At 42.4% G+C, this 72089-nt stretch overlaps 3 protein-coding genes and 1 pseudogene across 9 annotated transcripts in view; 2 read left to right on the top strand and 2 right to left on the bottom strand.

Annotated features, from left to right (window-relative positions):
- The window catches only part of LOC112069304 (interleukin-10 receptor subunit beta), an 18568-nt gene extending 8033 nt beyond the window's left edge, over positions 1 to 10535 (top strand). Inside the window, exons 7-9 of one of the 3 annotated variants that reach the window (XR_002893711.2) lie at positions 73 to 147; positions 9703 to 9786; positions 10352 to 10535. Coding sequence is in view for 1 of the 3 variants with exons in the window: in XM_024136614.2 (XP_023992382.1) it covers positions 73 to 213 (141 nt within the window). In the remaining 2 variants the exon portion in view is untranslated. Of the gene's footprint in view, positions 1 to 72; positions 662 to 9702; positions 9787 to 10351 lie in introns of those variants that run through there. The other 2 variants (XR_002893712.2, XM_024136614.2) reach the window with 2 other exon arrangements.
- A 6276-nt stretch (positions 10536 to 16811) lies between these two features.
- LOC112069303 (interferon alpha/beta receptor 1a) lies at positions 16812 to 31166 on the bottom strand. 2 transcript variants are annotated; one of them, XM_024136612.2, is made up of 7 exons: positions 30968 to 31166; positions 24382 to 24508; positions 23933 to 24117; positions 19133 to 19293; positions 17759 to 17912; positions 17441 to 17598; positions 16812 to 17284 (listed from the first exon to the last, which is right to left on the bottom strand). In XM_024136612.2, the coding sequence occupies exons 1-7, from the start codon at positions 31017 to 31019 to the stop codon at positions 16904 to 16906; spliced, it is 1218 nt and encodes a 405-aa protein (XP_023992380.1). In that variant the 5' UTR covers positions 31020 to 31166; the 3' UTR covers positions 16812 to 16903. The 2 variants fall into 2 exon arrangements, with proteins under 2 accessions (XP_023992380.1, XP_023992381.1); XM_024136613.2 differs by lacking the exon at positions 30968 to 31166 and adding an exon at positions 30293 to 30677.
- A 3310-nt stretch (positions 31167 to 34476) lies between these two features.
- On the bottom strand, positions 34477 to 35380 carry LOC112069311 (interferon alpha/beta receptor 2-like; annotated as a pseudogene).
- A 9038-nt stretch (positions 35381 to 44418) lies between these two features.
- On the top strand, positions 44419 to 65007 carry LOC112069302 (interferon alpha/beta receptor 1a). Of its 4 annotated transcripts, XR_011475312.1 has the most exons (8): positions 45198 to 45393; positions 51563 to 51689; positions 51915 to 52099; positions 57546 to 57706; positions 59437 to 59590; positions 59751 to 59908; positions 60065 to 63590; positions 64985 to 65007. XR_011475312.1 is itself a non-coding variant. In XM_070438502.1 (7 exons), the coding sequence occupies exons 2-7, from the start codon at positions 51685 to 51687 to the stop codon at positions 60443 to 60445; spliced, it is 1044 nt and encodes a 347-aa protein (XP_070294603.1). In that variant the 5' UTR covers positions 44419 to 44505; positions 51563 to 51684; the 3' UTR covers positions 60446 to 63772. The 4 variants fall into 4 exon arrangements, 3 of the variants coding, with proteins under 3 accessions (XP_070294603.1, XP_023992378.1, XP_023992379.1); XM_070438502.1 differs by lacking the exons at positions 45198 to 45393; positions 64985 to 65007 and adding an exon at positions 44419 to 44505 and having other exon boundaries at positions 60065 to 63772; XM_024136610.2 differs by lacking the exon at positions 64985 to 65007 and having other exon boundaries at positions 60065 to 63772.
- The last annotated feature ends 7082 nt before the right edge of the window (positions 65008 to 72089 follow it).

Here is a 72089-nt window from a genome sequence, read left to right as displayed (position 1 = left end):
ACATTAATTCGGTTTGCAAGCTGACGCCTTTAGTGTGACCAACCTCTCCTCTCCCCTCCCCACCCCATGCAGTACCTGTTGGATCCTCAGTGCTCCTCCATCCTGGCCTTGCAGAGCAGCCCCCAGCCTGATGAGGTGTACCATGAGGTCAGCATCATGCCTGGGGGGACAGAGACAGAGAGAGAGCTCTCTCTGATGGACGGAACAACATAATGCACATAAACCAGACTGACTGACAATACAAAGAAAGGCAGTGATCGAGAGCATCAACACCGCGACTGACAGGCCGATCTATAAATAATATTAAGTTGTTGTTTATAATGCAAGGTGATTTGTTGATCAGTCAGTGTCGACTCGCCTTTAATGTCGGCTGCACCCAATCACAAAGATCTTGAAGTGGACGGGGAAGATATGGGTGAAAGACTGATGTGAGGAAGAAAAGAGGACAACAATGGATGGCAGAGAAGAGGACGTACCTCTTAGTGAGAAATAATAGTCTTAACTGACATCAGGGATTTAGTTATTTATTATTTATTTATTCATCCCTGTGATGAAATGGAAAGAGAGTTATTTAGTGTAATGCAGGGGTCATCTAGGGGTCATCTAGGGGTCATCTAGGGGGTCATCTACTAGATTCAGCTGCAGGCCGAATTTGATCTCTTGGGGGCCGGAACATATTTACAAATCATTTGTGATCGTATGCAAATTAGCCGCAAGAACCCAAACTTAAACAACTTAAACAATCATTTCAAACCTTGCTTCCATTTTGTATACGATCACATGTTCCTCTCTATTATGCCTGGGAATAATTGGGAGCAGATTCCTTGAATTAAAATCACTACGAGTGGATTTTCTGCTGTTAAAAATAAAATAAAAATTTACTGAGAACTTGGGGGGGCCCAAATACAACCACCGACAGTTGGGGAACCCTGTTGTAATGTGTTTATTTATGTGATCTTTACTTCTAGCTATAGCCAGTAACCAGGTAGGGCTAGCTAGCCAGCCTGCTAACTAGTCAGTAGCTAGCTAGCCAGCTAATGCAAGCCAACTTTGTTCACTTGTTGTTGACTTTATTATATTGACATGCTAACTTCATTAATAAGATTCAAACATAACTAACATGACTATTTTGATTTTCCTGTCACACTCACACAGTCAAATCCTTTCTTTTGTACTGGCAAACCTAGGCTGTAAACACACACTCCTAAAGCATCATGAATATTCTATGAGGGGGCATGTACTTCTTGAAGGAAGCAACGAAAATATAATTTTTATAAATATTGTTTATTTGTTTTCCATTATTCCCTGTCTAATTTTGACACCATGTGTATGATAATGATCAATAATGCCTTTTATTCATTATGGCCTTGGTACACTGGCATTTTATGATATCATGAGTATAGGGCAATGGAATGGTCGAACCGCTATGTCATCAGAGAGTTTTCATTATGAGCTGACTGATACGACCACTCCAAACAGCTTATGGAAAATGGCGTTTTTGTATTTAGCTTGTGACACAGCAGTCAAGACATCATGGATCATCAGGAAATGGGTCTACAGTGGATTCGGAAAGTATTCAGACCCCTTTACTTTTTCCACATTTTGTTACATACAGCCTTATTCTAAAATAGTTTTTTTATTTTTTTTTTATTCAATCCACACACTTTGTATTTGTATTTACTAGGGATCCCCATTTAGCTGCTGCCAAGACAGCAGCTACTCTTCCTGGGGTTTAGTATGGATCCCCATTAGTTCCTACCAAGGCAGCAGCTACTCTTCCCGGGTTTATTATGGATCCCATTAGTTCCTGCCAAGGCAGCAGCTACTCTTCCTGGGGTTTATTATGGATCCCATTAGTTCCTGCCAAGGCAGCAGCTACTCTTCCTGGGGTTTATTATGGATCCCCATTAGTTCCTGCCAAGCAGCAGCTACTCTTCCTGGGGTTTATTATGGATCCCATTAGTTCCTGCCAAGGCACAGCTACTCTTCCTGGGGTCCAAAACACACCAAATCATCCACATTACATATAAAACAACAGATAAAACAGTGAACTATGTTGTAATAAGTGAGATAAATCTGATTCTACTGTTTGCATCAGTTACCAGATGTGAATAGAAGTTCCATTAGTCATGGCTCTATGTAGTACTGTGTGCTTCCCATAGTCTGTTCTGGACTTGGGGACTGTGAAGAGACCTCTGTTGGCATGTCTCGTGGGGTATGCATGGGTGTCTGGCTGTGTGCTGTAGTAGTTTTTAGAACAGATCGGTACATTCAGCTTGTCAACACCTCTTACAAAAACAAGTAATGATGAAGTCCATCTGTCTTCCACTTTCAGCCAGGAGAGATTGACATGCTTAATATTAATATTAGCTCTCTGTGTACATTTAAGTGCCAGCCGTGCTGCCCTTTCTGAGCCAATTGCAATTTTCCCAAGTCCCTCTTTTCTGGCACCTGACCACACTACTGAACAGTTGTCTAGGTGCGACAGAACTAGGCCTGTAGGACCTGCCTTGTTGATAGTGTTATTAAGAAGGCAGAGTAGTGCTTTTATGGACAGACTTCTCCCCATCTTAGTTGCTGTTGTATCAATATGTTTTGACCATGACAGTTTACAATCCAGGGTTACTCCAAGCAGTTTAGTCACCTCAACTTGCTCAATTTCCGCTTATTCATTACGAGACGTAGTTTAGTGAATGATTTGTCCCAAATACAACATTTTCAGTTTTGGAAATATTTAGGACTAACTTATTCCTTGCTACCCATTCCGAAACTAACTGCAGCTCTTTGTTAAGTGTTGCAGTCATTTCAGTTGCTGTAGTAGCTGACGTGTATAGTGTTGAGTCATCCGCATACATAGACACACTGGCCTTACTCAAAGTCAGTGGTATGTCGTTAGTAAAGATTGAAAAAAGCAAGGGGCCTACTAAACAGCTACCCTGGGGAATTCCTGATTCTACCTGGATTATGTTGGAGAGGCTTCCAGTAACTTCTTATGGGCAGGTGGGACAGTAGCGTCCCACCTGGCCAACATCCGGTGAAATTGCAGAGCGCGAAATTCAAACTACAGAATTATAAATATTTTACTTTCATAAAATCACAAGTGTAATACATCAAAATAAAGCTTAACTTCTTGTTAATCCAGCCGCTGTTTCAGATTTCAAATAGGCTTTACGGCGAAGCACACCATGCGATTATCTGAGGACAGCGCCCCGCATACAAAAGCATGAAAAATATATTTCAACCAGGCAGGTGCGCCACGAAAGTCAGAAATAGCGATATAATAAATGCCTTACCTTTGAAGATCTTCTTCTGTTGACACTCCAAAAGGTCCCAGTTACATCACAAATGGTCCTTTTGTTCGATAATGTCCTTCTTTATATCCATAAAAACTCAGTTTAGCTGGCGCGCTTCAGTCAATAATCCACTCAGTTTCACTCCATCAAAATGCATACAAAATTAATCCCAAACGTTACTAATAAACTTTTCCAAACAAGTCAAACAACGTTTATAATCAAACCTTAGGTACCCTAATACGTAAATAAACAATAACATTTAAGACTGAGAATCGTTATTGTCTTTACCGGAGAAAAATACCAAAGAACGCGCTCTCTTCCACGCACTAGGAAACACTACAGCCAAAATGGGAGCCACCTAGAAAAACGAAAATTTCTGTCTCATTTTTCCAAAAACCAGCATGAAACTCGTTCTAAAGACTGTTGACATCTAGTGGAATCCCTAGGAACTGCATAGCCACTTTAATTATACATTCATGTACATACTACCTCAATTGATCCGACCAACCAGTACTCCCGCACATTGGCTAACCGGGCTATCTGCATTGTGTCCCACCACCCGCCAACCCCTTTTTTTACGCTACCTCTACTCTCTGTTCATCATATGTGCATAGTCACTTTAACCATACCCACATGTACATACTACCTCAATAAGCCTGACTAACCGGTGTCTGTATATAGCCTTGCTACTCTTATTTTTAAATGTCTTTTTACTGTTGTTTTATTTCTTTACTTACCTACACACACACACTTTTTTTTCTCTGCACTATTGGTTAGAGCCTGTAAGTAAGCATTTCACTGTAAGGTCTACACCTGTTGTATTCGGCGCACGTGACAAACTTTGATTTGATTTGAATATGTGAGGATTTCGCCTTATAATAAAAGTGACAACCATTGAAAACAGTGGTAGGCTGAATTTTTCTTTTTTGGGATGGTTTGTCCTCGGGGTTTCGCCTGCCATATCAGTTCTGTTATACTCACAGACATCATATTAACAGTTGTAGAAACGTTAAAGTGTTTTCTATCGAAATCTACCAATGATATGCATATCCTAGCTTCTGGGCCTGAGTAACAGGCAGTTTACTTTGGGCACGCTTTTCATCCGGGCTTGAAAATACTGGCCCCTACCCAAGAGAGGTTAAAGAACACACTCTGTGTTCTGTTAGACAAGTAACTCTTTATCCACAATATAGCAGGGGGTGTAAAGCCATAACACAAGTTTTTCCAGCAGCAGACTATGATCGATAATGTCAAAAGCTGCACTGAAGTCTAACAAGACAGCCCCCACAATCATTTTATCATCAATTTCTCTCAGCCATTTGTTTACATGCTGTGCATGTTGAGTGTCCTTCCCTATAAGCGTGTTGAAAGTCTGTTGTCAATTTGTTTACTGTGAAATAGCATTGTATCTGGTCAAACACAATTTTTTCCAGAAGTAAGGATTGGTAACAGGCTGATTGGTCAGCTATTTGAGCCAGAAAAGGGGGCTTTACTATTCTTGGGTAGCGGAATGACTTTAGCTTCCCTCCTGAGGGCACACACTTTCTAGTAGGCTTAAATTGAAGATGTGGCAAATAGGAGTGGCAATATCGTTCGCTATTATCCTCAGTAATTTTTCATCCAGATTGTCAGACCCCGGTGGCTTGTCATTGTTGATAGGCAATACATTTTTCTAATTTCTTCCATACTTACTTTATGGAATTCAAAAATACAATTCTTGTCTTTCATAATTTGGTCAGATATACTTGGATGTGTAGTGTCAGTGTTTGTTGCTGTCATGTCATCCCTAAGTTTGCTTATCTTGCCAATGGAAAAAGGCATTAAAGTGGTTGGCAATATCAGAGTTTTGTAATGAATGAGCCATCTGATTCAATGAAGTTGGCTTTTCCCCCAAAATGTAATTTAGGGTGCTCCAAAGCTTTTTTCTATCCTTAGCTTTGTTTCATTGTATACTTTCTTTTTATTTAGTTTAGTCACATTTCTTAATTTGCAGTACGTTTGCCAATCAACTGTGCAGCTAGACTTATTTGCCATACCTTTTGCCTCATCCCTCTCAACCATACAATTTTTCAATTCCTCATCAATCCAAGGGGATTTAACAGTTTGTACAGTGTCGTGTCTTTGGTATCGTTAAATTGAAGACTTTGTTTTATCATAGATTCCTGTAATTAGGGATTACGCGATCACTTTAGTAATAACGTAACTAATTAACTATGAATTCGAGGGCACCAGGGAAAGTTATTAGATTACAAAGTTATCATTTCCCAATATAACCTTTCAGATATTTCATATCTGATCAATGGTCTTCTAATTAATGATTGATTTACTCTACCTTACGTCAGTCTCATTCCAAACGTCGTAAATCGCTGATCTGCACGAACCCAGTCTTCACTATGAGTCATCCATACATCAATTGTCTTAAATCATTTATTTATTACTAACTAATTAATTCACAGAAATGCAAAACAAACAAACTTAAAATAGTTACATGAAATGATGGGAGAAAATATGCCCTAGTGGGCTAAACCGGCATGGCGGCTGTTAGACAAAGGGAAAGTTGCGTTCGACTAAGAATTCACTACAGAGTCCATAACTATAACAATTGACATGCTAATCCTTACGCATGAACGKTCACTCATTCGGGAACAATTGCAATCAATATATATATAGTTACGTTCAGTGTGTGTGTCGCCTTGGTCGTTGGAGAGAAGTTCGTTTTGGTTGGAGTGAAGTTCTGTCTCGGTTGTGGATTGTTCAGAGGGTCATTCGTTAGAGAATGGATGTTTCGGCGGTTGTCTTTCTTCGCGTTCAATGATACCGAATTCCTAGCTGCAGACTAGAAGTCAATATCAAAGACGTGTTATGATTCGTATAAGAGTTTTAACCACGTGGGATGGTTAAAAGATTCAGCAGTCTGGTCTCAAACCTTTGTCCTCTCGTGATTGAGAGAAACATGGTCTAATGGTAATTTCTTAAGAGTTGGCTTTTATTCAGATAGCAGAGAGGGGTGGTCCCATGGTCTCTGACCCAACTGGCTCAGGGGCGGTCCTTGGATTTAGTTCAAATACAACCAAATAGTTCAAATACAAATACAATTGTATTTTCCTTCATTAAACAGTTAAAAATCATATTACACAATTATACAAACAGTATCATACTCACTCATTCATTTTATACAACAAACAGATGTTAACCTCATATCTGAGGTTATTATATAAACAGCGGTATGGRAATGTGGTCCCACAGTCTCWCSTGAGTTTCTCACATGGTGACCAATGGACATGTTAATAGCTGGACTGTCCACCGATCATTCCTACTTGTGCAGGAATATGAAATATGTTCGTACCTCAAGTTCTGTGAGGTGGAAGAGAATTCCTTTGTCCTGAAAGTTTACCCTCTCTCTTAATACTGTTTAGCCATGAGGAGATCCTCAGGAATTTACAACGTCTCTCTGTGATCACAGCATGGGTTGAAGGAGGAAAGGGGGAGGCAGGGAGAGGGGGATGGGGTTTGCTATACCCACGCAGGCAACGTCATGACAACAGTCATTTTCTTAATGGGTGTGTGCTTATTAGTAACTGGAATAAGTAGTTTCATAAATGTGTCAAGTGCAGCGCCTGGTTGCTCCTCATTACACACCACAGACCCGCAAATATTCTTTACATCATCAACATATGAATCACTACAACACTTATTGTATGACCTCTTATACACTATATTAGGCCCAGCCTTTGGATCCTTGGTTTTCCTAGATATGGGCTATTATATTGTGATCGCTACATCCTATGGATTTGGATACCGCTTCAAAGAAAATATCTGCAGCATTAGTAAAAATGATTTCATTCCTGTGCTGTTTGTAAATAACCTGGTAGGATGATTGACTGACAACCTGAACCAGGTTGCAGGCATTGGTTACAGTTTGAAGTTTTTTCTTGAGTGGGCAGCTTGATGAAAGCCAGTCAATATTTAAAATCACCCATAAAATATACCTGTCTGTTGATATCACATACATTATCAAGCATTTCACACATATTATCCAGATACTGACCGTTAACACTTGGTGGTCTATAGCAGCTTCTCACCAGAATGGGCTTTAGGTGAGGCAGAAGAACCTGTAGCCATATTACTTCAACAGTATTTAACATTAGATCGTCTCTAAGCTTTACAGGAAAGTGTTTCTGAATATAGACTGCAACACCYCCTCCMTTGGCATTTCMGTAYATGTTATAACCTTCTATTGCTACCACTGTATCATCAAAGGTATTATCTAAGTGAGTTTCAGAGATAGTCAAAATATGAATGTCATCTGTTACAAGGAAGTTATTGACTTCATGGACCTTGTTTCTCAGGCTGCATATGTAAATATGGGCTATTTTTAGCACTTTTCTTAGTTGCTTGATTGTTTTTAATGCTTTACTGGGAAGCTTATTAGGGGTAGACTTACTCATGTTATTTACATTGGCGCTGATAGTGCATTCTGATTCTGGTCTACTCTACATCTTCCTACAAGGGTACACCGCCTCAGTGTTAAAAGTATTCCTCTGGTTCATAGGCTCATGATTACTGCATACAATAGCTGTAGGATCAGAGGTATTCAGGGCAATTAGGGGGACATAAATTAAGTTACTTACATTGTGTCTGCCAATGCCCCTAGGATACCCCATAATGACAAAGCGAAAACAGGGTTTTAGACATTTTTGCAAGTCTCTGAATGCCCTTGAGTGGCCCAGCTAGAGCCCGGACTTGAACCCGATCAAACATCTCTGGAGAGACCTGAAAATAGCTGTGCAGCAACGTTCCCCATCCAACCTGACAGAGCTTGAGAGGATCTGCAGAGAAGGATGGGAGAAACTCCCCAAATACAGGTGTGCCAAGCTTGTAGCGTCATACGCAAGAAGATTCGAGGCTGTAATCGCTGCCAAAGGTGTTTCAACAAAGTACTGAGTAAAGGGTCTGAACACTTTTATGTAAAAAGTAACTTTATGAATTTGTAAAAAAATCTACAAACCTGTTTTTGCATTGTCATTATGGGGTATTGTGTAGATTGAGGGATTATTTTTTACATCCATTTTAGAATAAGGCTGTAACGTAACAAAATGTGGAAAAAGTCAAGGGGTCTGAATACTTTCCGAATGCACTGTATACACAACCAATATTGCATGCTTTTAGATTCACCTGTAACACTTGTTTAGTTGGGATTTATTTTAATCAAATGTCTAGTCACTGCTCAAGTATCGCAAAAGTACAAGTGGAACAAGCTATAACTGAATTTTTAGTTGACCTTTATTTAACCAGGTAGGCTAGTTGAGAACAAGTTCTCATTTACAACTGTGACCTGGCCAAGATAAAGCAAAGTAGTGAGACACAAACAACAACACAGAGTTACACATGGACAAACATACAGTCAAATAATACAATAGAGAAAGTCTATATATAGTGTGTGAAAATGAGGTAGGATAAGGGGTGAGGCAATAAATAGGCCATAATGGTGAAATTATTACAGTATGGCAAATTAAACACTGGGGTGATAGATGTGCAGAAGATGAGTGTGCAAGTAGTGGTACTGGGGTGCAAAGGAGCAAAATAAATAAAATAACATGGTGATGAGGAAGTTGGATGGGCTATTTAAAGATGGGCTATGTACAGGTGCAGTGACCTGTGAGCTGGTGATTAAAGTTAGTGAGGGAGATATAAACCTCCAGCTTCAGTGATTTTCGCAGTTCGTTCCAGTCATTGGCAGCAGAGAACTGGAAGGAAAGGCGGCCGAAGGAGGAATTGGCTTTGGGGGTGGCCAGTGAAATATACCTGCTGGAGCGCGTGCCAAGGGTGGGTGCTGCTATGGTGACCAGTGAGCTGAGACAAGGCGGGGCTTTACCTAACAAAGACTTATAGATGACCTGGAGCCAGTGGGTTTGGCAACGAATATGAAGCGAGGGCCAGCCAACGAGAGCATACAGGTCGCAGTGGTGGGTAGTATATGGGGCTTTGGTGACAAAACGGTGACTGTAAAGTCACTGTGATAGACTGCATCCAGTTTGTTGAGTAGAGTGTTGGAGGCTATTTTATAGATGACATCACCGAAGTTAGGAGATGCTTAATGTCAGTCTGGAAGGAGAGTTTACAGTCTAGCCAGACACCTAAGTATTTGTAGTTGTCCACATATTCTAAGTCAGAACTGTCCAGAGTGGTGATGCTGGACGGGTGGGTAGGTGTGGGCAGCGATCGGTTGAAGAGCAAGCATTTAGTTTTGCTTTCATTTAAGAGCAGTTGGAGGCCACGGAAGGAGAGTTGTATGTAACTTGTTGTAACTTACCTTGGTATGCAAAGAGGAAAGCTTGCCATGCAAATAGGTTTAATAGCATATCTTCATCCCTGATCTTGACAGCCTCTCTCCCCTCTATTTCCACAGGTCCTTCCAACCTGGACTCAGGGGTAGAAGGAACATAGTAAAGCTGTAACAATCAAATGAGTATCATATGTTACGTTTCGTATGGTATGTATTCATTTGTGGATGTCCATTTCATATGTCACGAATTGCAATTTGTTTTGGCTAACGTTAGCTAAGCTAGGGGATAAGGTTAGGCGTTTCTTAGTGTTGGATTCAGGGTCTAGGTCTAGTGTTGGGTCTAGGAGCTACTTTAACATCATAGTTGGGGTAAGCTGCTTTATTGGTTAATGCATCATATGACAGAGGATAGATGTTGGCGTAATTGTTCTCTAAACAACATGTTGAAAGCATTGATGTGAAAGCATATACAGTCCTGAGTTACCTTAAGAGGATGTAGGGTTGTGGCAATGGAGGAGATGGGGGAAAAAAGTGAAAATGACATGGCTTGGGAACACCTCTCGGAACCTGGGGCCGGAAGGGTAATACTGGGCGAAAGCATTCGTTTTTTTTAGGGTCTTCATTTTTGTGGAATCCAGCAGAAAAGTATAGAGTCAGGTGAAGAGAGAGTGGGAATTGTCATGGTTGCAGACTTTGGTTTTCATGCATATATAATAGTTTATCACGTTGTTAACACTGTTATGTTTTGTGTGTCTTTTTGTTGTTTTCCAAGTCTTGTGCTATCACTCTCTTAGGAACCAGATGGAGAAAGTGGAGAAACAATAAGCTGCTCCAGTGACATGGAACAAGATTCAGATTCAGATGTCATTTTGTTGTGTGATGAGAGACGGAAATAAAATTGTGTATGGTGTGATCATTAAAACAGAGGTCATAAGTCTCTAAGTTTGTAAACCTCACGGTGAAATGTTTATCATCGTTTGTTCATTTATAATCATTAGTTAGTTTTTTTAATTCATGTTTTATTATCATTGTTTTTTCCAAGTTTATGTAAATTGAACATTGGGAAGCTGTCTTTCAATAGGAGGGACAGTTGGATTTGGGGAAACTTTGAACATTGTTATACGCATAAACATAGTAGATAAAGGAGTGGAAGAGTGGTTTTATGTCAGAGGTTAACGGTTCTCTGTAGAAAGACAGAGTGGCTGTGGAATGTGCTGGGTGGACGGGAGGGAGTCACGGGAGTGCGATGGGTGATACGGGTGGAAAGCTTTGGATTAGACATCAAGGAGGTTGAAGTCAGGTCAGGTCACCTTAAGGGAGACAGAACGGTTTATTACTCTATCACTTCGTCTTCCTGTCGAACCATAAGATGTAAGGACGGAGACTCCACCTAAAGTGGAGTGTACAGTTGAAGTCGTAGGTTTACATACACTTAGGTTGGAGTCATTAAAACTTGTTTTTCAAACACTGCACAAATGTCTTGTTAACAAACAATAGTTTTGGCAAGTCGGTTGGGACATCTACTTTGTGCATGACACAAGTAATTTTTCCAACAAAAGATTTTTTCACTTATAATTTACTGTATCACAATTCCAGTGGGTCAGAAGTTTACATACACTAACTTGACTGTGCTTTTAAACAGCTTGCAAATTTCCAGGAAATGATGTCATGGCTTTAGAAGCTTCTGATAGGCTAATTAACATAATTTTAGTCAATTGGAGGTGCACCTGTGGATGTATTTTAAGGCCTAGCTTCAAACTCAGTGCCTCTTTGCTTGACATCATGGGAAAATCAAAAGAAATCAGCCAAGACCTCAGAAAATTGAAGACCTCCACAAGTCTGGTTCATCCTTGGGAGCAATTTCCAAATGCCTGAAGGTACCACGTTCATCTGTACAACCAATAGTACGCAAGTATAAACACCATGGGACCATGCAGCGTCATACCGCTCAGGACGGAGACACGTTGTCTCCTAGAGATGAACGTACGTTGGTGCGGAAGTGCAAATCAATCCCAGAACAACAGCAAAGGACCTTGTGAAGATGCTGGAGGAAACAGGTACAAAAGTATCTATATCCACAGTAAAACGAGTCCTATATCGACATAACCTGAAAGGCCGCTCAGCAAGGAAGAAGCCACTGCTCCAAAACTGCCATAAAAAAGCCAGACTACGGTTTGCAACTGCACATGGGGACAAAGATCGTACTTTTTGGAGAAATGTTCTCTGGTCTGATGAAACAAAAATAGAACTGTTTGGCCATAATGACCATCGTCATGTTTGGAGGAAAAAGGGGATGCTTGCAAGCCGAAGAACACCTTCCCAACCGTGAAGCACGGTCGTTACAGCTGTAATTCGGACAAAAAAAACATTTTACACAAGCACTGATATTTAACCCTTTCTCCTAGGCTGAGTCTTATAATCCACAACCGAACAGCCAATGCATCCCTGTTGGAATGACGGAACCTTAGTGATATCTGTTCTTCCTCACTTGAAGCACGGGGGTGGCAGCATCATGTTGTGGGGGTGCTTTGCTGCGGGAGGGACTGGTGCACTTCACAAAATAGATGGCATCATGAGGCAGGAAAATTCTGTGGTTATATCGAAGCAACATCAAGTCATCAGTCAGGAAGTTAAATCTTGGTTGCAAATGGATCTTCCAAATGGACAATGACCCCAAGCATACTTCCAAAGTTGTGGCAAAATGGCTTAAGTCAAGGTATTGGAGTGGCCATCACAAAGCCCTGACCTCAGTCCTATAGAAAGTTTGTTGGCAGAACTGAAAAAGCGTGTGAAAGGAAGGAGGCCTACAAACCTGACTCCATTACACCAGCTCTGTCAGGAGGAATGGGCCAAAATTCATCTAATTTATTGTGGGAAGCTTGTGGAAGGCTACCCGAAACGTTTGACCCAAGTTAAACAATTTAAAGGCAATGCTACCAAATACTAGTTAAGTGTATGTAAACTTCTGACCCACCGGGAATGTGATGAAAGAAAAGCTGAAATAAATCATTATCTCCACTATTGTTCTGACATTTCACATTCTTAAAATAAAGTGGTGATCCCAACTGACCTAAGACATGGACATTTTACTAGGATTAAATGTCAGGAATTGTGAAAGACAGTTTAAATGTATTTGGCTAAGGTGCATGTAAACTTCCGACTTCAAGTCTGTGTGTAAAATATATACATATATATATACACACACTCCAAATGTAGGCACTCCTTCTCGCCAATCCTTACATCTATTATGGTTTGACAGAAAGGTAATAAACCATAATTTCTCCCTTAAGGGGATCTGACCTCAACCCTTCATTTGCCTAATCCTCAGATCACCACCCGTATCCCCTATAGCAATCCTGTGACTTCCTCCTGTCCACCCAACACATTCCAATGCCATCTGGCTCCTACAGATAACCATTAACTTCTGATGTAAAAACCAGTCGCTATCACTCTTTAAATAAAATACTGAGTTTAACAATGTTCCAAGTTTAACCCAGAATCTAACAATAACCTACTTGCGGCAGCATGTTCACAATCACATCTTCCCGCCCCAAATCAAATCAACGTTTATTTGTCCCGTGCGCCAAATACAACAGGTGTAGACCTTACAGTGAAATGCTTACTTACAGGCTCTAACCAATAGTGCGAAAAAAAGGTGTGTGTGTAGGTAAGTAAAGAAATAAAACAGTAAAAATACATTTGAAAATAAGAGTAGCAAGGCTATATACAGACACCGGTTAGTCAGGCTTATTGAGGTAGTATGTACATGTAGGTATGGTTAAAGTGACTATGCATATATGATGAACAGAGAGTAGCAGTAGCGTAAAAGGAGGGTTTGGCGGGAGGTGGGACACAATGCAGATAGCCCAGTTAGCCAATGTGCGGGAGCACTGGTTGGTCGGGTCAATTGAGGTAGTATGTACATGGATGTAAGGTTAAAGTGACTATGCATATAAGATAAACAGAGAGTAGCAGCAGCGTAAAAGAGGGGTTGGGAGGGGCACATAATGTAAATAGTCCGGGTAACCATTGGTTACCTGTTCAGAAGTCTTATGGCTTGGGGGTAAAAACTGTTGAGAAGCCTTTTTGTCCTAGACTTGGCACTCCGGTACTGCTTGCCATGCGGTAGTAGAGAGAACAGTCTGTGGCTGGGGTCTTTGACAATTTTTAGGGCCTTCCTCTGACACCGCCTGGTGTAGAGGTCCTGGATGGCAGGCAGCTTTGCCCCAGTGATGTATTGGGCCGTACACACTACCCTCTGTGGTGCCTTGCGGTCGCAGGCCGAGCAATTGCCGTACCAGGCAGTGATGCAACCGGTCAGGATGCTCTCGATGTTGCAGCTGTAGAACCTTTTGAGGATCTCAGGACCCATGCCAAATCTTTTTCGTTTCCTGAGGGGGAATAGGTTTGTCGTGCCCTCTTTACGACTGTCTTGGTGTGTTTGGACCATTCTAGTTTGTTGTTGATGTGGACACCAAGGAACTTGAAGCTCTCAACCTGCTCCACTACAGCTCCGTCGATGAGAATGGGGACGTGCTCGGTGCTCCTTTTCCTGTAGTCCACAATCATCTCCTTAGTCTTGGTTACGTTGAGGGATAGGTTGTTATTCTGGCACCACCCGGCCAGGTCTCTGACCTCCTCCCTATAGGCTGTCTTGTCGTTGTCGGTGATCAGGCCTACCACTGTTGTGTCGTCTGAAAATGTAATGATGGTGTTGGAGTCGTGCCTGGCCATGCAGTCGTAGGTGAACAGGGAGTACAGGAGGGGACTGAGCACGCACCCCTGGGGTGCTCCAGTGTTGAGGATCAGTGTGGCAGATGTGTTGCTACCTACCCTCACCACCTTGGGGCGACCCGTCAGGAAGTCCAGGATCCAGTTGCAGAGGGAGGTGTTTAGTCCCAGGTTCCTTAGCGATGAGCTTTGAGGGTACTATGGTGTTGAGTAATAAAGAAAAAAACTACACAGGAAATCAGTACAGGGCCAAAAGTTAGTGACTGTGTACATGTAGCAGCATGTACTCTCACAGCCACACGTGGTTGTTACTCACTGATGAATAACATGTTTCCTTCACAGATGTAACATAGGTCAAGCTCACATCATTTATCTAGGAAAAAGGTAGTGTCCGTATGCAATAAAAGACCTGGGCAAGGAGTATGAGATGAGATACTTTCTTTAATATGAATTCAACTCTATTTGGAAGCAGTATTGTACAGCATGTTCAGTATTGTACAGCGTGTTCAGTATTGTACAGCGTGTTCAGTATTGTACAGCGTGTTCAGTATTGTACAGCGTGTTCAGCATTGTACAGCATGCCCAACGATATAAACACTATTCACCAGGACTACTTAACTCACAGTAGGTAATTATAATGCTGCGTCAGACGTCATCTAGGTATAAAGCATAGACGATAAACATTTGCATTGGCTGTGGTTATGAGGCTTTGACAGATGCAAGGTATGGTTATTGGTTGATGCATTTTGTTTCATGTCACTATTATCCAAATTATGCAGATTATTTCCTTGTTTAACTTTGACAAAATGTTGTAAAAAACCTCTAGACCAGGGCTCCCCAACCCTCTTCCTGGAGATCTACCGTCCTGTGGATTTTCAGTCCAACCCTAATTTAAACACACCTGATTCTACTAATTCGCTGCTCAACAAGACCTTAACTAGCTGAATCAGATATGTTACATTAGGGTTGGACTGAAAACCTACAGGACAGTAGATCTCCAGGAAGAGGGTTGGGCAGCCCTGCTCTAGGTGGAAGTTGTTCCACCTCAGAGAGCAAACCATCAGAAAGAGGAAGAGACATCAATAAACATTGACCTTCAGGGATCCAACCAGTAACAGTCGGACCAAAACACCTATCAAAACAAAGATGAAGTCAAATAATAATAAGGTATCAGAGAGAAAACATAACACTTCCTGATGTCAGATTCTATAAGAATCATAAAAGGACAAACTAATTAAATGTTTCTAAAAGTAACATAATAAAAAATAAAAAAACAGGCACTCAGATGTGGCAGGGTTAGCAAACCACCACGGATTACAGCCCAGTACATCACCCGGGCAGAGCTCCCTGCTATCCAGGACCACTATACCAGGCGGTGTCAAGAGGAAGGCCCCAAAAATTGCAAAATGCTCGAGCAACCACAGTGCACCACGTCTGGAACCAACAAGCCTTAAGACCGCTTAACAAGACCGCTAAATAGCTCTTCAAATGGTTACCCGGACTACGTGCATTGACTATGTACACACAGGACTATCAGACATACAGTACTTACACTGACAACACACACACACCAAATACGCTACTGCCAATGTACTGTCTATCATCTATCCTAAGCGGGCGCACACACACACAGGACTATCAGACATGCAGTACTTACAATGACAACACACACACACACACCAAATGCACTGCTGCCAATGTACTCTTATCTATCCAAGGCACACACACACACACAGGACAGACACACGACAGGGTTGGTTTAGAGGATAAATTAACCAGAATCATTCCTTTTCAAGAAAATGTCTTGACTAGAAAATAGGTTGATTTGTGCGATTGAAATGGTTAAAACTGACACCCTGTTGTTTAAACACAAACTAGCTACCGTGTTTCCCCCTGGATTCACACACACTTCACAGGATGCTAATGGACCAACGGTCTCAGAATTCACTGGAAACAGATAGCACGCCCTTGGCTGTGACGAGCCCAGTCTGAGATGAGATAAACGTGTTCCAAACGACACTAAAACATGTCAGTCATTACACTGGCCACAGAAACCAAAGATGGACTGGGGTCTTTTAGACATCTTGAAGTCAATGGGCCCCCCCATACCAAATCTGACACTTTTAAGCTTGTTTCTACACCCTTAAAAACACACAGCAACATGGGATTCATTAGTCCACTGATGATACGGTCCCAAAATGTTTTGCATGTCAACAGACAAGTTTAAGGTATTGGACTTTCAAGAAGTGTCACTTGCCACACAATGATGCATTTTGCATCATGTGACACTTTGCTTCTTGAAAGTCCAATATTTTGAAAACTTGTCTGTTGACATGCAAAACAATTTGGGACTGTATCAACAGTGGACTAACGAAACAATATTATAAGATCGTTTTGGAGTAGATTTTTCCTTTAATGTAGGCAGGACAGGTGACGATGCGTCTCTGACTCAGACGTCATTCTCTTCACAGTGACCTTTGAGGAGAGGCAGCAAGACGGAGACTTGAGAACATTCTGTGCGACCATTCTCATTTCCTCATTACAAATCGCCAACCATCGTTGATGGTCTTTCCACCCAGCTCTCCATTTCTCCTCAGACGCACACATCCACAACCCCCTCGTCCAGATCTCTTTCGTCGGCCGACTCTCTCCCCATCGCCTCCATCTTGACCTGCMCCAGTGCCTGCCAGGAGTCCACTTCCTGGTCTCTCCTGATTGGCTCCCCACCACTACGACCCTGCTGGGCGGAGCCTCCCTCTGTGGAGTAGATCCCAGAGTCTCCGCTGTCCTGGCGGATGTGCTTGCCGCTGTCCTGCTCCAGCGCTGAGGGGGGCGCTGTGAGAGGAGGAGGGACATGTATCTCCAGGAGCAACACCTCAGGACAGATGGTCAGCTTATCACAGCACAGCTCCGCCTCTGAATCAGCAGTGAGGAGGCGGGGCATGTCGGAGCCAGGGGAGGAGTCACAGAGGTACTGGGGGGAGGGGAAGAGAGAAAGATGATAATTGTCATGGCTTAATCCCAACCACCCTTAAACACACAGATACACCCACCAACCAAGAGGATGGACYGTACACCTGGATATTACTGTTATGCTGTTTACTGTTGAGTAAACATTTGTGAGGCCTACCTCCTGGATGTGTGCAGGCAGCTGGATAGAGGGGTAAAAGGTGTTTTTGAGGACTCTGTAGAACATGAAGAAGGCGTAGGAGGGAAGCAACACGAGCAGGAAACACAGCATCATGGAGACCAGGAAGTATAGGAAGATCTGCCKGTACYGGGTGTCACCTGAGGACGAGGACAGTCACACTTTAGTGGCCTTATTATGRAARTGCTCCTGTAAAACACGCTCTCTGSCATCTCTWCACACACATTACACAGGTAGGTAATTTGTCAAGCAATTTGGAAACCAATCTCCAAGTCTTTAGTGTGAAGTGTTCATTCCTACCCTCTGTCTGCATGCACTGGGGTTCTGTGTAGCTGCTAGTCTTGTTGTAGTAGTCATAACGAGACTGGATCATGACACAGTACCACGTCCAGGCCTCCAGCTCAGGCAGCGTCACCAGGTTGCTGCTAGAGTCCACCACTTTAGGCTTCAGACCCTGAACATCCAATAAGAACAGGTTCTAAAATCAGACAGGGTTGGGATACGCTGCCCTGTCTTGCACTACCCCCAGCCGTTCCACTTATTTCACCCATTCCAGTAGGAGCACATTGGATTCTAGTGGTGAACTCATCATCAAGCCCTTTACAAGTTGAATCAGATGTGCTAGTCCTGAATACGTCACAAAAGTGGAACGGTTGGGGGTACACCAGGAAAGGTTTGGGATATAGAGATGACATAGAAATCATATCTGCTCTGGTGTAACACAGGGACACAGCAGAAGGGTTATTGATGTTGTTTCAACTGGAAGAGTTCCAGAGAACATGGAACAACTGACATAGAACACTTCAAAACCTTCCATAATACAAAGCACCAACAAAGAACACTTCAAAACCTTCCAGAATACAAAGCACCAACATACAACACTTCAAAACCTTCCAGAATACAAAGCACCAACAAAGAACACTTCAAAACCTTCCAGAATACAAAGCACCAACATAGAACACTTCAAAACCTTCCAGAATACAAAGCACCAATATAGAACACTTCAGAACCTTCCAGAATACAAAGCACCAACCAGTTACCTGCATTGAAAACCACATTAGAACACACTTGTGTTCCTATCTTTAAGATATTGTTTAGAGTGTTACAACATGTTGTTGTAGCTTCTGTGTTTATTAGCAGTCCCAGGCTTACTGAGGGGAGGCCCAGGTACAGCAGTCCCAGGGTTACTGAGGGGAGGCCCAGGTTACAGCAGCCCAGGGTTACTGAGGGGAGGCCCAGGTTACAGCAGTCCCGGGTTACTGAGGGGAGGCCCAGGATCAGCAGTCCCAGGGTTACTGAGGGGAGGCCCAGGTTACAGCAGTCCCAGGGTTACTGAGGGGAGGCCCAGGTATCAGCAGTCCCAGGGTTACTGAGGGAGGCCCAGGTTACAGCAGTCCAGGGTTACTGAGGGAGGCCCAGGTTACAGCAGTCCCAGGTTACTGAGGGAGGCCGCAGTGTCGAGCAGTCCACAGGGTTACTGAGGAGGCCAGGTACAGCAGTCCCAGGTTACTGAGGGGAGGCCCAGGTTACAGCAGTCCCAGGGTTACTGAGGGAGGCCAGGTTACAGCAGTCCAGGGTTACTGAGGGAGGCCCAGGTACACGCAGTCCCAGGGTTACTGAGGGGAGGCCCAGGAGCTCTTTGAGCCACAGAAAAGGCAGAGGTTGTGCCAGTACCTGAGGGTCATCAGAGCGGCTCCAGTACAGGATGCGGTAGTCCAGGAACGGGACGTGTTCCTTCATGGAGCCCTGGGTGCTGGTCAGGGGATCAGAGATGGTCACATCCAGCAGGTTCCTCACAGGAGCCAGCTCCACCCTGGACGGTGGGCCCAAAGAAGCTAGACAGGAGGAAGAACAGATCAGACCAAAATAAACTCACTAGTCAATAATAGTTACAATACAGGCAACCCCAGAGTCCTGGGAATGACTCTTGGTGAATGACAGATTAACTGTTTGTCTCTGTGCTAGTTGTGTGTGTGTGTGTGTGTGTGTGTGTGTGCGAGGATAGTGTTGTGTGTGTGTGTGTGCGCGCACACACACGAGGATGGTGTGTGTGTGTGTGCGCGAGGATGTGTGTGTGTGAATTGAATTGTATTTATCCAGGTGAGACCCATTGATGTTAAAAACCTGTTTCACGAGGGCGACCTGGCAAGAAGGCAAAACAGGGAAATAGCAGCGTAGGCATACAAAAAAAATATAAATACCGATACTAACATACTGTATACTTAATGAGTAAATAAAACATACTATTAGTTCATTTTAGTATACTGTAAACTAACGGTATCCTTTTAGTTGAGCGTACTTGTACTTTGCCTGTCTACCGGAAATTGATGCTGTGCAAAGTCTTGCTAGCTTGTTAGCATTGCAAATTACTAGCTAGACATCCCACAACTTCGGGTGGGTTCGTAAATCTGGCGTGCCAGAGTGCAATCTGGGCATTCGTAAATTCAGAGCGCGTCGCTCTGGGAGAGTTCAGAGAGCACATTGGACGCTCTGGCCGAGTCCGAACGTTCTGACCTCAAAACAGCAGTCAAGCACCCAAGCTAACTGGCTAATGTTGACTAGCTTGCTAGCTACTTCCAGACACAAATGAGAGAACACCTCACTCTGACCATTGTACTCGCCCTAGCAGAGCTGGTTAGGCTGTTGTCATGTTATCCAGAGCGTTGGTAACTAACTACTCTGCTGGCAAGAATTTAATTACGCTTTTTTTTTGCGGACGTTTACTGACACCGGTTATATTCAACAGATGTTGAGAGTTCATAAATTCAGTATTTATTCAGCGCTCTGGCACAAGAGAGTGCTCTGAAATCGGAGTAGTTAGCCAATGTCCATTAAGAATGCACAACGACTATAGCACTTAGCTAAGCATGACGTGAATAATCAAGTCAATAAACGTTAGGTAGTTAGATGCCAGTATATTAACTATATGCTAAGTCCGATGTATTAGTAGCCAACTAACGTTAGGTAGCTAGCTAGCTCACATAGCATATTACAGCAGTATGTACTGGTATGTGGTTCGTAAGGATAGCGTAGCTAACAAAATGTCAGCCAACATAATGTGTAACTTATTTGAAAAGTCATTACATTGCTCAACATTTGTCATAAATAGTTAACCTCACTAGGGTAGGTGGCACTATTTTCACCGCCGGATAAAAAGCGTGCCCAAAGTAAACTGCCTGTTACTCAGGCCCAGAAGCTAGGATATGCATATAATTGGTAGATTTGGATAGAAAACACTAAAGTTTCCAAAACTGTTAACATAATGTCTGTGAGTATAACAGAACTGATATGGCAGGCAAAAACCTGAGTAAAATCCATCCAGGAAGTGGGACATTTTTGATGTGGGTGCTTTTCTCTTACCTGCCTATACAGTATGTCAATGGTTAGGAACAAGACTGCAGTTCCTATGGCTTCCACTAGATGTCAACAGTCTTTAGAAATTGTTTCAGGCTTGTATTCTGAAAAATGAGGGAGTAAGACCACTAAGTGGATAGTGGGAAGATAGTGGGACTTCCCCCAGAGCTGTTTTCTGCGCATGACCGAGAGCGCGCCTTTGTTTTTCTTTTATATTGACGGAGCTATTGTCCGGTTGAAATATTATCGATTATTATGACTAAAAACAACCTGCGGATTTATTATAAACATTGTTTGACATGTTTCTACGAACTTTACTGATAGTATTTGGATTTTTCATCTGCCTGTTGTGACTGCCTTTGAATTACTAAACAAAACACGCCAACAAAATGGATGTTTTTGGATATAAAGAGGGACTTTATCGAACAAAACAAACATTTGTGTAACTGGGAGTCTTGTGAGTGCAACCATACGAAGATCAAAGGTAAGTGATTAATTTTATTGCTATTTCTGACTTTTGTGACTAATCTACTTGGCTGGTAACTGTATGTAATGTTTTGTGTGCTGGGCGCTGTCCTCAGATAAATCGCATGGTATGCTTTCACCGTAAAGCTTTTTTTGAAATCTGACAACGGTTGGATTAACAAGAAGTTAATCTTTAAGCCGATGTAAAACACTTGTATGTTTTATGAATTTTTATTATGAGTATTTCTGTTTTTGAATTTGGCGCTCTGCAATTTCACTGGATGTTGGCCAGGTGGTAGCGTCCCACACCCCCTAGAGAGGTTAAAGCAATGAATTTGTATCTGCTCTCGTTGGACTTCGGCTGCATATTTTCCGCCATTTACTACAAATCTGAAAATGTTGTGAAGCCACACCCCTATTTCTGAGGAATTGCATTATGGGCCCTAAAAGCACAGAAATGGTGTCTACTGCTTGTATACTTTGTTAAAATTTTGTACAACATCCAGGAACTTTTGGCATACTAACTACATCCATACTATGACCAATAAGCATACTACATACTCAATTTAAGTCACAAATTGTACAGTTAGAGCGGTTAGTATGAGTATTCGAACACAGCTTAAGTGTCGCAAGTTCCAGATACATTTAAAGATTAGAAACAACTGCAGCTATCACAAACAGTGTCGTCGATCAGAGTCTTAAAAACAGGCAAAGACACTAAACTCCCATAACTTTAATATATTTCGAGGCATATTCCAGGATGAAGGCATTATGGGATAAATATTGCTTTCCCCATCTCAGTTCTAGCCTTAGGAACAGACAAGGACAGCAGTGACTGTGAAGGAAGACTGTATTGAGTGACTGATCTGGTCAGTAACGAACATAGATACAATGGGAGTTGTCCCATCAATGCTTTGTTCACAAAAGTGTACCAGTGCTTTAGCCTCCTGGTGGAGAAGTACATTGCACCATGGGTAATTGATGTAGCATTTGTAATGAATCTTAAAGCACCATGATAAACTCTGGACTCAGTGTAAGGTACTTGTGGAGGTCTGCATATAGACAATATCACCATAAAATTGAGGACCGATAACAAAGTGCTTTGAACAAGATCCTTTGACAGATATTGAAAAGCAAGATTTGTTCCTAAAATAGAAACCCAATTTCAACGTCAGTTTCTTCGTCAGTTTATCAATATTGTTTCACATTCAGCTTTTCATCTAACTAATTCCCAAGATACTTATAGGTGACCCTATCAAATTTGCTGGCCTTTTATCATTCAAATCTGAAAGTGACTCCATCTGTTAACTTTCAGAGAAGAAAAAAAATGATCATACATTTAGTTTCTTGCATTAAGCACAAGTGTCAATTTGAAAAGATGCCTCTGAATAACATCAAAAGCCAACTATAAGTCCTGAAAAGCGATCTCAATATTAGATGCGCTAGAATAAATCATTGTGTCATCAGCATACAGATGGAGATTTGCAGTCAACAGTCTTCCCTATATCATTTATATACAGTGTAAAAAGGATCGGACCTAAAGTTGAGCCCTGGGGAACTCCTTTCGTAAGCCTTCGAAACTCAGATTCCATACCCTGCTGTGCTACACACTGTTCTGTCAGAAAGGTCGTTTTGGAACCAATACAAAGCATCAACACTTAAACTGACTTTTATTTAGTCTATACAACAGCAGGGCATGGTCAACGGTGTCAAAGGCCTTTGACAAGTCGATAAAAAGTGTAAGTGATTTCTTGTCCTGAGCATCTAGAATATCACCTACAACCTTAATGCAGTAATTGTACTATACTGCCCTACTAAGCAAAAAGGTAGTAACTGATCATTTGGTCGAAAATTAGACATTTTTGCTACATTAAACACATGTTTAATCATGTGGACAAGTATTCTGCCTCTATTGTATTGTGTTTGAGAAAATGGGGGTCATGTTAGCAGTAACTGCATAAAGTCATTTTTCTCAGTTCCACGCTATGAGCAGTTACTGGCTTTTTTGCTTGGTAGGGCAGTACACTTGGCTCCAAAACACAACTGAAATTGAGATAAAACTTTTTCAACTGAGTATCGGGTTTTCCAAAACGTTTGCATGTGCAGAAAGTTTAGATATGGGACGATAGTTATCCAACTGGGACAGATCTCCACCCTTATGTAAAGGCGTGACGTAGGCTGCTTTCCAGACTTTAGGAATGGTATTACTCGCCAATGAAACCTTTAATATACGAGTGAGAGGGGCAGCGATAATCTCTGCACCCATTTTTATTTGAAATGAGGGTTCAATTCATCCGGGCCAGCCGCTTTCTTAAGAGTAATAGATTTGAGTGTCTTTACAACTTCTGAAAGCTCAATCAACACAAGCCTGTGGCTCTGTGTGTGTGTGTGTGTGTGTGTGTGTGTGTGTGTGTGTGGCTGTTGGTGTGTGTGTGTGTGGCTGTTGGTGTGTGGCTGTGTGGCTGTTGGTGTGTGGCTGTGTGGCTGTTGGTGTGTGGCTGTGTGGCTGTTGGTGTGTGGCTGTGTGGCTGTTGGTGTGTGGCTGTTGGTGGGCGTTTAAATGTGTGAATGTTCGCAACTGTGTTTATTTTCTTCTCTCATTTAGTTTTTCCATCTGTGCTCAAGTCTGTCTGCCTTCTCCCATTCCTCTCTCACCATCTATATCAGGGCAGAAGTCCTTGTAGACCCAGTGCGAGTTGACTCCGTCTGCGCTGGCTCGGACTCGGAGCACGTACATTCCCAGGTAGTGCAGATCAGAACCTGTGAGGTCACAGCGGGTGTGTGTGGTCCTTTCACACACACGGCTCCAGTTCTTCTTCTTCATCTTCATCTTGTACTTCCTGTTGGGGAGCGAGCGAGAGGGTGTGATGAGAGGCAGTCTTGGCCTAATACCAGATCATGACTCTCATGGTGGTAAAATAAAACAGACGAGTTACTGTTTGGGTGTAGGATGTGAAATACGGTATCATGTGTGACATGTAGGAGGGGGGAGGTGAAATACGGTATCTTATGTGACATGTAGGAGGGGGGAGGTGAAATACTGTACAGTATGTGACATGTAGGTGGGGTCTGCGGGGGTGGTGTGTGTGCATCTGGTGACTTACGCCATGTACTCTGCAGTGAAGGTAACAGAGTTGCCTGTGGTCGTCTGGTCCCAGTCCCACGTCAGTACGTACTGTGTGTTCAGGGTGAGCAGAGTGAGTTTCTGAGGTTGTGGCAGCTCTGCAAGCACTGGAACACAGAGAGTAAGACAGGCAGACCGGGTCATTGAGAAGTTCTTCACTGTTTGGTACCGTGGTGATTACATGTTACATGATGGGAGTTGGATATAATCAACTGATGATTCGGCAGCAACTTTGAAGTTAAAATAACCATTTGCATACTTTAAGCTGTGTATTTCATCACTACTTCACAGCCAACCACAGGACAATATTTCATATTGTCCACAGGACAATATGAAATATTCAACAAAAAAAAGAGGAATTGATCCAATATTTAAAATCTCTGAAGAACCAATAAGCAAACACTCCCCTGTGGTGAGAAAGAAACAATAGACGTGCAACAATGACATTGACCTCACTAGCAAGCCAGCGCTTCTATTGGACGATTCCACGCCAGCGAGAAATATTTCCAGTCTCTCAGAATGTTCTTGTAATTCTCACATAGGAACGGCATTGGGAGGATGTTTAACATGCGTTTTACCTTTGTAGCAAACAATTATTCTTTTTTAAACATGATGAAAGTGGCCATGTAAGACCCTAATGATCTGTAAACCGTACATGATAGTCATCTTGGTGTCATTATAACTCCTTGTAGTGTTCCCTCAAATATGGAGTATGTCTAGACTATTTTAAATAAAAATCGTCACATTCATTTATTCAACATTTAAAAAAATATTGATCTCAAAACGACGCTTTTCGATTTAGCTTATTTTTAGACAGTTTGTAACCAATATACTCTTCTTCAAAAAGAAATATTTCCAGAGTAGGCTCTGGTACTTTTAATGATATGATCCATCTATTACATAGAAATGGAAATTATAGGTCATTAACCAATCACAGCCCTCCTTTAGGATTGCACATAAAGCAAGTCACCAGCAGATGGATTGCCTTTGAATCCATTTTCCCCATTCACTGTGTGTTGGTGGTGCTCATAAACTGTTTCACACAGAATTAGCAGAGTCCACTCTGGAAATGTGATGTACTTGTAGATTATTCAAATTGGTCAGAAGCAGAAAAAGGAAATTCCTGAGGACAACAATGGGAACTCCACCTATGCTCTCCAGTAAACATTAAATCACATGGTTTATCTGTTGCTCTGTGACTGCGATAACTTCAGAACAAAATTTGACTACAATAAAGTTACCAATGTCTTTGCAAATGACCCAAAATAAGCCACGTATAACAATATGCTTCAAATGAAAACCCAGATGACTGCGGTAAAAATAAAACAGCAGGCTTATTACACACAAAAGAGAATAAATATCCCCTCCGGTCAGCGAACCCAAGACCTTCATATCCCAGGGCAGTGACGCTAAGCGTTACGCTACAAACCCTGTAATAGATACGTCAACTTTGATTTAAAAATTGTCAGTCTGGTGATGACAGCACATTTTGTTCCACAAAGTTGGATATTCAGTACTGATTGAATGTTTAGTCATATTTGGTTCATTTGTCTTAAAACAGTTGTTGGGTTCAAAGACAATAATTTTATCACATAGCTAACAAAGTTAGCAAGCATGGAGTTTGACTGTACACGTGTCACACAGGCAAGGAATGATCATTATGATGTTGTTTGACCATCTTTGAGATGTTTCTGCAACTTGGAGTCCACGTGGTAAATTGAATTGACTGGACAAGATTTGGAAAGGCACACACCGGTCTAGATAAAGGTCCCACAGTTGACAGACCATGTCAGAGCAAAAAAACAAGCCATGAGGTCAAAGGAATTGTCCATAGAGCTCAGAGACAGGACTGTGTCAAGCCACAGATCTGGGGAAGGTTACCAAAACATTTCTGGTCCCCAAGAACACCGTGGCCTCCATCATTCTTAAATTGAAGAAGAGGTGGCCAAACTGAGCAATCTGGGATCTGACCAAGAACCCGATGGTCACTGACAGTGCTCCAGAGTTCCTCTGTGGAGACGGTTGTCCTTCTGGAAGGATCTCCCATCTCCGCAGCACTCCACCAATCAGGCCTTTACAGTAGTGGCCAGACGAAAGCCACTCCTCAGTAAAAGGCACATGACAGCTCGCTTGCAATTGGCCAAAAGGCACCTAAAGGACTGACAATGAGAAACAAGATTCTCTGATCTGTTGAAACCAAGATTGAGCTTTTTGGCCTGTATGCCAAACGTCACGTCTGGAGGAAACCTAGCACCATCCCACCAAGACAACGCAGTAGTGGCTTCGAGACAAGTCTCTGAATGTCCTTGAGTGGCTCAGCCAGAGCCCGGACTTGAACCCGATGGAACATCTCTGGAGATGCTTGAAAATAGCTGTGCAGCAACGCTCCCCATCTAACCTGAGAGCTTGAGAGGATCTGTAGAGAAGAATGGGAGAAACTCCCCAAATACAGGTGTGCCAAGCTTGTAGCGTCATACCCAATAAGACTAGAGGCTGTAATCACTGCCAAAGATGCTTCAACAAAGTACTGAGTAAAGGGTCTGAATACTTATGGAAATGTGATATTTACAAAAATGTAAAAAATTGCTTTGTCATTATTGGGTATTGTGTAGATGGATTCAATTGTGAAAAAATGTATCAATCTTCCTTTGCTTTTCATCCAACTGGTGTTACCTAGATAGATGCTAGCTGCTACTGTTGTGCAGCAACTAGCTGATAGCCTTCTATTTGCTAGCTGCTACTGTTGTGCAGAAACTAGCTGATAGCCTTCTATTAGCTAGCTGCTACTGTTGTGCAGAAACTAGCTGATAGCCTTCTATTAGCTAGCTGCTACTGTTGCGTAGCAACTGAGTTGGTCCACCGGTTTAGAACTCTGAGATAGCGCTGAAAAGATGTCAACATTGTTAGGAACACTACAAAAAAAAGGTAGCACATCCTTAGTATTTTTAATTAGCTGAAATGTGCCCATGAGTGATACATTGTGAATTTAATAAAAAAATGGTTGCACCTACAAACCTGTTCAGTTCAAATGGATTTACATCTATAAAAACAATTGTTTTAAGTGTCTGAGTACCCTAATGCTAGCGACCTTGCTAAAAATCTGGTATAGTGGTTCTCGGTAACAGCCGGACGGATCATGACGAGAGGCGGGGAGTGTGTCGTGTACCGCCTGTCAAGCTGATTTGCAAATGTTAAATCGACATTGGTGTCATATTGGCTTAGATATGACGGTAGAGAGATTTTAATTTAACAATTGAACTTCAAAAACAATGCAGTTGAGCCAACAGGAACGACTATAATATATATATTTTTTTTATATTAACAAATTCATGTTAACATTTTTACTTCGGAATCAAGACAGGCTACTCCATATGTTAGAGTACACTATAAGGAGTATAATGACATCGTCATCATAAGGTCTTACATGTATATATCTAAAAAGAGCCTAAAATTGCCACTTTCATCATAATTTCCCCCTCCAAATTTTTTTTAAAAAAGTGTACAAATTTAAAAAGAATTTCAAACTTTCTTTCCCCCAAAGAAGTTCCTATGTGAGAACGGCCAGAACAAAATCAGATATCAAAAATATTTTCCGCTCCTGCTGGTGTGGCAAAACCTTGTAGAACTTGCTTGACTGAGACACAAAGCCTCAACAGGATGTTGTATCAGATGGGGGGGGGGTCTAATTTAGAGGAGGGAACAGTTCCCCTAACATCTGTGTGTGCCAAGCTTCAGTGCACCCTCTGACTCAAATCAGTTTCTTTTTTATTTTACTCTTTCCAAGTCAAYGGGGGGGGGGGGGGGGCACAGTCAGGGGTGCCTGCTAAACCAAGTATAACTTTAAGAAATCTAAGATGTGTCAAATTATATCCAGCTCAGGGGCTCCAGCTATGCATTTGGCTGCCAACTTGCTAGCTAAGTGGCTAGATGTCAAGATTTAGTTTATTGGTCACCGTAGAGACATTCAATCTCATCCTGGATCGAGATCCCCCGTTGATTTGTTCAGTGCGTGACTATGACTGGTTATGACGTTTCCTCTAGCTCAGCCTTTGCACTCCGAAACAGAGTCCACGGTGTTGGAGTTATAAAAAATATATATATGAGGGTGTGACAGAAAGCTAAACCATGGTTTCGGGAATCATCCCAGGTTATAAATAGCCTGGCTACAATGAAACCAGTTCAACTGCTGATGACAATGTAAATAAAAAGTGCATTGGAATATGAAGTATGACACATCAAGAGCCAGCAAGTGACTCAACCGTAAAGGAATTTTACAGCGTGGAGAACAGCATAACTTTCCAAACGGTCACTGAAGTACTGAAACGGCTTTGGAACCAGGGAATACAGGGGCCTCAGGCTCAGGTCTGCTGACTTTAGTTCCTCTTCCCTGGCCTAACCTCTTCCAAGTCTATTCAGATGTTGCTACAAGGCATTAGGCTACAGGGCAATTCCACGGTGACAGCATTGAGCTTTCATTCTAGATGTATGCCAAAACAAAAAACCCCATCGACTTCTAAAGTTTAACAAGTCATTACAACTCTATGCACAAGGACTACTTTTAACAATTTACACTGAACATTTTATGAAAATACATTTACAGGAAGGACTGCACAGATGCAAAGTTTGGCAAGAGAATTTCAGTAAAATCTCCCAAAAAAGTCTTAAATATTTACTTTGAAATCAAATTCAACGATATCTGCAGAAAGAAAGGGCCGTTAGAGATGACATGACACATTGACTCTGAAAACATATTTTGGTTATTGAACTACAGTAAATAAAGTTGATTTACACCCAATAACAGAGTTGCGGTAACGGAATTTAATCACGGGTCTCTGGTCTGTACAACACAGAAATGCATAATTAATTATGGATATGAATGGTATTCTCTTCATGGTGATGTATCCTATGCAGGGCTCTACAGTGCGACCATTTTACACGCATATGGAAATAAATATTTTGCTATGTGACCAAGATTGTTTTTACATCAAATATCCTAAAATGTATGTGTTGTTCCAGACCAAATCTGAACCAAGCATAGACATCTATGTTTCACAAGTTTGGCCATAAAAGTACACCACAGTACAGTTCAGTAGAGTACAGTGTACTCAAGTCYTGTGATCTACTGTGTACTGTACAGTAATGTACTGCTTCACTGTACTCTACTATCCAAACTTGTGAACCCAACAATGGTGTGACTACTATGAATTCCAAATGTAGCCAATTCAATTTCATAAATTCCGTTAACAATTAGGTAATGGAATTGTTTTAAATCACTTAATAATTCCTAAACAAAACTGATCAGTAAAACGCCTTTCCTTCCAGTTCTCTGCTGCCAATGACTGGAACGAACTGCAAAAATCACTGAAGCTGGAGACATATCTCCTCACTAACTTTAAGCATCAGCTGTCAGAGCAGCTTACAGATCATTGCACCTGTACATATCCCATCTGTAAATAGCACACCCAACTACCTAATCCCTATATTGTTTTTTTTTTTGCTCCTTTGCACCCCAGTATCTCTACTTGCACATCTATCACTCCAGTGTTTAATTGCTAAATTGTAATTTATTACACCACTATGGCCTATTTATTTCCTTACCTCCCTAATCTTACTTCCTTTGCACACACGGTATATAGACTTTTCTATTGACTGTACGTTTGTTTATTCCATGTGTAACTCTGTGTTGTTGTTTGTGTCATACTGCTTTGCTTTATCTTGGGCAGGTCGCAGTTGTAAATGAGAACTTGTTCTCAACTGGCCTACCTGGTTAAATAAAGTTTAAATAAAATGTAAAATTAAAACTCAATGTAAGCGTGAATCGATTCACAATTGCGGTACGGTTCTAGAAACAAATCCATTTACTTGCATATCACATCAAAATAAATACTTACTGTATACTGTTTTAAAGGTGAACACAGTTGCAGCCGGCAGTATTTTTCAGTGTATACACATTTGCGGCGTCTGTCTTTGTTTACACACAATTGTTCGGAGAAGCAGATAGCTAGCTAATTAGTACAGGTAACGTTAGTCCTCTGTCGTCCGTCTGTTTTCTGTTAACAAGCGCTGTAAACGCGAAAATATGGCCGTGTGGCTAACAGACTAACCAGTTCTGCTAGGGCGAGAAAAACGGTCATAAGGGGGTGTCTGGGAGTAGCTAGCATGTGTGGTCAGAATGCTTGGAGAAACCCTACACCTCGACCAGGAGCGTCCATTGTGCGCTCTGAACACTCCGGATTTATTAAAACGGTCAATCTGACAATGCTCTGGGTTTTCTAACGTCCGGAGCACCCTCTGGCACTCCATAGTGAATTTACGTACACACCCAGTGGTTTCGAGGTTTCGAAGACAACAATTGTATCCATATATCATCGGGTCGACATCTATATTCATGTAGTTAACACACGGGTTTCAACCACTGACGTACCCACCATTAGAATCGAATGTTTAATAGCTCTCAGATATTACAAATCAAGTCGATATAAACCCACCTCGTCCGACCGAAGGTAACGTTAGCTATCCATTACAGGGATCTAACTACAGCTAAGCTAGCTAGTTACTGTACTTACCATTGGTTATTGGGAGAGACCAGAGGAGAACGAGTGCAAAGCCCACGTTCATGATGAATAATGATTATTTAACAAGTAATCCAACGGTACGTTTTTCCCAAACTACCTTCACAGATCGTTCATTTTCCCACTCCCAGCTTTAGTTGCTGTGGCCAGTTGATTTGGTCTATCACCTAGTGAACATCACCAGGATAAACAATCCAATACGGATGCCAACGCAATGCCATATATGGAGATGTATGAATGACGTCGAACTCAGTAACTTTACTCTCATTGGTCCTAACGATTTGTTTACGTTTTTTGCACGTAGCTTGCGACACAGTCGTCATGACATGGATGAGATCAATGGATAATCAGATATTGGTAAATGCATAGATAGTTAGATATATAGCTAGCTACTTAACTAGTTAGTTTGAAACATTTATTTTTTTTTTGTTGCTTGGTAGATTATTTTGTTTAGTTTTACAAGGTTGGTGAAATTCAGGAGGGGTGAATGTAACAGTTGTTAAAATACTTTGTGAATTTCATCAGGTTCATATATTAATATAGCATGTTGATTTGTTATTATGCATGCCTGCACAAATAATTAAAGAGCAGCAGTAAAATAACAGTAGCGAGGCTATATACAGAGGGTACCAGTACAGGGTCAATGTGCGGGGGCACAGGTTAGTTGAGGTAATTGAGGTAATATGTACAAGTAGGTAGAGTTAAAGTGACTATGCATAGATAATAAACAGAGAGTAGCAGCAGTTTTAAAAAAAGGGGGGGGGGGGACAATGCAAATAGTCTGGGTAGCTATTTGATTAGCTGTTCAGGAGTCTTATGGCTTGGGGGTAGAAGCTGTTAAGAAGCCTCTTGGACTTAGACTTGACGCTCCGGTACCGCTTGGCGTGCGGTAGCAGAGAGAACAGTCTATGACTAGGGTGGCTGGTATAGAGGGCCTTCATCTGACACTGCCTGGTATAGAGGTCCTGGATGGCAGGAAGCTTGGCCCCTTCCTTAATATTAGATTTCATGCACCAGCTGTTATTTACAAATAGACACAGGCCGCCATCCCTTGTCTTACCGGAGACAGCTGTTCTATCTATCTTGCCTATGCACGGAAAACCCAGCCAGCTGTATGTTATCCATGTCGTCGTTCAGCCACAACTCGGTGAAACATAAGATATTACCGTTTAATGTCCCGTTGGTAGGATAGTCTTGATCGGAGCTCATCCATTTTATTACACGATGGTTGCATGTTGGCTAATAGGACTGATGATAGAGGCAGATTACTCACTCGCTGTCGGATCCTTACAAAGACCGACCTACTTCCCCGATATCTTCTTCATAAGAATGATGTGGATTTGGGCCTTATCGGGTGTCTGAAGTAAATCTTTTGCGTCCGACTCGTTAAAGAAAAAGTCTTGTCCAGTACAAGGTGAGAAATCGCTGTCCTGATATCCAGAAGCTCTTTTCGGTCATAAGAGACYGTGTCAGAAACATTATGTACAAAATAAGTTACAAACAACGCTAAAAAACCCTCAATTGATTAGTAGCCCGTAAAACGGCAGCCATCTCCGGCACCGACAGTAAATCCAGCACAATACTGTGACTTCATACAACCTTCATACAACCTTCATACAACAATACTGTGACTTACATTTACATACATTTACATTTTAGTCATTTAGCAGACGCTCTTATCCAGAGCGACTTACAGTAGAGTGCATACATTTTATTACATTTTTACATACTGAGACAAGGATATCCCTACCGGCCAAACCCTCCCTAACCCGGACGACGCTATGCCAATTGTGCGTCGCCCCACGGATCTCCCGGTTGCGGCCGGCTGCGACAGAGCCTGGGCGCGAACCCAGAGACTCTGGTGGCGCAGCTAGCACTGCGATGCCGTGCCCTAGACCACTGCGCCACCCGGGAGACTTCATACAACCTTCATACAACCTTCATACAACAATACTGTGACTTCATACAACCTTCATACAACCTTCATACAACAATACTGTGACTTCATACAACCTTCATACAACCTTCATACAACAATACTGTGACTTCATTCAACCTTCATACAACAATACTGTGACTTCATACAAACTTCATACAACAATACTGTGACTTCATACAACCTTCATACAACAATACTGTGACTTCATACAACCTTCATACAACAATACTGTGACTAAATATTACACTCTAAACCCTAGGCTGTTGAACGAGAGGCTGTGGAACGAGAGGCTGTTGAACGAGAGGCTGTGGAACGAGAGGCTGTGGAACGAGAGGCTGTGGAACGAGAGGCTGTTGAACGAGAGGCTGTTGAACGAGAGGCTGTGGAACGAGAGGCAGTTGAACGAGAGGCAGTTGAACGAGAGCAACTTACCAACCCCAGCGGCTACAAAGAGAGGTAGCTGAAATGAAGGCTACATGTAATGCAGATGCTGTAGAATATTTAAGCAATAAGGCCTGAGGGGGTTTGTGGTATATGGTCAATATCCCACGGCTAAGGGCTGTTCTTATTGTATGACGCAATGCAGAGCCTGGATACAGGCCTTAGCCGTGGTATATTGGCAATATACCACAAACCCCCAAGGTTCCTTATTGCTATTATAAACTGGTTACCAACTTAATTAGAGCAGTAAAAATAAATGTTTTGTCATGGCCGTGGTATATGGTATGATATACCACGGCTTTCGGCCAATCAGCATTCAGGGCTCGAAACACCCAGTTTATAATGTCCATTATTAAACCCTAAACCATCACCCCAACGATGGTCATGCCTTCATTTGGAGAATTTTAAGAATGGTATTTCTTTGTACATTACCAAAAAGGGTAACATTTTGACTTCAAAGACACTGTTTATCATGTACAATGCCTGGATTAAAATAAATAGCATGAACGGATTGAACATTGCAGTATGAACAAATGCAAAAGAAAGTAATTTCACATTTATTACAGCACCTACAGGAGTAAAAAATATTACTATATTGTGTTGACTGTGTATCTAATGATTGTTATTAAAATGCCTGCATGCCTCCATGTGGGTTCAATCCCTTTTGTAGGGAAATTAACCCAAGTGGCATTCATAACAGGTGAACGGCCACACCTCTCCTCACTCTCCCTAGTTATTTAACATACAGTTCATGACACTGTTCAGTGAACTACAAGATATTCTGTCCTTTTATCGGTGTGATCTGAGCCGGCACAGCGTCGTCCGGGTTTGGGCGGGGTAGGCCGTCATTGGTTAGGGGAGGGTTTGGGCGGGGTAGGCCGTCATTGTAAATAAGAATTTGTTCTTAACTGACTTGCCAGGTGAAGTAAAAAATTACATTCCCAGGTTATATTCAAAGCGAATGTGAGTGTGTTTGACCACATTCTCAGAACTTGCTTTCTTTTCTAGGTACATTCCATCCGGAAAGTATTCAGACCCCTTGACTTTTTCCACATTTTGTTACGTTACAGCCTTATTCTAAAATTGATTAAAAAAATGTTTTTATCATCAATCTCACCTGAGTATTTTGTCCCTGGCTGACCTCATTAGAAGTCACCTAATTTTGAACGACCAAGCTCTACCTGAGCCCCGTCGCTGGTCCGCCGCATCTGGCAGGTGATCTCCCTGAAGAGGAGCTGTGTGGGGGGGCAGAGAGCGCTGTAGGCCCCTGGATGGAGGGGCAGTTCCCACAGCCTGACACGGACACCACTGTAGGGCCCAACACTGCTGAAATAAGGAGGTCAGGGGTTAAAGTGATTCTATACAAGTAAATTCTATCAACAAATTGATGTAATGAGGACCACTAGAATGGACAATATTTTTCAATTTCCAAAAGAGCAGACTAAAGTTTCACTCAGTTGGACTTCTGGCTAAGGGTGAAGGCCTGAACATGGGCCTGACAGTAACAGAAGTAATCTTTGAACTTGTTAAACAGGTCATATGGCTGGTTGGTCTTCAACCTGGCACAATCCTTCACATGAGTTCTTCCTGGAGGAGGGAACAAGAGACAGAGAGAAATAGAGAAACCGAGAGCGAGATATATCTTGGGGAAACAAAGCAAAGGCAACACTGATAATGATCAAATCTAAACTGTCCTAGATTGCACAATTGCAGTGATACAGTATTTTGCCTTTACCACGTAACCAGCTGAAAGGAAAGCACTTACTCAGCAGCTACACTAGAGGGATAGATAAAATGAAAGCATGGGACTGAAGTGTAAGAGCGTACCTGAGGCTCTGAACTGTGAAGTGGGTGTTGGCAGGACTCCCTGAACCGGGCAGCCAGGTCAGAGTGTGCTCAAGGTTGAAGGAGACAATGGACACGTTACTAAAGGCTGGGGGCAGGCACACCACTGGAACATATAGACATATAGACAGAGCGAGAGAGAGACCGACAAAACATCTAAAATGATAGACAAAGAAAATGATGTTTCAGAGAATAGAAAGAATGAAGATAAGATACTGTAGATAACGGAAGCTGCTCTTTCCATGACATACACTGACCAAGTGAATCCAGATTAAAGCTATGATCCCTTGTTAAATCCACTTCAATCAGTGTAGATGAAGGGGAGGAGACAGGTTAAGCCTTGAGACAATTGAGACATGGATTGTGCGTGTGCCATTCAGAGGGTGAATGGGCAAGACAAAAGATTTAAGTGCCTTTGAGTGGGGTATGACAGTAGGTGCCAGGCGCACCGGTTTGAGTGTGTCAAGAACTGCAATGCTGCTAGGTTTTTCACGCTCAACAGTTTCCTGTGTGTATCAAGAATGACCAACCACCCAAAGGACATCCAGCCAACTTGACAGAACTGTGGGAAGCATTGGAGTCAACATGGGTCAGCATCCCTGTGGAACGCTTTTTACACCTTGTATAGTCCATGCCCTGACGAATTGAGGCTGTTCTGAGGGGTGCAACTCTATATTAGGAAGGTGTTCCTAATGTTTTGTACACTCAGTGTATTTATTTGCAATCCATTTTGATGTAATATTTGAAGTGTATACTGTATTAGTTGTGTTTCCTTGATTTGAAGGATACAGTGTACATATCTGTCAGGAACATGAAACTTCTAATGTGGTACTGAATAGTTTCTTAACTGTGTTTATAACAAATGATAAAACAAATGTTCAGATGGTATAAAAATATTTTATTACATTAAAAAAATGAAGGATTAAATAAATGGTCTTTAAGATTCATTACAAAATGTTTGTATTATTCATCGCACCCTTGGAGTTAACAAATATGACATTTATTTTACAGGTAAAAGGAATCTCTTTTTGCATGGATTACAAAAAAAATGTATAATACACACTTCAAAATGATTACTTTTTCCTGAATATGTAACAGTTAGAGTAAATGTTTCTTACAGTATAGCAAAAAGCAAGTAAAGTACTACTACGATGATCGCATAAACACTAAAAAGTATGTTGACCTTAAACTTGTGAATAAGTACAGAATACTGTATTGTATAGCTTGACCAATGATGCCCTTGACGTTTGCCCGTTGGCATTAGTACTACTGGCTAATGCTGTCTGTGAACATCGATAATACAGTATAACCCCAAAGTACTTGTAAACCAAATGTAACTTTTGATAATGGCTCTCACATTCAAGTTAGCAACTTAGCATGGCCTCTTGAGAACTAGATAGAGGTAATATCTACTTTACAATTTCATGATGTAAAAAACATAATTCTATTTGTCTGAATACTTTAAAAACGATATGTAATCATTACGGACTACAAAGGGAAACCCAGCCGCCCAGTGGCGCGAGCCTACCAGATGAGCTAAATGCCTTTTATGCTCACTTCAAGGCAAGCAACACTGAAGCAGGCATGAGAGCACCAGCTGTTCCGGATCACGCTCTCCGTAGCCGATGTGAGCAAGACCTTTAAACAGGTCAACATTCACAAAGCCGCGGGGCCAGACGGATTACCAGGACGTGTACTCAAAGCATGCATGGACCAACTGGCAAGTGTCTTTACTGACATTTTCAACCTCTCCCTGACCGAGTGTTTAATACCTACATGTTTCAAGCAGACCACCATTGTCCCTGTGCCCAAGAAAGTGAAGGTAACCTGCCTAAATGACTACAGACCCGTAGTACTCACATCAGTAGCCAAGAAGTGCTTTCAAAGGCTGGCCATGGGTTACATCAACACCATCATCCAGGAAACCCACTCCAATTCACATACCTCCCCAACAGATCCAGAGATGACACAATCTCAAATCACACTGCCCTTTCCCACCTGGACAAAAGGAACATCTATGTGAGAACACTGTTCATCGAGAGGTATTGCCATGTTGAATGCACCGAGCTGTCTGTCTAAACTACTGGCACACAGCTCGGGACACCCATGCATAGCCCACAAGACATGCCACAAGAGGTCTCTTCACAGTCCCCAAGTCCAGAACAGACTATGGGAGGCACACAGTACTGCATAGAGCCATGACTACATGGAATTCTATTCCACATCAGGTAACTGACCCAAGCAGTAAAATTAGATTTAAAAAACAGATTAAAAAAACACCTTATGGAACAGCGGGGACTGTGAAGCAACACAAACATTGGCACAGACACACGCACACACGATAGCATACGCACTATACATACACATAGATTTAGTACTGTAGATATGTGGTAGTGGTGGAGTAGGGGCCTGAGGGCACACAGTGTGTTGTGAAATCTGTGAATGTATTGTAATGTTTTAAAATTGTATAAAATTGCCTTAATTTTGCTGGACCCCAGGAACAGTAGCTGATGCTTTGGCAGCAGCTAATGGGGATCCATAATAAATACAAATACTTCAACACCATAGTGCCCATGAAGCTCATCACTAAGCTAAGGACACTGGGATTAAACATCGTCCTCTGCAACTGGATCCTAGACTTCCTGACGGGCCGCCCCCAGGTGGTAAGAGTAGGCAACAACACATCTGCCACGCTGATCCTCAACCCTGGGGCCCCTCAGGGGTGCGTGCTAAGTCCCCTCCTGAACTCTCTGTTCAACCACGACTGCGTGACCAGGCACGACTCCAACACCATCATTAAGTTTGTTGAGGACAACAGTGGTAGGCCTGATCACCGACAACAATGAGACAGCCTATAGGGAGGAGGTCAGAGACCTAGAAGTGTGGTGCCAGGACAACAACCTCTCCCTCAATGTGAGCAAGACAAAGGAGCTGATTGTGGACTGTAGGAAAAGTAGTGCCGAACAGGCCCCCATTAACATCACGGGGCTGAAATTGAGCGGGTTGAGAGTTGAGTTCCTTGGTGTCAACATAACCAACAAACTATCATGGTCCAAACTCACCAAGAGAGTTGTGAAGAGGGCAAGACAACACCTTTTCCCCCTCAGGTGACTGAAAAGATTTGGCATGGGTCCACAGATCCACAAAAGGTTCTACAGCTGCACCGTTGAGAGCATCCTGACCGGGTGCATCACCACCTGGTATGGCAACTGCTCTGCCTCCGACCGCAAGGCACTACATAGGGTAGTGTGTACGGCCCAGTACATCACTGGGGCCAACCTTCCTGACATCCAGGACCTATATAATAGGCGGTGTCAGACAAATGCCCTAAAAATTGTCGAAGACTCCAGTCACCCACGTCAGACTGTTCTCTCTGCTACCGCACAGCAAGCGATACCGGAGCGCCAATTCTACGACCAAAAGGCTCCTTAACAGTTTCTACCCCCAAGCCATAAGACTACGGAACAATTAATCAAATGGCAACCAGAACTTTTTACACTGCTGCTACTCGCCGTTTATTATCTATGCATAGTCACTTTACAAATGACCTCAACTAACCTGTACCCCCGCACATTGACTCGGTACCTATATACCCCTGTATATAGCCTTGCTATTGTATGTCATTTTCGTGTGTTACTTTTTGATTGTATATTTTTCTCTTCACTTTAGTTTATTTAGTAAATATTTTCTTAACTCCATTTATTGAACTGCATTGTTGGTTAAGGGCATTTCACTGTAAGCTTCGGCGCATGTGACAAATAAAATGTGATTTGATTTTAGTATAGTCCATATCAGTATTATTGGTTGCCTGACGACTTTAACTGAATTATTCCGCTGTTCTGTCGTTCGCTACATACTTCAGTCTGAAACTGACATCAATTAAGTCATTGGTGGTGATATCAAAAGGAGGGGTGTTGTACAAAACAAAGTCCTCAGCGATTGGATCATCTCTAACCAATCAGAGTATCAAAGCCAATGACACATTTTCTAAATGCAGCTTTACCGTGTGTTCTAACTCTGGCCAAACCCAACAGTTTCTGGGACCAATCAAAACGGTTACAGTGTGTTTGCATTCTAGAAATCGTCGGGGAGGTACTCGGCTCCAGACTCATTGCGGAGAAAAAAACAACTCATGACTGTGGGCGTGGCGTAGCATATGGCCGGAGCAAGGAGTCTGGGCAGTCAGGCAAATACATTGGCTCTTCTCTTTTAAATTTGAACTGGTCTGAAAATACAAGAAAAGTCAAAGCAATATAGTGGAGAGATAAACAGTTATTTTCACAAAGTGCAGATAGAGGGGAAGCCACTTCAGCCTACCTTGGGAAGCCTGATATTTATGCCAGAAGAGTACACTAAATGTCCACTAGTCGGCACCATATGGCTTTCATTAATACATTTTAAAAAACTCCTGTCAAAAAAGAGGTCTCAAAAAGCTTGACATCCGCACGCTGTATGTGGTGGACAAGGCTCCCTTGCTTTCACAGCATAACAGGGTGAACAACGTTAGAAGAAAGGATCTTCTCTCAATGTATTTACAGCCATCGTACACACAGAAGGGAGAGGCTCGAGTGTAAAGAATTAGCTTGTGAAATCGCACAGTGTGAAGGCAACTAATCAGGCCATGTTGTGCAGTGCTTTGAATTGCATAGTGTGAGATGCTGCCACCGTTTCAGATTGGTGAAATTGTCCTTAAAGTAAAAATCCCAAACCACCCATTTCTATCATTTACCGTGTTAAAGAACAAAAAAAAAATATGTCAACAAATGTTTAATTTAGGTATTATAAAAAGGTTGGTAATCGAGCAACGTGAAAATCGTTGTGGAAATCCGTTAAAGCTCAGGTCGACTACAAAATCCACAATGCAATGCTCTCTCTATGGCCTGGCTGGCTAGGTACAAATACAAAAGACAATATAAGCATGTGAAGTAGATAGTTAGCTGTAACATCGCATAAACGAACTGCACTATCAATTTAGGAGTCTACAATCTCACCATGTTCAACCTGCAGATCGATGTGGGTCACAGAATGGAGTCTGACATTAGCAACAGCAGAGATACTTTTGATGAGATGGGAAACTCCATTGGAATAACGGCCATTGAGTTCGTTGCAAATGCTAAGTCAATGGGCCATGCGGTTCATTCAGAGCGATTCTGGTACAGGGAGAGCGCTCCTTCAATGAGGAAATGGGAGTAAATTGGGCGCTAGCTCAAAACCCTAACATTTGCACGAATTTTGTCAACAAGAAAGAACAACAATACAAATATTTTCCGAGATGTGAGATAATTAACTTGATATCTGTAAGATTGTATAGCTTTGGGATCGTGATATTACGTACTTTTGAGGAAAATAGGCACGTTTCTCGACTCATACACTGTAGCAACCGCTTGACACAGCATGACAACATGAACGCGATTGGTTGACAGTCTGCTGGGTGGGCCGTTATACTGTACGTTCCTCCATTCCCTGCTCAATGGGATTGCTATCTCCTTTCTCTAATATCAATTCAAATGGCTTTATTGGCATGGGAAACATGTTTACATTTCCAAATCAAATTAAATAATAAAAAATAAACAGTAAACATTAAACTCACAAAAGTTACAATGGAATAGAGACATTGAAAATGTCATATTATGGCTATATACAGTGTTGTAATATCTCTGGCAACAGCACCATGAAATGCAACCTGGACTGAAGAGGCAGACAAATAGGATAAATGTGTTAGACCCTCTGTTAAATTACACTTTTCTCTGGGTAGAAATATCGCAAAAAATATGATCATTGGCTCATTCAAAAGAAGACATCCTCCCGAGTTATATCGTCCAGAATTAAAATCTGACATGTATGCTAGTCGTATTCCTATTAACTTCCAGTGTAATGAGAGCGGCTTTAAGACGTCATACCGGCCGCATATCTGCCTGCTTGAACGCCAATAACTCAGATACACATGAAAACATGAAATGACACAGAGAATCGATAGAACATCACTCAGAGATGCACAAAAAACAATATAAGATTCAAAATGGGTGAACCTTCCCTTTAACATACGGTACATCTTTCTCTCCACGGTCCTCCTCTCTCCTGAACTAGAGCTAATATTATTATTAGATACATTCGGGAATTGATCAGACACATCATGCAACATATTTCCAAATAGACATTTCAGGTTTTAATAGTTATTAATAGTAACACACACAGAGCAAACAGTCTTCACATACGATGACGTTGCAAGTGCAGATATTTCCCTCCCCTTAAAGCCAAGGTAACTTCTGACCTGTCTTGTGGCTACTAAGTGGTCCTCATCCAACCCTGGCTATAATAAGTAGGCCTAGTCTACTTAACATACCTGCTCTTATACCTGGAGCTATGTTGTAGACCAGTGGTCACCAAGCTTTTCTGGGTCAAGATCACTTTCTCAGTCAAAATGCATGCTGAGATCTACCACTCAGTTTTTTTTAACATTACTTTTTTTTTTTTATGTACGTTTACACAACACTAACTTATTAAAAACAGTTCTGTAGCAATGAGGTTTGTGCAGTAGGCTAGAGGCCCAATACATTATCTCCTCAGATTGGCTTTAATTCAATTGTTGTTCGGGCAATTAAATGACATTACATTTTTTTGATATTTAATCATTTGAGGTAGGCTATATGATTACACCGGTAATAGATCAGTTGTTGTATTACTTGAGAGGCACAGCTAAGTGAGCATAAATTTAAATAATTAGCTTTTTATTTTAATTTTACTGGGCCTGCATCTGATGGTCAGTCTCAGCGGTGGGAGAGGGCAGCAGACTGGGTCTGCACTCTCAACTTTCCAGCTGATCGCGAAACTCAAGTCTCACTGCATTATTTCTGCCTCATGCACAAATTCATGTTGTTCCTCCTATGAACAGAGAAAGCATACATTTAAATTGCACTTGCTGTCTCGTCCTCTGAATGCTCGGCTATGAAAAGCCAAATGACATTTACTCCCGAGGTACTGACCTGTTGCACCCTCCACTCTACAACCACTGTGATTATTTGCCCCTGCTCAAATCAAATGTTATTTGTCAAATGCACCAAATACCTTACAGTGAAATGCTTACTTACAAGCCCTTAACCAACAATGCAGTTAAGAAAAGAAGAGCAGCAGTAAAATGACAATAGCGAGGCTATATACAGGGGGTACTGGTACAGAGTCAATGTGCGGGGGCACCGGTCACTGCTGGTCATCTATGAACGTTTGAACATCTTGAAGAACAATCTGGCCTTAATGGCCAAGTACTCTTATAATCTCCACCCAGCACAGCCAGAAGAGGACTGGCCACCCCTCAGAGCCTGGTTCCTCTCTAGGTTCCTGCCTTTCTAGGGAGTTTTTCCCAGCCACTGTGCTTCTACATCTGTATTGTTTGCTGTTTGGGGGTTTAGGCTGGGTTTCTATACAGCACTTTGTGACATCAGCTGATGTAAAACGGGCGTTATAAATACATGTGATTGATTAAGTGAAATTACTCCATATCAAAAAATTGCCTAGCTAATAATAACGCAAGCCTATCGATACACTTTCCTACTCATTCATTACAGCTGCAGTTCTGGTGTTGAATTAAAAAGTGTTGACAGTGCTGAGTAAGAACTTAAACTCACTAATAAAAACAGAAGGTATTTGCTGTATTCGTTGACAGTCTGTCTCTAGTCATGGTTTGAAACGTTTTAAAATATCACAGTATCAATTTTGCTGTAGAATTGTTTTACGCCTGCTACATTACTGCAGACAAGGTAATCTGAGCCATCCGGTTGGCCAGTGGTAAACCTATAGTGCACTTGATTTGCTCTCCGGGTCCGCCAGGGAGGAAGATTTTGTACCTTCGACACATGAAATGGTTCACATGGGAACACTACGCCTACACAGCGAGCAAGGCAGCTGAATCGGGTACACCTACCGCCAACAGCGAGACAAATAAATAAATAAAACTGGAACGCAAGCAAGGCTTTATCGTTGTTGTTTTTTTTTACAGAAATGTTTGGCAATCAATTAGTAATGACATGGAGATCGACCAGTTGGTGACCACTGTTGTAGAGTCATTATATAGCATGCCTACCTGCAACAGGACAGAAGAAACTATTCAATCATGTGGAACACGCAGTGGGGTCAAGCTCAACACTTACAAACCCTCCAGAGTATTAGTCCTCATAGTGTTTGCTGGGACAGAACCCTGCGGCAATCAAGGAACAGGGTTGGTGACCAATGCCTTTAGCACAAGCTCAGCCATCCACACAAAGATATGCGCGTGCAATGATTGAACTTGGAACATTTTCACGCTGTGAGAAATTGCACAACATGACATCACAATCACAACACAAGCATAACGATTGGGAACTATTTCACGCTGGGAAGATTTTTTACATGACAGGTAGGAAAGCCTGCTCCTTACTAACCCTAGGATAGGCAGGCCTACTGCACAGATAGTCGCTAGTTATTGTGGTGTTGGCCATTAGACCACAAATGCAGTGTTTGTGTGCCTGGTCTTGTTCCATTGGCACTAATCTGTGAAACCCAAATATACCTTTAGCCCTTAGAAACTTGTGTAGATCTGGAAGTATTGGAAAGGTGTACGCAATATGCTGGTAGCTCCATGTTGACCTCCGATAGGCCAGGTGGGATTAAAGACATTTGATGTTGAGGTGTGCTATTTGCAGTGTTAAACTGGGCGAAGAGTGTTGTGGTTTTAAATTACATTTACCTACTAGGTATACGTGCAGGTAAATGTAATATAAAACCACAACACTATTCGCACAGTTTAACACTACATATGAATTTGTTCTTAATTTACGTGCCTAGTAAAATAAAGGTTAAATACAAATAAATAAATGCGTCACCCAACTAACGTAAATTCACCCCATTCCGTACAAATGTGCGCAACCGCGACATTCAAACGAGGCTACAAAGAAAACTAATGGGACCGTGTTGACTTCAAAATCTGGGGTGTGAACTACGTTTCTATTCAAGCGTTGATCGACATGGTAATGGATTTATAGTAATGGAGAAAAGTTGAAAAACTGACCCTCCGTTACATCGACGTGTCATGCCGTAACGTACAGCACGCATAAAGCAACTATTTCTGTCTTACAATCTCTCTCCACCAGGTGTAGCACTTCTCTCATCGTTTAAAAACAAGAAATGGACAGTGACGGGGTAAGGGGGGGATACTTAGGCATTTTTTGCGTCATCATTGTAAGCATCATGATTCTCAAAGCCGCTGTTTACTTCTGAAGATCACTTTAGCACCGCCCTAAAAAACAGATTCAAATTCGACACAAACCTTCAAATGGTATGTAATGACACATTATATAAACTCTTTATAGTGTTTTATTTACATTTTAGAGGCGATAAGGTGGACAGATCGAGTTAAAAAAAGTTGTTTTCCCACACATCTCTCCTTCTCACTATCGGATTATTTTCGCTTCCCCACCGTCATTTAAAAAAAAGACCCGACGGAGCTCGTTGCCTTCTTGAATTATGCAGAAACGGGCAGCGTGGAGGTCATGTAATTGATTCTGTTGGAAAGTGGAGAAATTGTGCTTTACAATGGTATTGACATTACAGTTGATCTGGAAGTATTACGTTTTTTGGGCGCTAAAATAAGGTCAATTGTACGGACCAAGGCGATGTACAAAAGTGAGTGAGTTTACGTTAGCTCGCTAAATAGTTAGCGTTAGGTAAACAATCGCTAGCTGGTCGTTTTGTGAATCGTGTGCATCGCATTCAGATTTGCTTTAAAAATATAATTTTGTTGTTTTAAACTAACTAGCTAAGTAGCTAACTATATATCTAACTATCTATCTATGTATTTACCAATATCTGATTATCCATTGATCTCATCCATGTCATGACGATTGTGTCGCAAACTACGTACAAAAAACGTAAACAAATCGTTAGGACCAATGAGAGTAAAGTTACTGAGTTCGACGTCATTCATACATCTCCATATATGGCATTGCGTTGGCATCCGTATTGGATTGTTTATCCTGGTGATGTTCACTYGGTGATAGACCAAATCAACTGGCACACAGCAACTAAAGCTGGGAGTGGGAAGATGAACGATCTGTGAAGGTAGTTTGGGAAAAACGTACCGTTGGATTACTTGTTAAATAACCATTATTCATCATGAACGTGGGCTTTGCACTCGTTCTCCTCTGGTCTCTCCCAATAACCAATGGTAAGTACAGTAACTAGCTAATTTAGCTATAGTTAGATCCCTGTAAGGGATTATTATATTTGTTTTTACATATATTTGTAAATCTTTATTTAACTAGGCAAATCGGTTAATGACAGCCTACCCCGGCCAAACCCTCCCCTAACCAGGACAACGCTGGGCCAATTGTGCGCCGCCCTATGGGACTCGAGATCACCAGCTGGTTGTGATACAGCCCGGGATCGAACCGGGGTCTGTAGTGATGCCTCTAAATCAAATCGTATTGGTCACATACACATGTTTAGCAGATGTTATTGCGAGTGTAGCGAAATGCTTGTGCTTCTAGTTCCGACAGTGCAGCAATATCTAATATGTAACCTAACAATTCCACAACTACATAATACACACAAATCTAAGTAAAGGAATAAGAATATATTTATATAAATATATGGATGAGCAATGACAGAGCGGCATAGGCAAGATGAAATAGATGGTATAAATACAGTATATACATATGAGATGAGTAATGCAAGATATGTAAACATTATTAAAGTGGCCAATGATTTAAAGTCTGTATGTAGGCAGCAGCCTGTCTGTGTTAGTGATGGCTGTTTAACAGTCTGATGGCCTTGAGATAGAAGCTGGTTTTCAGTCTCTCGGCGGTGTGGTAATCCTACCCCTAGCACTGAGATGCAGTGCCTTAGACCGCTGCACCACTCGATAGCTACATTAGGACGAAATTGGGTTTAGCTATATGGATGTTGGCCCCGGTTTTATATGGATACGATTGTTACGTCTTCGCATCCAGTTCACTCTGGAGTGCCAGGGTGCTCTGGACGTTCGAAAATGCAAAGCATTGATTGTCCGTTCATAAATTCAGAACGCACACTGGACGCTCTGGTTGATCGGAGCGTTCCGACATCAACCGCAGTCAAGCACCCAAGCTAACTGGCTAAAGCTACTTTCAGACATAAATACGAGTTCACCTCCCTCTGACCAATTTTCCTCGCCCTAGAAGGGCTGATTAGGTTGTGTTCATGTTATCTAGAGGGATGGTGACTGTGCTGCTGGCAATCATTTAATAATGTTTTTTTTGCCGATGTTTACTGACACCGGTCATATTCAACATGTGTTGCGTGTTTGTACTTTCAACAGTTATTCTGCACTCAGACGAGAGCGCACTGGAGTCGGAATAGATAGCCAGAGTTCAATTCACGAACGCACAGCTCGTTCTTGACTCCCGGTTCCATTACACAGGGTTAGGATTGGATTCCCACACAGCCATATTTCCACGTTACAGTGTTTGTTAACGGAAAACAGTTACCTGTGCTAATTAGCTAGCCATCAGCGTCTCCGAACACCTGTGTTTAAACAAAGACAGACGCCGAAAATGTGTATTCACTGAAAAATACTGTCGGCTGCAACTGTGTACACCTTTAAAACAGTGTACAGTAAGTATATTTTGCGTTTGTTAAATTATTTTGATGTGATATGAAAGTAAAGGGATTTGTTTCTAGAACCATACCAGAATTGTGAATCGATTCACGTTTAAATGGAGTATTTGGCTGTTTTGTTTTCGAGACAATTTGCGCTTTAAACAAAACCTGTACATTAATTTGGACTAAGGATTAACCAAATAGACCACAGTCTGTCGTTTCCAATGGGCGCAAATTTGATCTGAGTAGGCAGAACAAGCAAGGAGGTGGGCAGAGCCTAACAAGCGAGCTAGATCCTATTGGCACGTTCAAGCATGTATTTGCAAAATGGGTTTGGCGACTGCCAGGAGGGCGCTACTTGCCCGAATGCATAGTTCCAACTGTAACGTTTTGAGCAAGAATAATGGGTTTGGCAGTTTTTCATGTTTTGGGCTAGGCCCCTTTAGTTCCAGTGAAGGAAAATCTTAATGATACGACATTCTAGACGATTCTGTGCTTCAAACTTTGTGGCAACAATTTGGGGAAGCCCTTTCTTGTTTCGGTATGATAATGCCCCCATGCACAAAGTGAGGTCCATTTAGAAATGGTTTGTTGAGATCGGTGTGGAAGAACTTGACTGGCCTGCACAGAGCCCTGACCTCAACCGTATTGAACACCTTTGGGATGAATTGCAATGCCGACTACAAGCCAGGCCTAATCGCCCAATATCAGTCCCCAACCTCACAAATGGAGTGGCTGAACCTGGCTGAATGGAAGCAAGTCCCTGCAGCAGTGTTCCAACATCTAGTGGAAATCCTTCCCAGAAGAGTGGAGGCTGTTATAGCAGCAAACGGGGGACCAACGCCAATGCCCATGATTTTGGAGAGATGTTTGACGAGCAGGTGTAACAGTATAACTTTAAACCGTCCCCTCGCCCCGACACGGGCGCGAACCAGGGACCCTCTGCACACGTCAACAACAGTCGCCCACGAAGCGTCGTTACCCATCGCTCCACAAAAGCCGCGGCCCTTGCTGAGCAAGGGGAAACCCTACTTAAGTCTCAGAGCAAGTGACGTAACTGATTGAAATGCTAGTAGCGCGTACCCGCTAACTAGCTAGCCATTTCACATCCGTTACACAGGTGTCCACATACTTTTGGCCTTGTAGTGTATATTTTCTAATTTGTCTTTCATGAGGGAGGATAATGGAAGGAACAAGTACAATTAGACCTTTCAGTTAGTGTTTTTACTGATATCAATTTTGTTTATGAATTAAGTGATTAAGACAATTCCATTACCAAATTGTTAATGGAATTTCTGAAAAATTCGGTAGCGGAATTTATGAAATTGAATTGGCTACATTTGGAATTTATAGTAGTCACACCATCGTTGGGTTCACAAGTTTGGATAGTAGAGTACAGTGAAGCAGTACATTACAGTACACAGATCACACGACTTGAGTACACTGAGCTGTACTGTGGTGTACTTTTATGGCCAAACTTGTGAAACATAGATGTCAATGCTTGGTTCAGATTTGGTCCGGAACAACCAAATTTGGTCTTGTTTGGATGCAGAGCTCCTTTAGAATAATACCCAAGTATGCAAAGGAGGATATTGCATATTTATACCTTTTGTGTACTTACTTGGGTCTACGCTGTCGCTGACGTATTTTATAAGGAGCACATTGCATGTTGAAGTTGAGAAAAATGTAAGCGCACAACAACAAAAAATGTAGGAGCACAATGCAAAAATATTTGCGCTAATATTGCTAGAATACTTAATTGTTCCAGGCGCATTGGTGCTCCTAAATAAATAAAAAAATCCTGGTCACACAGCATAATACACTGCTCAAAAAAATAAAGGGACCGCTTAAACAACACAATGTAACTCCAAGTCAATCACACTTCTGTGAAATCAAACTGTCCACTTAGGAAGCAACACTGATTGACAATAAATTTCACATGCTGTTGTGCAAATGGAATAGACAAAAGATGGAAATTATAGGCAATTAGCAAGACACCCCCAATAAAGGAGTGGTTCTGCAGGTGGTGACCACAGACCACTTCTCAGTTCCTATGCTTCCTGGCTGATGTTTTGGTCACTTTTGAATGCTGGCGGTGCTTTCACTCTAGTGGTAGCATGAGACTGAGTCTACATCCCACACAAGTGGCTCAGGTAGTGCAGCTCATCCAGGATGGCACATCAATGCGAGCTGTGGCAAGAAGGTTTGCTGTGTCTGTCAGCGTAGTGTCCAGAGCATGGAGGCGCTACCAGGAGACAGGCCAGTACATCAGGAGATGTGGAGAAGGCCGTAGGAGGGCAACAACCCAGCAGCAGGACCGCTATCTCCGCCTTTGTGCAAGGAGGGGCACTGCCAGAGCCCTGCAAAATGACCTCCAGCAGGCCACAGGCCACATTTTACTGAAATTCTCTCGCCAGACTTTGCATCTGCGGAGTTCTTTCATAACAATTTAGGCAACAGGGATCTCGATCCAGGATGGGATTGAATGTCTCTACAGTGACCAATAAACTAAATCTTGACATCTAGCCACTTAGCTAGCAAGTTGGCAGCCAAATGCATAGCTGGAGCCCCTGAGCTGGATATAATTTGACACGTCTTAGATTTCTTATAGTTATACTTGGTTTAGCAGGCATCCTGGCTGTGTAGGCGGCACCCCCCACGTGCGCACAAAAAACGACTAAGAACGGTTGCAATTTACCTAGACAGGTGTGTGCCTATTCCCATCTTGTCCAGTCTATTGAATTTACCACAGGTGGACTCCAAGTTGTAGAAACATCTTAAGGATGATCAATGGAAACAGGATGCACCTGAGCTCAATTTTGAGTCTCGTAGCAAAGGGTCTGAATCGTTATGTTTTAGAAATAAGGTTGTAACATAACAAAATGTGGGAAAAGTCAAGGCTTCTGAAAACTCTCTGAATGCACTGTATCTATTGCTATATAATGTTTTTCTTCTGGCTGAATACTGTCATCTGTGTAAACTTCTGTCCTGGACACTTGCGTGTAATCCGAGCAGAAACAAATAAACTAGCGTACATCCTCTGCTGCTATTATAACCAGTTAGATACACGGAACTCTGGGAAAACTGGTCATTTATAATACATACACACACCAGACGGACGCATCGCTGTTAGAAGATCCAGAGCAAATTCTAGCCCTTATGTATAAATTCACTCTGCTCCGTCCTCTGTCAATTACATTTTGTTCTTGTGTAAATGTGTGCTGACTGATCAACACCGTGTCTAGTTACTTTTCAATGTGTTTCTGAAAACCTTCAATGTGTTTCACCATCCACAAGTTTAAAAAAATAGCAGGGGTGTGGGTTGCACATGAAGCATCCAGGTCAAACAACATAATGATCATTCCTTGCTTGCGCGACATGTGCACAGTCAAAAAACGTAACGTTTGCTAACTTTGGTTAGCTATGTGACAAAATGCAAGTGTTCTTGAACCCATCTACTGTTTTAAGACTAAGTTAACCAAGCAAGATGACTAAACCAACCGGAGGGGATATTTAGACCATTGTCTTTCGTGTGTAATAAGCCTATAGCCTGCGGTTTATTTTTACCGCAGTCATCTGTGTTTTCATTTGAAGCATATTGTTATACGTGGCTTGTTTGGATCATTTGCAAAGACATTGGTAACTTTATTGTAGTCAAATTTTGTTCTGAAGTTATCGCAGTCACAGAGCAACAGATAAACCATGTGATTTAATGTTTACTGGAGAGCATAGGTGGAGTTCSCATTGTTGTCCTCAGGAATTTCCTTTTTCMGCTTCTGACCAATTTGAATAATCTACAAGTACATCACATTTCCAGAGTGGACTCTGCTAATTCTGTGTGAAACAGTTTATGAGCACCACCAACACAGTGAATGGGGAAAATGGATTCAAAGGCAATCCATCTGCTGGTGACTTGCTTTATGTGCAATCCTAAAGGAGGGCTGTGATTGGTTAATGACCTATAATTTCCATTTCTATGTAATAGACTGGATCATATCATTAAAAGTACCAGAGCCTACTCTGGAAATGTTTCTTTTTGAAGAAGAGTATATTGTTTACAAACTGTCTAAAAATAAGCTAAATCGAAAAGTGTCGTTTTGAGATCAATATTTTTTTAAATGTTGAATAAATGAATGTGACGATTTTTATTTAAAATAGTCTAGACATACTCCATATTTGAGGGAACACTACAAGGAGTTATAATGACACCAAGATGACTATCATGTACGGTTTACAGATCATTAGGGTCTTACATGGCCACTTTCATCATGTTTAAAAAAGAATAATTGTTTGCTACAAAGGTAAAACGCATGTTAAACATCCTCCCAATGCCGTTCCTATGTGAGAATTACAAGAACATTCTGAGAGACTGAAAATATTTCTCGCAGGCGTGGAATCGTCCAATAGAAGCGCTGGCTTGCTAGTGAGGTCAATGTCATTGTTGCACGTCTATTGTTTCATTCTCACCACAGGAATGTGTTTGCTTATTGGTTCTTCAGAGATTTTAAATATTGGATCAATTCCTCTTTTGTTGAATATTTCATATTGTCCACAGGACATGTGAATAGGTGGTTGGCTGTGAAGTAGTGATGAAATACACAGCCTAAAGTATGCAAATGGTTATTTTAACTTCACAGTTGCTGCCGAATCAGTTGATTATATCCAACTCCCATCATGTAACATGTAATCACCACGGTACCAAACAGTGAAGAACTTCTCAATGACCCGGTCTGCCTGTCTTACTCTCTGTGTTCCAGTGCTTGCAGAGCTGCCACAACCTCAGAACCTGACTCTGCTCACCCTGAACACACAGTACGTACTGACGTGGGACTGGGACCAGACGACCACAGGCAACGCTGTTACCTTCACTGTAGAGTACATGCCGTAAGTCACCAAATGTACGCACACCACCCCCGCAGAACCCTCCACCCCTCTTACATGTCACGTACTGTATTTCACCTCCCCCCTCCTACATGTCACATATGATACCGTATTTCACCTCCTACACCCAAACAGTGACTCGTCTGTTTTATTTTACCACAGAGTCATGATCTGGTATTAGGCCAAGACTGCCTCTCATCACTGACCCTCTCGCTCGCTCCCCAACAGGAAGTACAAGATGAAGAAGAGGAACTGGAGCTGTTGCCGCATCTGTGAAAGGACCACACACACCCGCTGTGACCTCACAGGTTCTGATCTGTACTACCTGGGCAAATACATGCTCCGAGTCCAAGCCAGCGCAGACGGAGTCAACTCAGACTGGGTCTACATAGAGTTCTGCCCTGATATAGATGGTGAGAGAGGAATGGGAGAAGGCAGACAGACTTGAGCACAGATGGAAAAACTAAATGAGAGAAGAAAATAAACACAGTTGCGAACATTCACACATTTAAACGCCCACCAACAGCCACACACCAACAGCCACACGCTTGTGTTGATATAGCTTTCAGAAGTTGTAAAGGCACTCAAATCTATTACTCTTAAGAAAGCGGCTGGCCCGGATGAATTGAACCCTCATTTTTCAAATAATGGGTGCAGAGATTATTGCTGCCCCTCACTCATATGGTAAATCTTTCATTGGCGAGTAATACCATTCCTAAAGTCTGGAAAGCAGCCTACGTCACGCCTTTACATAAGGGTGGAAATCTGTCCCAGTTGGATAACTATCGTCACATATCTAAACTGTCTGCACATGCAAACATTTTGGAAAAAACTGAGTTATGAGTTCATCAGTTTTATCTCAATTCCAGTCGGGTTTTAAAGCCAAGTATACTGCCCTACCAAGCAAAAAGCCAGTAACTGCTCATAGCGTGGAACTGAGGAAAAAGGGCTTTTATTTACCTTGGTTTCACAGTAACTTTATGCAGTTACTGCTAACATGACCCCCATTTTCACCAAAACCCAATACAATAGAGGCAGAATACTTGTCCACATGATTAAGCATGTATTTAATGGAGCAAAAATGACTAACTCATTTTCTACCAAATGATCAGTTACTGCCTTTTTGCTTGGTAGGGCAGTATAGTACAATTACTGCACTAAGGTTGTTGGGGATTTTTTTAGATGTTCACTTTTTATCGACTTGTCAAAGGCCTTTGACACCGCTGACCACGCCCTGCTGTTGTATAGACTAAATAAAAGTCAGTTTAAGTGTTGATGCTTTGTATTGGTTCCAAAACGACCTTTCTGACAGAACAGTGTGTAGCACAACAGGGTATGGAATCTGAGTTTCGAAGGCTTACGAAAGGAGTTCCCCAGGGCTCAACTTTAGGTCCGATCCTTTTTACACTGTATATAAATGATATAGGGAAGACTGTTGACACTGATTTATTCTTGCGCATCTACTATTGAGATCGCTTTTCAGGACTTATAGTTGGCTTTTGATGTTATTCAGAGGCATCTTTTCGAATTGACACGTGCTTTTTTCTTTTTTAGTAAACAGATGGAGTCACTTTCAGATTTTAACTATGAAAGGCCAGCAAATTGATAGGGTCACCTCCTATAATATCTATGGGAATTAGTTGGATGAAAAGCTGAATTTTAAACAGCACATTGATAACCTTGAAGAAACTGACGTTGAAATTGGGTTTCTATTTTAGGAACAAATCTTGCTTTTCAATGTCTGTCAGAAATGATCTTGTTCAAAGCACTTTGTTATCGGTCCTCGATTATGGTGATATTGTCTATGTGTAACCGATGTGAAATGGCTAGCTAGTTAGCGGTGGTGCGCGCTAATAGCGTTTCAATCGGTGACGTCACTCGCTCTGAGACCTTGAAGTAGTTGTTCCCCTTGCTCTGCAAGGGCCGTGGCTTTTGTGGTGCGATGGGTAACAATGCTTCGTGGGTGTCAGTTGTTGATGTGTGCAGAGGGTCCCTGGTTCGAGCCCAGGTAGGGGCGAGGACAGGGGAGAGGACATGCAGGCCTCCACAAGTACCTTAAACTCTGGACACGGTGTATCATGGTGCTTTAAGATTCACAACAAATGCTACATCAATTACCCATGGTGCAATTATGGATTTTTTAATATTTTATTTAACATTTATTGAACCAGGGAAGTCAGTTAAGAATAAATTCTTATTTGCAATGACGGCCTACCAAAAGGCCTCCTGCGGGGAAATAAATACAATATAAATATTGGACAAAACACACATCATGACAAGAGTGACAACACTACATAAAGAGAGACCTAAGACGTCATGTGTTGCTATGTTGTCAACACAGCATGGTGGCAACGTAAGAAAAACAACATGGTAGCAACACAACATGGTAGCAGCACAAAACATGGTACAAACATTATTGGGCACAGACAACCGCGCAAGAAGGTAGACAACAATACATCACACGAAGCAGCCACAACTGTCAGTAAGAGTGTCCATGATTTGAGTCTTTGAATTAAGAGATTGAGATAAAACTGTCCAGTTTGAGTGTTTTTTGCAGCTCGTTCCAGTCGCTAGCTGCAGCGAACTGAAAAGAGGGACCCAGGGATGTGTGTGCTTTGGGGACCTTTAACAGAATGTGACTGGCAGAACGGGTGTTGTATGTGGAGGATGAGGGCTGCAGTAGATATCTCAGATAAAGGGGAGTGAGGCCTAAGAGGGTTTTCTAAATAAGCATTAACCAGTAGGTCTTGCGACGGGTATACATAGATTACCAGTTTACAGAGGAGTGCAGTGATGTGTCCTATAAGGAGCATTGGTGGTAAATCTGATGGCTGAATGGTAAAGAACATCTAGCCGCTCGAGAGCACCTTTACCTGCCGATCTATAAATTACGTCTCCGTGATCTAGCATGGTTAGGATGGTCATCTGAATCAGGGTTAGTTTGGCAGCTGGGGTGAAAGAGGAGTGATTACGATAGAGGAAACAAAGTCTAGATTTGACTTTAGCCTGCAGCTTTGATATGTGCAGAGAGAAGGGCAGTGCACTGTCTAGCCATACTCCCAAGTACTTGTATGAAGTGACTACCTCAAGCTCTAAACCCTCAGAGGTAGTAATCACACCGGTGGGAAGAGGGGCATTCTTCTTACCAAACCACATGACCTTTTTGTTCTGAACACCTCCAAAACAAGGTTAAGGGTAGAGAAAGCCTGTTGGGCACTAAGAAAGATTTGTTGTAGAGCATTAACACAAAATCTGGGGAGGGGCCAACCTAGTATAAGACTATCGTCTGCATATAAATGGATTAGAGAGCTTCCTACTGCCTGAGCTATGTTGTTGATGTAAATTGAGAAGAGCGTGGGGCCTAGGCTTGAGCCTTGGGGTACTCCCTTGGTGACAGGCAGTGGCTGAGACCGCAGATGTTCTGACTTTATACACTGCACTCTTTGAGAGAGGTAGTTAGCAAACCAGGCCAAAGACCCATCAGACACCAATCCTCCTTAGCTGGCTCACAAGAATGGAATGGTCTACTGTATCAAAAGCTTTGGCCAAGTCAATAGAAATAGCAGCACAATATTGCTTAGAATCAAGGGCAATGGTGACATCATTTAGGACCTTTTTAAGGTTGCAGTGACGCATCAATAACCTGAGCAGAAAACATTGCATAGCAGAGAGAATACTATAGACATCAAGAAAGCTAGTCAGTTGATTATTGACAAGTTTTTCCATCACTTTTGATAAACAGGGCAAAATAGAAATTGGCCTATAACAATTAGGATCAGCTTGATCTCCCCCCTTTTTAAATAAAATATGAACTGTGGCTCCCATCAAAGCAATGGGAACCTCCCCAGAAAGGAGATACAGGCTTGGCAATGATAGGGGTAAGAACATTTTTTAAGAAGAAAGGGTCTAATCCATATGACTCAGATGTTTTTTGGGGGGTCAAGTTTAAGGAATGCCATTAGCACCTCGGACTTAGTGACTGCAGGGAGAAACTTTGTAGCGGGGCAGGTGAAAAAGAGGGAGAAGCATCGGGGATAGTCACATTAGAAGGGGTGGGAAATGAGGAAATGTTGGACTGGCAATGAGGCATGGCTGAGTCAAATATGAATCCTGACTTAATAAAATGGTGATTAAAAAGCTCAGCCATGTTCTTGTCTGTAACAACCACATCATTAACATTAAGGGACATGGGCAGCTGTGAGGACAAGGGTTTATCCTCCAGGTCTTTAACCGTTTCCCAGAACTTCTTGGGGTTAGACCCACAGAGAGAGAACTGCTCCTTAAAGTAACTAACTTTGGCCTTCCGGATAGCCTGTGCACTTATTTCTCATTTGCCTGAACGAGAGCCAGTCAGCCTGAGTATGCGTGTACCAAGCCTTTCGCCAAATGCAATTCTTGAGGTGGAGTAACTCTGCCAGATCACGGTCGAACCAGGGGCTGAACCTGTTTTTTCGGTTCTCATTGTCTTTATGGGGGTGCGTTTGTTAACAATACCACTGAAAATATCAAAAAAGAAGGACCAAGCCCCTTCGACATATGGGATCAAGCTGTCTCTATCCCATTTTACAGATATAGTTAGTATGACAATTCCCGGATGTCGTCCTAAATTTGCCAAAATATGAAGTATACACGCAGAGGACACTATTGCCGTACTTTAGGGCCCATAATGCAATTCCTCAAAATGGGGAGGGGCTTCACAACATTTTCAGATTTGTAGTAAATGGCGGAAGATATGCAGCCGAAGTCCAACGAGAGCAGATACAAATTCATTGCTTTAACCTCTCTAGGGGGTGTGGGACGCTACCACCTGGCCAACATCCAGTGAAATGTAACTAATTATGACGAATGTTGAGCAATGTAATGACTTTTCACATAAGTTACGTTATGTTGGCTGACAATTTGTTACCTACGCTATCCTCACGAACCACATAGCATATTACAGTAGTATGTACCAGTATGTTAGCTAGCTACCTAACGTTGGTTGGCTACTAATACATCGGACTTGCCAGTATATCAACTATATGCTATCTAACTTAGCTAAGTTGTGTAGTTTTTTAAAGCGTGATTAAATTGTTGCTAGCAGCACAGTTACAGTTACCAACACTCTGGATAACATGAAACCAGCCTAACCAGCTCTGCTAGGGCAAGTACAATGGTCAGAGTGAAATGTTCTCTCATTTGTGTCTGGATGTAGCTAGCCAACATTAGCCAGTTACAACGGCAGCCAAGCACCCAAGCTCAGGTCAGAACACTTGGATCAACCCTAGTCCTCAGCCAGAGCGTCCAGTGTGCGCTCTGAACGCTTATGAACAGATAATCTGACAACACTCTGAATTTAGGAACGCCCAGAGTGTGCTCTGGCACTCTCAGATTGAATTTACGAACACGCCCCAAAGTCATATGATGTCCTAACTAATAATTTGTTATGCTAGCAAGAGGTTGCTCAGCAACAGCATCAACTTCCGGGATAGACGGGTGAAGCGCTAGTACGCTCAACTGAAAGAATACAGTTTAGTTTACAGTATAATACAATTAACTAATAGTATGTAGTGTATGGGTATTCGAACACAGCTTTTGTCTTTTGTATTTATCTGTAATATTTTCCGTACACGCTGCTATTTCCCTGTTTTGCCTTCTTGCCAGGTCGCCGTCGCAAATTAGACTTTTAACCTCAATGGGTCTTACCTGGTTAAATAAAATGAAAATATAACACGCACAGCCACCCTCACACACAACTAGCACAGAGACCGTTAATCTGTCCTTCACCAAGAGTCATTCCCAGAACTCTGGAGTTGCCTGTATGGCAACTATTGATTATTAGTGAGTTTATTTTGGTCTGATCTGTTCTTCCCCGTGTAGCTTCTTTGGGCCCACCGTCCAGGGTGGAGCTGGCTCCTGTGAAGAACCTGCTGGATGTGACCATCTCTGATCCCCTGAACAGCACCCAGGGCTCCATGAAGGAACACGTCCCGTTCCTGGACTACCGCATCCTGTACTGGAGCCGCTCTGATGACCCTCAGGTACTGGCACAACCTTCTGCCTTTTTCTGTGGCCTCTAAAGACTCCTGGGCCTCCCCTCAGTAACCCTGGGACTGCTGTAACCTGGGCCTCCCCTCAGTAACCCTGGGACTGCTGTAACCTGGGCCTCCCCTCAAGTAACCCCTGGACTGCTGTAACCGGGCTCCCCTCCAGTAACTGGGACTGCTGTAACCTGGGCCTCCCTCAGTTAACCCTGGGACTGCTGTATCCTGGGCCTCCCCTCAGAACCCTGGGACTGCTGTAACCTGGGCCTCCCCTCAGTAACCCTGGACTGCTGTAACCTGGGCCTCCCCTCAGTAACCCTGGGACTGCTGTAACCTGGGCCTCCCCTCAGTAACCCTGGGACTGCTGTAACCTGGGCCTCCCTCAGTAACCCTGGGACTGTGTAACCTGGTCTTCCCCTCAGTACCTGGGACTGCTGTAACCTGGCCTTCCCTCAGTAAACCCTGGGACTCTGTATCCTGGGCCTCCCCTCAGTAACCCTGGGACTGCTGTAACTGGCCCTCCCCTCAGTAACGCTGGGACGCTGTATCCTGGGCCTCCCTCAGTAACCCTGGGACTGCTGTAACCTGGGCCTCCCCTCAGTAACCCTGGGACTGCTGTAACCTGGGCCTCCCCTCAGTAACCCTGGGACTGCTGTAACCTGGCCTCCCTCAGTAACCCTGGGACTGCTGTAACCTGGGCCTCCCCTCAGTAACCTGGGACTGCTGTAACCTGGGCCTCCCCTCAGTAACCCTGGACTGCTGTAACTGGCCTCCCTCAGTAACCCTGGGCTGCTGTAACCTGGCCTCCCCTCAGTAACCCTGGGACTGCTGTAACCTGGGCCTCCCCTCAGTAACCCTGGGACTGCTGTAACCTGGGCTCCCCTCAGTAACCCTGGGACTGCTGTACCTGGGCCTCCCCTCAGTAACCTGGACTGCTGTAACTGGGCCTCCCCTCAGTAACCCTGGGACTGCTGTAACCTGGGCCTCCCTCAGTAACCCTGGGACTGCTGTAACCTGGGCCTCCCCTCAGTAACCTGGGACTGCTGTAACCTGGCCTCCCTCAGTAACCCTGGGACTGTGCTGTAACCTGGCCTCCCTCAGTAAGTCTGGGACTGCTGTAAAAACACCAGAAGCTACAACAACATGTTGTAACACTCTAAAACAATCATCTTAAAGATAGGAACACAAGTGTGTTCATAATGTGGTTTTCAATGCAGGTAACTGGTTGTGCTTTGTATTCTGGAAGGTTTTGCTGAAGTGTTCTATGTTGGTGCTTTGTATTCTGGAAGGTTTTGAAGTGTTCTATGTTGGTGCTTTGTATTCTGGAAGGTTTTGAAGTGTTCTATGTTGGTGTTTTGTATTCTGGAAGGTTTTGAAGTGTTCTATGTCAGTTGTTCCATGTTCTCTGGAACTCTTCCAGTTGAAACAACATCAATAACCCTTCTGCTGTGTCCCTGTGTTACACCAGAGCAGATATATGATTTCTATGTCATCTCTATATCCCAAACCTTTCCTGGTGTACCCCCAACCGTTCCACTTTTGTGACGTATTCAGGACTAGCACATCTGATTCAACTTGTAAAGGGCTTGATGATGAGTTCACCACTAGAATCCCATGTGCTCCTACTGGAATGGGTGAAATAAGTGGAACGGCTGGGGGTAGTGCAAGACAGGGCAGCGTATCCCAACCCTGTCTGATTTTATAACCTGTTCTTATTGGATGTTCAGGGTCTGAAGCCTAAAGTGGTGGACTCTAGCAACAACCTGGTGACGCTGCCTGAGCTGGAGGCCTGGACGTGGTACTGTGTCATGATCCAGTCTCGCTATTACTACTACAACAAGACTAGCAGCTACACAGAACCCCAGTGCATGCAGACAGAGGGTAGGAATGAACACTTCACACTAAAGACTTGGAGATTGGTTTCCAAATTGCTTGACAAATTACCTACCTGTGTAATGTGTGTGWAGAGATGSCAGAGAGCGTGTTTTACAGGAGCAYTTYCATAATAAGGCCACTAAAGTGTGACTGTCCTCGTCCTCAGGTGACACCCCGTACMGGCAGATCTTCCTATACTTCCTGGTCTCCATGATGCTGTGTTTCCTGCTCGTGTTGCTTCCCTCCTACGCCTTCTTCATGTTCTACAGAGTCCTCAAAAACACCTTTTACCCCTCTATCCAGCTGCCTGCACACATCCAGGAGGTAGGCCTCACAAATGTTTACTCAACAGTAAACAGCATAACAGTAATATCCAGGTGTACRGTCCATCCTCTTGGTTGGTGGGTGTATCTGTGTGTTTAAGGGTGGTTGGGATTAAGCCATGACAATTATCATCTTTCTCTCTTCCCCTCCCCCCAGTACCTCTGTGACTACTCCCCCGGCTCCGACATGCCCCGCCTCCTCACTGCTGATTCAGAGGCGGAGCTGTGCTGTGATAAGCTGACCATCTGTCCTGAGGTGTTGCTCCTGGAGATACATGTCGCTCCTCCTCTCACAGCGCCCCCCTCAGCGCTGGAGCAGGACAGCGGCAAGCACATCCGCCAGGACAGCGGAGACTCTGGGATCTACTCCACAGAGGGAGGCTCCGCCCAGCAGGGTCGTAGTGGTGGGGAGCCAATCAGGAGAGACCAGGAAGTGGACTCCTGGCAGGCACTGGCGCAGGTCAAGATGGAGGCGATGGGGAGAGAGTCGGCCGACGAAAGAGATCTGGACGAGGGGGTTGTGGATGTGTGCGTCTGAGGAGAAATGGAGAGCTGGGTGGAAAGACCATCAACGATGGTTGGCGATTTGTAATGAGGAAATGAGAATGGTCGCACAGAATGTTCTCAAGTCTCCGTCTTGCTGCCTCTCCTCAAAGGTCACTGTGAAGAGAATGACGTCTGAGCCAGAGACGCATCGTCACCTGTCCTGCCTACATTAAAGGAAAAATCTACTCCAAAACGATCTTATAATATTGTTTCGTTAGTCCACTGTTGATACAGTCCCAAAATGTTTTGCATGTCAACAGACAAGTTTTCAAAATATTGGACTTTCAAGAAGCAAAGTGTCACATGATGTAAAATGCATCATTGTGTGGCAAGAGACACTTTGCTTCTTGAAAGGCCAATATCTTAAACTTGTCTGTTGACATGCAAAACATTTTGGGACTGTATCATCAGTGGACTAATGAATCCCATGTTGCTGTGTGTTTAAGGGTATAGAAACAAGCTTAAAAGTGTCAGATTTGGTATGGGGGGGCACATTGACTTCAAGATGTCTAAAAGACCCCAGTCCACCTTTCTTTTCTATGACTTGGGTATAGAAGCTGATAAGGGTCGTGTTGGTTCCAGACTTAGTGCACTGTTGTTGCTCGAGTCTTTCACAACGTCAGCAACGTGGGGCCTTCCTCTTGACACAGCCTGGTATAGTGGTCCTGGATGGCAGGGAGCTCTGCCCGAGTGATGTACTGGGCCGTATGCACCCCACTTTGTAGCGCCTGGCGATCGGGTGCCTTGTAGATGCCGTTCCAAGCGGTAATGCAGCCAGTCAAGACGCTCTCGATGGTGCAGCTGTAGAACAGCCTCCCGAGGTGTAGAGGCGCCGTCATGCCCTCTTCTCAACTGTGTGTATGGACCTTAAGTCCTTAGTGATTTGGACACTGAGGAACTTGAAGCTCTCGACCTGCTTCACTACCGCCCCATTGATGTGGATGGGGGCGTGTGTTCGCCCCTCCGGTTCCTCTAGTCCACGATCAGCTCCTGTGGTCTTGCTGACGTTGAGGGAGAGGTTGTTGTCCTGGCACCACACTACCAGGTTTCTGAACTCCACCCTATAGGCTGCCTCTTCGTCCTACGTGATAAGTCCTACCACCGTCGTGTCGTCAGCATACTTGGTGTTGGACTCGTGCGCAGTCATGGGTGAACGGAATACAGGAGGGGACTAAGCACACAGCCCTGCGGGGCCCCCGTGTTGATGGTTAGTGTGGTGGATGTGTTGTTGCCTACCCTCACCACCTGGGGGCGGCCCATCAAAGTCCAGGATCCAGTTGCAGAGGGAGGTGTTCAGACCCAGGGTCCTGAGCTTGGTGGTTAGCTTGGAAGGGACTATGGTTTTGATTGCTGAGCTGTAGTCAATGAACAGCATTCTTACATAGGTATTATTTTTGTCCAGAGGGGTGAGGGCAGTATGGAGTGCAATAGAGATTGCGTCATCTGTTGGGGCGAAATGCAAATTGGAGTGGGTCCAGGGTGTCTGGGATGATAGTGTGAGCCATGACCAACCTTTCAAAGTATTTCATGGCTATAGATGTGAGTGCTACGGGGCGATTTGCCAGCTACTCAGTGCAAACTTTGAGTATGTGGCCTGGTATTCCGTCGGGCCCCACGGCCTTGTGAATGTTAACCTGTTTGAAGGTCTTACATTGACTACGGAGAGCAAGATCATACAGTCGTACTGAACAGCTGGGGCTCTCATGCATGGTTCAGTGTTGCTTACCTCAAAGCGTGCATAAAGGCATTTAGCTCCTTTGGTAGGCTTACATCGCTAGGCAGGTCGCGGCTGGGTTTCCCGTTTATAATCTGTGGTGGATTACAAAGGGTGTGCAAGTTTTTTTTGTTACTTTTTAAAACATGAATTAGTTTGTTCTTTATGGAATCTGAAATCAAGGAAAGTGTCATGTTTTCTCTATCTTCTTATTATTTGACTTCATCTTTGTTTTAAAAGGTGCTTTGGTCCAACTGTTACTGGTTGGACCCCTGAGTCTTAAACAAGAACTGAATCCCTGAAGGTCTGTTTATTGATGTCTGTCTTTCTGATTGTTTGTTTTCTGAGGTGAAACAAATTCCTCCTAGAGGTTTTTTCATACAACATCATTTCGTCGAAGTTAAATTATCGGCATCATTTGGATAAAAAGTGACATAAAACAAAATGCATCCAACAAAACCATACCTTACATCTGTCAAAGCCTCATAAACACAGCCAATGCAAATGTTTGTCTATGTTTTATCATACCTAGCTGACATCTGACGTAGCATTATAGTTACCTACTGTAGGTTTAAAAAGTAGTCCTGGTCCTAAAAAGTAGTGTGCAGAAACAATTGTCGCATTTTACAGTAACACCGACTCATTCAAGGTTTTTTGGGGGGGGTTTTCACTGTTTTCTACATTGTAGAATAATTGTGAAGACAAACTATGAAATAACACATGGAATCATGTAGTAACCAAAAAAGTGTTAAACAAATCAATCATATATTTTAGATTCTTCAAAGTAGCCCACCCTTTGCCTTGATGCCAGGTCATCTGATGCAGCATTCACATCACTCTCCTTCATACATAGCTCTTACACAGGCTTGGAGGTGTGTTTTTGGGTCATTGTCCTGTTGAAAAACAAATGAAGGTCCACTAAGCGCAAACCAGATGGGATGGGTTTCGCTGCCAGAATGCTGTGGTAGCCATGCTGGTTAAATGTGTGCCTTGACTTCTAGGACATATTTCCACCAGTCTAATGTCCATTGCCTGTGTTTCTTGGCCCAAGCAAGTCTCTTCTTCTTATTGGTGTCTTTAGTAGTGGTTCTTTGCAGCAATTTGACCATGAAGGCCTGATTCAAACAGTCTCCTCTGAAAAGTTGATGTTGAGATGTGTCTGTTACTTGAATCTGAAGCATTTATTTGGGCTGCAATCTGAGGTGCAGTTAACTCAAATGAACTTATCCTCTGGGTCTGCCTTTCCTGTGGTGGTCCTCATGAGAGCAAGTTTCATCATAGCGCTTGATGGTTTTTGAGAATGGACTTGAAATGTTCAGCATTTACTGACATTCATGTCTTAATGTAATGATGGACTGTCATTTGTCTTTGCTTATTTGAGATCTTCTTGCCATAATACGGACTGGTGTTTTACCAATATGCTGTACAATACGGAACACGGCTGTAACAATCTGAACACGCTGTACAATACTGAACACTCTGTAAATACTGAACACGCTGTACAATACTGAAAGCTGTACAATACTGAACACTGACATGCTGAACGCTGTACAATATTGCATCCAAATAGTTGAATTCATATTAAATAAATTATCTCATCTCGTACTCCTTGCCCAGGTTTTTATTGCATACGGAACACTACTTTTCCTAGATAAATGATGTGAGCTTGACCTATGTTACATCTGTGAAGGAAACATATTATTCATCATAAGTAGATAACAAGTGTGGCTGTGAGAGTACATGCTGCTAATGTAACTAACTTTTGGCCCTGTACTGATTTCCGTGTAGTCTGTTCCTTTATGAATCACAGAGATAAGATGAAAATATAGAACTAGAAAAAAAGGTAAAGAAGAGATTTAGAGAGCTTCTTGTCAAAGCTCATACACAGCAAATGCAATGTTTGTTCTATGTTTTATCATACCTAGTGACATCTGACGTAGCATTATAGTTACCTACTGTAGGTTTAAAAAGTAGTCCTGGTCCTAAAAAGTAGTGTGCAGAAATTGTCGCATTTTACAGTAACACACCGACTCATTCAAGGTTTTTTGGGGGGGGTTTTCACTGTTTTCTACATTGTAGAATAATTGTGAAGACAAACTATGAAATAACACTGGAATCATGTAGTAACCAAAAAAGTGTTAAAACAAATCTAATATATTTTAGATTCTTCAAAGTAGCCACCTTTTGCTTGATGCCAGGTCATCTGATGCAGCATTCCATCACTCTCTTCATCACATAGCTCTTACACACAGCTTGGAGGTGTGTTTTGGGTCATTGTCCTGTTGAAAAACAAATGAAGGTCCCACTAAGCGCAAACCAGATGGGATGGCGTTTCGCTGCAGAATGCTGTGGTAGCCATGCTGGTTAAGTGTGCTTGACTTTCTAGGACATATTTCACCAGTCTAATGTCCATTGCCTGTGTTTCTGGCCAAGCAAGTCTCTTCTTCTTATTGGTGTCCTTTAGTAGTGGTTTCTTTGCAGCAATTTGACCATGAAGGCCTGATTCACACAGTCTCCTCTGAAAAGTTGATGTTGAGATGTGTCTGTTACTTGAACTCTGAAGCTTTATTTGGGCTGCAATCTGAGGTGCAGTTAACTCAAATGAACTTATTCCTCTGGGTCTGCCTTTCCTGTGGTGGTCCTCATGAGAGCAAGTTTCATCATAGCGCTTGATGGTTTTTGGAATGAACTTGAAATGTTCAGCATTTACTGACATTCATGTCTTAAAGATGGACTGTCATTGTCTTTGCTTATTTGAGATCTTCTTGCCATGATACAGACCTGGTTGTTTTACAAATACGCTGTACAATACGGAAGCTGTACAATACGGAACACGCTGTTACAATACTGAACACGCTGTACATAACGGAAACGCTGTACAATACTGAACACGTGTACAATACGGACACACGCTGTACAATACTGCTTCAAAATAGATTGAATTCATATTAAAAAGTATCTCATCTCGTACTCCTTGCCCAGGTCTTTTATTGCATACGGACACCTACCTTTTTCCTGATAAATGATGTGAGCTTGACCTATGTTACATCTGTGAAGGAACATATTATTCATCAGTGAGTAACAACCAGTGTGGCTGTGAGAGTACATGCTGCTACATGTACACAGTCACTAACTTTTGGCCCGTACTGATTTCCTGTGTAGTCTGTTCCTTTATGAATCACACTGGCCGGGAAGTTGTTGACCATGAACATGCTGCCGATGTAGGGTATGATGAGAATGAGAACAAAACACAACGGAGCGTTTTTTGAGAGAGCTTCTTGTCAAAGCCTCATAAACACCAGCCAATGCAAATGTTTGTCTATGTTTTATCATACCTAGCTGACATCTGACGTAGCATTATAGTTACTACTGTAGGTTTAAAAAGTAGTCCTGGTCCTAAAAAGTAGTGTGCAGAAACAATTGTCGCATTTTACAGTACACAACGACTATTCAAGTTTTTTTGGGGGGGGTTTCACTGTTTCTACATTGTAGAATAATTGTGAAGACAACTATGAAATAACACATGGAATCATGTTAGTAACCAAAAAAGTGTTAAACAAATCTAAAATATATTTTAGATTCTTCAAAGTAGCCACCCTTTGCTTGATGCAGGTACATCTGATGCAGCATTCCATCACTCTCCTTCATCACATAGCTCTTACACAGCTTGGAGGTGTGTTTTGGGTCATTGTCCTGTTGAAAAACAAATGAGGTCCCACTAAGCGCAAACAGATGGGATGGCGTTTCGCTGCAGAATGCTGTGGTAGCCATGCTGGTTAGTGTGCCTTGACTTCTAGACTATTCACCAGTCTAATGTCTCATTGCCTGTGTTTCTTGGCCAAGCAAGTCTCTTCTTCTTATTGGTGTCCTTTAGTAGTGGTTTTCTTTGCAGCAATTTGACGTTCATAAGGACCGAGTACACAGTCTCATTGATGTTAAAGATGTGATCTCGTTACCTTGAATTCGTGTAGCATGTGGTTGTACTTGAACTGGACAATGCATATTTTGTGTTGCAACTGAGGGGTTGCAGTTAACTGGCGAATAGAACTTATCTCTGGGTCTGCCTTTCCTGCGTGGTTGGTACTCATGAGAGCAAGTTTCATCGTATTACAGCGTTGATGGTTTTTTGAGAATGGACTTGAAATGCCTCATGCATATTATGACATTCATGTCTAATTTAATGTAATGATTGATGTCATTTGTCTTTGCTTATTTGAGATCTGCCAAATAGGACCTGGTGTTTTACCAAATATGCTGTACATACGGAACACGCTGTACAATTACGAACATCTGTAAATACTGAGACACTGTGACAATCTAAGCAGCTGTACAATACTGGGCGTCACAAATATTTTAGGGCAAAGGTAGTTGTCCGCAATACCAATAAGAGATGGGGCACTGTAAAGGAGTAACGACAATACTCGCTTCGAAATAAGATTTGAGATATTCACTTTCTTATAATGAATAGAATTGTATCTATTTGGAGCGTATACTGTCAGCTCGCGTAAGTTTAGTAAGTTGTACCAGCTGCGTCATGATTTATATAGTGCTATAAGGAGCTTACTACTAGTTTTCTATAGAGGAAGTCAGCGGTTGCGTGCTATTGCTGTGTATTTAGTTCTGATCGCTAGTGTAGGATATAATAAACTTCAACTCATGACTAAAGTACCATCTATGTGCATGGTTAGAGAAGTGCTCAAATGACTGAGCTACAATTACAGAGTCACTAAAATTTGGCCACTAGTCATAATGTAATTTCAGTGTAGCTATGATCGTGTCATGTTAAATGCTTTGAACGAAATCTATCAAGCTTGCGCATTCTCAGAAGAACCTGTTGAGTGACAATGCGCGAATGCAGATGCTAGCCCTTGGCTATGTAGGTCGGTATGAGATGAGCGATGAGAAAACAAACCACGAAGCGAGAGACGTTTGTTAGAGAGAGCATGTGTCGTTCGTCAAATAAGACGTCAAATAAACATAAAGTCCAATTGCTGTAAAATAGATTTTCTCTGGATGATTTTTATCCATTACATAGCTTGACATCTGGGACGTAAGCAGTTACGCCTTTACAATAATGCTTAGGGGTTAAGTACTATGTAAACAGCGCTTTTATACAAAAGTAGTAACATTCACATGGTTTTTCTACAAACGTAAGGAGGGTAGACTGTGGATGCTAGCAGGCCTTATGGGGCAAAATTGGCTGGGCAAGAAACCAATATAAGGAAACCAATTAAGAGAGAACTTGCTGTTTGCCGCGCCAGAAAACCGGCAGGACATTAAAGGACTGGTGGAATTAGTCCTATGAAGATAAGGCATTAAAGCAAATGGCTATCAAGATATCTCGCAGAGAATCGCCATCACCAATTGGTTGCGCTTAGTGGGACTTCAATTGTTTTTCAAACCAGGACAATGCCAAACACTCCCGCTGTGTGAGATGTGATTGAAGGAGAGTGATGGAATTGCAACTCACGAATGACTGCATAAAGGCAGAAGGGTGTACTTTGAAGAATCTAAAATATATTAGATTGTTTAAACTTGGTAACATGATCATGTGCTTATTTACACTAGTTTGTCTTCACAATATTTCTACCTGTAGAAAAGTGAACCAAAAACTTGAATGAGCTCGGTGTTATGTAAAATGCACAATTGTCTCTGCCACTATTTTGGACAGGTATTAAATCCTCTGTTAATATATGACGTAAGATGTAGATAGGTATGATAAAATAGACAACATTTGCATTGTGCTGGTTTATGAGGCTTTGGAACAAGAGCCTCTCAAAAAACAGGCTCCGTGTTTGGTTCTCCATTCATCATACCTCAGATGCGGCAGCAGTTCATGGCACAACTTGGCCCTCAGTGTGAATATAAAGGACAGAAACAGGAATAGTACAGGGAAAATTTGCTTGTGTACATGAGCAGCATGTACTCTCACAGCAAGCGAACCGGGGTTGTTACTCACTGATTGATAATATGTTCCTTCCAGAATGTAACTTAGGTAAGCCACCATCCATTCATCTAGGAAAAAGGTATGTCCGTATGCAATAAAGACTGGGCAGGGTACGAGATGAGATCTTTTAATGATTCAAACCTATTTGGAAGATGTGTACGCGTGTTTCGTATGGTAAAACAAGCGTGTTCATGTAATTGTACAGCGTGTTCCGTATTGTACCAGTCAGTATTGGTACAGCGTGTCGTATTGTACAGACTGTTTCGATTGTACAGTATTTGTTAAACATCATAGGTATGTATAGGCAAGAAGATCTACAATAAATAGCCAAAAATACAAAGAAGGGCTATTTAATTTTAAGATTTGTTAAATTGTAATGTTAATATTTTTGGTCCTGGGGTCTATCACTTGTATTTCTATCATTGTAGAATAATTGTGAAGACACTATTGAAATTCAAGTGCAATATACTTCGCGAAAAACAACCAAACGCGGCTATGAGAACTTAGGCTCCATATGGAGTCAATGTAGTAGAAGGGACCAAAAAAGCAAGAGCCGTAGGGTATAAATTTTCTCTTGAAGATAATTAAGAAGAGCAGATTTGGGAGCCAAATATTGTATAGTATTCAAGTAACACCTAACATTAGATTCTTGCACTAAAGTAAGCCACCTTTTGCTTCTTAGAGATCATTGTGTGAATGTTCACTCATTGGACCTTCATGCTGAGCATTGGTCCCCAACATGCTTCAGCATACTGTCCATTCATCAAATATACGCTAACGTACACAGCTTGGAGGTGTGGTTTTGGGTCATATGGCTGTGAAAACACAAAATCGAAAGATTAAGAAGCAAGAGAATTGCTTGGGCCAAAACCACTAAAGGGACATGGAGCAACCAGAATTTTATGGGTGTTGCGAGGGGGTTCGCTGGCTATTGTCCGGCAAATAGAATGCTGTGGTAGCATGCGGTTAAGTGTGCCTTGATTCTAGGACATATTTCCACCAGTCTAATGTCCATTGCTGTAGTTTCTTGGCCAAAGCAATGTCTCTTCTTCTTATTGGTGTCCTTTAGTAGTGGGATTTCTTTGCAGCAATTTACCATGACTCTATCCCCTAGAGGCCTGGTTCATCAACAAAAAAGACGTCTCCTGAAAAGTTGATGTTGAGATGTGTGGGTCCGTATTTGAAACTCCTGAAGCATTTATTTGGGCTGCATTGACGGTGCAAGTAACCTACTAAGTGAATTATCCTCCTGGGTTGCCTTTGTTCCTGTCGGTGGTCTCATAGAGAAGTGTTATCATAGAGTTGATGGTTTTTTTGCGAATGCAGCTTGAAATGTTCGGCATTTACGTGACCATTCATTGTTTAAGTAATGGACTGTCGATATGTATTATGCGTTATTTGAGATCTTCTTGCCATGACTCACAGACATGGTGTTTTAGCCAATATGCTGTACACATACGGAACACGCTGTACAATACGAACACGCTTCTACCATACGAGAAACACGCTGTACAATACGGAACAACAGCTGTATCAATACGGAACACGCCTTACCAAATACGGAACATGCCATGTACCAATCAACTGCTTCCAGAATAGAGGTTAGAATATCATATTAAGAAAGTATCTCTCATCTCTACTCCTTGCCAGTCTTTTATTTGCTCGGACACATACTTTTTCCCCTAGAATAAATGATGTGAGCTTGACTATGTTTACATCTGTGAAGGAACATATTATTCATCAGTGAGTAACAACCACGTGTGGTGTGAAGAGTACATGCTGCTACATGTACACAGTCACTAACTTTTGGCCCTGTACTGATTGCCTGTGTAGTCTGTTCCTTTAATGAATCACACTGGCGGGAAGTTGTGAACACTGCTGTACAGTCACAGGTCACTAACTTTTGAGCCTGTACTAGTTTTTTTCTTTATTACTCAACACCATAGTACCCTCAAAGTAAGTAAGTAGCAACAGCCAAACATCACTGCTCAAAGGAGATCTGCCATGGAGGAATGGGCCAAAATACCAGCAACATGTGTGTGAAAACCTTGTGAAGAATTACAGAAAACGTTTGACCTCTGTCATTGCAACAAAGGGTATATAACAACAAAGTATTAGAGAAACTTTTGTTATTGACCAAATACTTATTTCCACAAATATTTGCAAAAAATTCATTAAAAATCCTACAATGTGATTTTGGATTTTTTTTTTTCTCTTTGTCTGTCATAGTTGAAGTGTACCTATGATGAAATTACAGGCCTCTCTCATCTTTTTAAGTGGGAGAACTTGCACAATTGGTGGCTGACTAAATATTTTTGCCCACTGTAAATGATGTGAGTTGACCTATGTTACTCTGTGAAGGAACATATTATTATCAAGTGAGTAACAACCAGTGTGGCTGTGAGAGTACATGGCTGCTACATTGTACACCAGTCACTAACTTTTGGCCCTGTACTGATTTCCTGTGTAGTCTGTTCCTTTATGAATCACACTGGGCCGGGAAGTTGTGAACATGCTGCCGCATGTAGGGTATGATGAGAATTAGAACAAAACACAACGGAGCGTTTTTTGAGAGAGCTTCTTGTCAACGTGACAGAAGGATCAGCCTGGCCTCAGACTAGACATAACCATAGTAAGGTTAAATTTGTGACACTCAAATGAGTATGATGTGTTTATGGTTGGTATGGTTACATAAGTCAAAAACTAAAGTAGAGAGGTTGGTTGGGTGTGTAATGTGAACGTCTAGCAACCCAAAGTTTGCATGTTTGAATCACATCATAGATAACATTTTAGCTAATTAGCAACTTTGCAACTACTTAGCATGTTAGCTAACCATAACTCTTAACCTTATCCCCCAACCCCTAGCCTAGCTAACGTTAGCCAAAATAAATTGCATTTTGTAACATATCATATGAAATGGACATCCACAAATGAATACATACCATACGAAACGTAACATATGATACTCATTTGATTGTTACAGCTTTACTATGTTCCTTCTACCCCTGAGTCCAGGTTGGAAGGACCTGTGGAAATAGAGGGGAGAGGCTGTCAAGATCAGGGATGAAGATATGCTATTAAACCTATTTGCATGGCAAGCTTTCCTCTTTGCACACCAAGGTAAGTTTTCTAACTCAAAATTAAATTATAGATTGCTCCACTTGTACTTTTGCGATACTTGAGCAGTGTCTAGACATTTGATTCAAATAAATCCCAACTACACAAGTGTTACAGGTGAATCTGAAAGCATGCAATGTTGATCGTGCATACAGTGCATTAGGAAAGTATTCAGACCCCTTGACTTTTTCCACATTTTGTTACGTTACAGCCTTAATCTAAAATTGATGACATCAATTTTTTCCTCAAATCTACACACAATACCCCATAATGACAAAGCAAAAACGGTTTCGTAGAATTTTGTACAAATTTATAAATAAAAAAAATACATCTTCAGACTCATTACTCAATACTTTGTTGAAGCACCTTTGGCAGCGATTACAGCCTCAAGTCTTGCGTATGACGCTACATACTTGGCACACCTGTATTTGGGGAGTTTCTCCCATTCTTCACTGCAGATCCTCTCAAGCTCTGTCAGGTTGTAAGGGGAGCTTCGCTGCACAGCTATTTTCAGGTCTCTCCAGAGATGGTCGATCCGGGGTCTGGCTGGGCCACTCAAGGACGTTCAGAGACCACCCATGCAACTGCCTGTCACCCCGCTAACATCCAGAAGGCGAGGTCAGTTCAGGTGCATCAAAGCTGGGACCGAGAGACTGAAAAACAGCTTCTATCTCAAGGCCATCAGACTGCTAAACAGTATATATAATATTTTTCAGCGCTGATCTGATTGGTCAAAAGACCAGTTAGTGAGAAAAGATCAGAATTGATCTGGGTGTCTAAACTCAGCCATCTTAACCCATGCTGTTAAATGATACTTGAAATTACTTTTTTTCACGTCATCATTCTGTCAATAGTGAC

Source organism: Salvelinus sp. IW2-2015, unplaced genomic scaffold (genome assembly GCF_002910315.2).
Source record: "Salvelinus sp. IW2-2015 unplaced genomic scaffold, ASM291031v2 Un_scaffold967, whole genome shotgun sequence".
NCBI lineage: Eukaryota > Metazoa > Chordata > Actinopteri > Salmoniformes > Salmonidae > Salvelinus > Salvelinus sp. IW2-2015.
This window is presented reverse-complemented; position numbering and strand designations above follow the sequence as displayed.